The sequence below is a fragment of the Lagopus muta genome, chromosome 1, assembly GCF_023343835.1.
Source record: "Lagopus muta isolate bLagMut1 chromosome 1, bLagMut1 primary, whole genome shotgun sequence".
In the NCBI taxonomy this organism is placed as follows: Eukaryota; Metazoa; Chordata; class Aves; order Galliformes; family Phasianidae; genus Lagopus; species Lagopus muta.
In genome coordinates this window covers 108,467,749-108,539,837 of record NC_064433.1, presented here as the reverse complement: position 1 = coordinate 108,539,837, position 72,089 = coordinate 108,467,749, and the positions used below count along the sequence as shown (strand labels likewise).

The window sequence follows — 72,089 nt, the reverse complement described above, 5'->3', positions numbered from 1 at the left end:
CCCTGGCATCACAGCTAAGGAGTGCTTAAGCAGGAGATGCTGCTTCCGGCCACGTCCTGCTGGTGTCCCCTGGTGCTTCTACCACCGCACGGTTGAAGAAGGTAACATCCAAATGAGATATCTCCTCTGTGTCCCCATGGCCACCCCAAAGTTCCAGAACAGGACAGGATCTTCTCTGATTCTCAGAATTCAGTGGGTTCAGAGCCTCCTCACCTGAAGGCGTGAGTGGGTGATAAACCCCTAAAAGACCAGCTTCTTGCATGGAGGGGTGGTGACATCAAGTGTCCCAGGGCCAGGGACCTGAGGGCAATTGGGACTCAGGTATGAGTGCAAGCCCTTGGCTAGCATGATGATAGAGGTCTGGCTGTCAAGTCCACATCTGCTTTATCACAAGAGGCAAAGGCTTCTTTTTAGAGACACGGAGTGAACCTGACAAAAATTTCTGTTCCCCTCCTCCTGTATTACAGTACAACTGGTGCAGCCCTGGCTGTTTCCAAGCCACCCCATAGTCTATTTTGCCCCTGGGACTCTCATTTGATTTAATGATCTGAATCATATCTAGGAAACACATGTAAAGACAGGTAGGACACTAGTTGCTAAAGTCTGCTTGTTGGATGCACACACTCTTTTTAATGTACTGCATCTAGGCAAATACTTCCTTGCATCGTGTCAAATTTGAGGAAAAAACATATCTCTTAACATGCTTCTTCTCTTTTCCTCTCCAGGTTGTTAAAGTAGAAACTTGCTGAAGAACCTGCTCAACTGGGAAATAACAGCCAGATATCCCAGCTCCAACTTTCTGTTTGTAACAACGATTTCTAGGTGATTATTTCTTCATTCTGAAGAAAATATAACCACAACTTTTATTCTCTCAGTAGGGTAGTACGTACAGTTTTTCAACGTAATAAAAGAACCAAGACACAGTCCATGAGTCCTCTGCTATCTTTATTTCAAAGCTGCATATTTCTGCTTCCCATGAAGTCAGACATCTCAGCGATGTTCGCTGCTTACATTTCACAGCTGTATGTATGTGCTACCTGACAGGTGGCTGCATATGGACCCCTCTCTTTTCAGCACTGAAAATACTCAGTGCTCCCCTTCACATCGCTACAACAGTAGGGCTGGTTTGCTTTTTCCCCTCAGGACATAAGTGAAGTTCCATTTACTTGGGTGCTCCACAGAAAAGAAGCATAGTATCATTAAGGTTGGAAAAGACCACTAAGTTGACTTAGTCCAACCACCAACCCATCCCCACCGTGCTCACTAACCATGTCCCTTTGTGCTGCAAGAAGAGAAAACCTCCTTAGAGGTTTTCCACTATGATGATGATGTCATCCAAGTGTGTAAAAATGAGTTATTCATAAAACTCCGTTATCTCACACTTAAAGTGGGCTTAATATTGGGATTTGAACGTGGTTGCAATATGAGCAAATAAACTTGGAGAAGTCTTCTGAAGACCTTGGAATTTCTTTGCTAAGGAAGATTTGGTGTTGTAGCCCAGAGGAATTTGGAAGGCCTAAGTACAGGATTTTATGTACTGCTACAACACACAGGTCCTGCTGGCCTCCCCCATTCCAACTTCCAGGAGGTGAGTTTGGTAGAGATATGAGGTACGGATGGGATTGATCAGTGAGTCCTAAGGGACTTACTATGTGGGGAGTTTACAATATGTGAATGGTGGAGGTTTGTAAATGGTTTTCAACATCGCCCAAATATACTTGTAGAAAAAGTGTGAAGAATGTCTAAACTGGTAAGAGAACCAGCTGAACAAGTTCTGAATATTTTTCTGGGGAAACAAAAGAAGGTCAGCTACACAACTGTCATCAACAGACGTGCTATCATAATAGGAATCAATTCTGTGACACAAAATCTTTGTGCTGATGAGGCTGTTCTGCAAGCAGTGAATGATGTTGAAAATCACCAGTGCCTGGTGGTCCTCAGTAGGCTGTTATCAGGACAGCAGATTGCAACCAACGCTTTGGCTTCTCAAAGACTGAGAAGAAAATGTTTGGCAATGTGTATCGATTCCATGTGTGGCTCTTCAGTGAGGAACAATCTGGCAAAAAGATGTAACTGAAAACACCTCTGCAGATACACTTTTTAACATGTCTACTTACTCTCTCCCATTCCCAAATACCACTAGAAAGGCCATGCTTCCTGTTCAAGCTCTGGCAAAGCTCCCATTCGGAGGGAAGGTTTCAGGCAAGGTGCTGAACCAAACTGAAAAAGAGCACAAAAGCCAAAATTTTCCTGTAGTAAACAGCTAAACCACAGAGTTGTGTCGCAAATATCCATGAGCTACTGGCCCAAAGTTTCAGTTCTGGAGTTTATTAATAGGAGACACTCATCCCATGTGTTCAAGTACATTTCAAGATTCTTGGTCACAAAGAAGAACATGAAAGCTCAAAATGGTGCTCTCAAACAGCAGAAGCTAGAACATATGAGCTACTTCTGTTTCCCTGATATAGCATGTGTGGTCCCTGCCCCAATTTACCCCAGGCACACCATGGCAGGAGGAGAATGACAACGTGTGCTCAGTGGTAGAAGACGAATTGGAAAACAGATAGACTTTGCTTTACAATACTTCTGTTGCAATGCACGATGTTTGGCCCACTTACATCAGCACTCACACACATGGGAGTGGACTGGCGTGGTTTGAAGCAGCTATCATCAGTCTGGTGATTTGAGTCTATCGCATTTTGAAAAGCTGAATGTGGGAAGTAAAACCTGATCCATGTGCTCCTTCTTGCTCAAAATGGGATTTCCCCACTTCCTGCCCTTTCTCAGGCTTGGCACTAGACCTTGTCCAAGGGGGGCACATTCATGGCACCATGCAGCTTTCAACAAACAGAAGCAGAAAAATCCTAAGCTTCATATAACTTTTGCTTCTTTTATAACTATTTTGAAGCAACTTCCTCATTGTACCTCAGGAGAAAGCAAAAAAAAAAAAGCACAGATAAGACTTCAGGTAAAGCTACAAAAGGGGTGAGCGAGGAAGGCTCAGGAGAAGGGGTCACAATTTGATGTCTCACTTTCATGTTTTCTTAATATGTTCCATCTGTAGGAGAGATCAAGGACAGGCACAGAACTGCAGTGCCAAGCAGCTAGCAATGCAATTGCACAACATTGCATTAAAAGTTCTCAGATGTTCTTGAAAAAATCTGCAAGGCAACAAAAAAAAAAAAAAACGGAGAGGAGGGCAGGAAAAAACGAGGCTATGAAATAAAAAAGAAAGATGCAATTAGTACTAATGTCACTAATGCTGCCCTTGACAGCATTTTCTGACATAAATGGAGCTTGCAATATACATTTCCCAACCAAGACCTTTATTATGGTTCTCCTCAGATCAGATTTCGGTGCTGAAAACTGTCAGCGCGACAACTGCTCACTGTCAACCTGGACACTTACATCTTTCCAGGCTAAAAAAGGGGTCATTCTTACTGTAGCAGCTTTCCTACCTTCCAAACTGCACTCTGAAGGAGATTTTAAATTGATAGCTACAAGAAAATACAGCATAAACTGTTGTTTTCAAATGCTCTTTGTTTTATGAATCCATTTGCAGCATAGAGTGGAAGGTAATTGTGTGTGAGGTACATTAATTTTTGCACAGTTGCTAATGAGAAGCTTATGGTTGGCTTATTTCATAGCATTAATTATAATATAAGACACTAAAAGTAATTTAAGTTGCCCCTCCAGCTACAAAGGAGTCCTGTTCTTCTTTTCTGGTCTATGGAAATTTGGCATGCAGAGGCATCTAATTTTGGAGGCTGTAAATCCTTCAGTCCAGCATTTCTTGCACACCATAAAATATGACCTCTATTATCATTAGAAAACTGTCTTGCCTTTAGCATGAAAAATGCAATCCTATTGCATCCTATGGGCTATTTGTCCTTTAAAGCATCACGGCTCACGCTGTCTAGGACTGGACACTTGACCAGCTTGTGAAAGCTGTGGCTGCTGTCCTTGAACTGTGATGACAAATAAGCTAACCCTGAGGCTGTGGCAGGCAGGATGGGTGGCACAAGGACAACTTAGCATGAAAAGTCACCCTGCCAACAAAGTGTTTGGTAAAGCAACACCTGTACTACAACCTGTCTTATGACACTGCTGTTCTTGGGGTTTGAAACAGGTCTAGTTTCCTGTCCAAGAGTTTTTCTCTCAGTACAACAGGAAGCAGCACTCCAGTGCCTCATGGTTTCTACAGTGGGACACTGTTTAGAGTGGTAGAGATGGGAAGCATGTCATTTCTTGGCCAAGGCAGATCTACAGAAGAAACGTGAGCAGAAAAATATTCATTTTCTAAATGAGCTGAAGAGACCTTTCATGATGTACAACTTGACAGAAATGCACAGGAGGCCGCAGAAGAACACTGCATGGGTATTGTGGCAGAACAAGGGAGAGCTGTACTTTGTAAAACAGGGAATAGATAGGTGTGACAAGCAGAATAAAACATTTCTCTTGGAACAAGGGAGGAGGGAATCTATACATTCCAGAGTACTGAGCAGAAAGAAGAAAAGGAATCACAGAATCACTAAAGTTGGAATAAACCTCTGAGACCATCTAGTCCAACCATGAGCCCATCTCTCATGTACCTCAGTGCCACATCTACACACGATCGTTCACTGCCTCCTGTAATGCAAGAACACGGGGAACCTGTGCTGAAAAAGGTAGCATGATGAATATAAACAAGTGACTCAAATAGGAATTAGACAAGTCCATGGAAGTTAAATCCATCAAAGGGAAGAAAATACAAAGAAACTCCCAGAGAATCAGATAGTCCTTGACTTGTCAAGCAAGCACACCTTGATGTTTTGCCCTGTTTTTACACTCTTCCCTGCTTACTGCTGTTGCCACTGTCAGATCCTTGGCAGCACAGATCTTTGCCCTAAGCCAAACATGACTGCATTTCTGTTTTGAAGAATTTTTACTATTTGTATCCATAACTTAACTGCTGTGGGAGTTACGTGAAGCTACCACAATGTACATCCAAACCAGGCAGTTTGCTGCTCTTGCTGACTGCCAGAACCTCATGCAATCAGTGAGAACGTACCTCAATCAACACAGCTGCCATGTATGCCCCTTTGAGAGAGAACAGGGACAAAAGCAACTGTCTGAAAATAATAACACTTTATTTGATTTTTTTTTTTTTGTTACATTATCATAAATGCTCTCTATTCTCAGAAAACAAAGCCCTAGTTTGGAAAATAATGCACATACAAATCTCTTACGGGTATTAAGTATACAGAAATATACAAAGATTTCTCTATTGTTGTAATATATCATCAGAATGTCCCACATCCCACATTTTTACTCAGGTTCACCGTACCAGTAAGCGTAAACTACAAAGGTAACAAGCAACCTGAAAAAAGACATGGTTGATATAATTACATATATGTATATATATATATCTACAACAGTGCAAATATATCACAGCGTGCAGGCAGCAGTAGTCTCTAGAGAAGCATAATAAAACTGATTCATAGTAATGCAAATGCATTACAGAAACAAGAGACAACAATGACATTCGATATACAGAATATGCACACTTCAGCACGCTGATTTAAAACGATGCTTGCATTGACTCTTGCTTTAAAAACAAAAGAACAAATATTAAATAATTCAATTATAGATTCAAGGGCAGTATCTCACAGTAAGGTCAACTGACTCAGATTAAGTAATGAACAAATCTGTACCGCTACAGGTAAGAGTTTGGCTACACTGCAGGACTTGTTTTCTTGATAGATGTATCACATGATCTATTTCCTTAAATTTCATTTACTTTTATTGTAAATGAGGAGCATTTGTTCCATATTCTTTTTCAGAGTTGCTCAACAACTTTGAGAAGCAGTAAACCTGCTTCTTAAAGTGAAATAGAGGAGTCTGTATAATAACACTAAACGGGTTACCAAAATAATTTAAACTAGGGTCAAAAAAAAGACATCACAGATGTCAACATCAATGTTAAAGATTCCCATGTCACCTTATGATCTGCATAAAAAGACCCATTGTAGATTTTTCTTTTCTTCTTGAAAGAGAGAAGCATACCCTTAGATGCAGACTGTTTGGCATTCTGTAGCCCAAAGAAATCTACAAATGACTGTGCTCCTTCTCAAACTACTTTGCTCTATACTCCAGAAGCTCCCTGTAACCACCCATGTGGGCAACAACCATTATCTAGCAAGGAGGACACACGCAACTGGTTCATGTGGCCTGAGCTGTACAGCAGCCTCCAGAAGGAAAATGGATCAACAAAATCTTGGTGAACGTTGAAGGCATAAACAATGTCCAGAATGCAGGCTGAGTTATGGGAATTCTTTTTGCAAAAGGATTCATATTTTCCTTGGTCATCCTTTGTTTTACATTTCTTGTAATGACTCTCAATAGAATTCTAAATCTCTGTGAGGAAGCTTCTACAACTGACAAATACATAAAGTTATGGTTTATTGTAGGATTTCAAAGTAATAAAAAACTTAAAGGAAGCTTGTAAACAGGAGAGAAAAACTTTTTTTACATGGGTAGTAGGCCAAGGGGGAACGGTTTTAAACTAAAAGAAGGGAGATTTAGATTAGATGTCAGGAGGAAATTTTTCACTCAGAGGGCGGTGAGGCGCTGGCACAGCTGCCCAGAGAAACTGTGGTGCCCCATCCCTGAGGTGCTCAAGGCCAGGTTGGATGGGGCCCTGGGCAGCTGGTGGGGGGCAGCCCTGCCCATGGCAGGGGTTGGGGTGGGTGGGCTTTGAGCTCCCTTCCCACTCAAACCATTCTGTGATTCTAGGACAGGACAGTAGGAACTGATCCCTGAAAATGCTACTGCCTCTGTCCAATTGCAAAGCCCATGATTAATGTCAGTGGCACCCAGCACTTAAGCGCTCACTAGTGCTGCGTGGCACAATCAGTAAGACCTGTGTCATGAACTCAGCAACAATCAGCCTGTCATAGACTGTTACAAAGGATGTGACACAGTGTCATCTTCTGCCTACTCTTTGTTCCCAACAGCTTTTCAAAATGCCTTTGTGATTGTTGTATCTTAATTATGGATTTCCATATAGAACTAAAAGAAAGTAACTCCTGAGCAATCACACCCTTTTGGGGTGTTGGGCAGGAACACAGATACAATAAGATCATTTGGTCTCAAATGGAAAAGAACAACCTTTGGGACAGTATCTCTGCATCTACCACTGAGATGCCCTTTGCAGAAATCCAGATCAATTACCCACCGAGTCACCCTGCTCTAGGGGAGTCTGAAGTCAGATCGTGCTAAAACTAACCCTTAAGTTTTTTTTTAACATTCTTGCTTCTGGCAAGGATTTTGCTGTCCTGTGTTAATATTAAAGGTAAGAATAATTCTAGCAGAGCTCAAGAGTGAAATCCACTGCATCTGATAAGACATTCTGCAGTGCTGGGGGGGTCTTGCCATTAGGCAGGACAAATACAAACAGCCCTCTTCTCCACCAAGCCACCAGGTGGGATGGACCTACAGCTCAGTGAGTAAAGGCAATGTGGAAGAAGGCGCAGAGGCTGCAGAAAGAATTACTAACGTCATTATCACTCTTCTCACATGCATTTTTTGAGGATCTCTGGAAACATCGCTGCCCACCTTAGGTCCCTCCTTCTGCCCTTTTTGTATTGGTCCTGAATATAAATGTCACGTGGCAGGAGACAAAAGAGGGAAATTGTATCTCAATAAAAGCTAATGCTGAAAAATAATTAAGAACCCTTCCTTCTTAGTTTGGAAAGAACAAATAAACACTGGCAGTTTTAGTATGCAGAGCACTCCTGGATTGGCATTTCTGGTGCAGAAAGAATAGAAACATTGTTTTTCCTTATCAAAATTATGCAGATAATAAAATCTATTATGCAAACCCAAACTAAAAGTACTACAGGAAAACATACACTCCTCTCTATGCTCTATTTTAACTCTCCTTTGCCCCGAATATTTTTTGGTTCAAAAAGATTAATTCAAGATCACTGTAATCACCCAGCAACTAACCTAAAGCAAATTGACTTTTTGCTATAGTCTTTGAGTGCGTTCACACAGCCAACATCTCAGTTTTCCTGTGCAATACAGCCCTCAACCAGCAAAGCACTCAAGCCTGGACTTTATTTTAGAGATATCAGTCATTACTTTGATTCATGAAACAATACAGATGTGAGGAGTTATTAACACAGATAATTACTTCTTTGGAAAAAGCTTTGGAGTAACCCATTAGAGCAGAATGCATCCATCTAAGGCTGAGTACATCGCACAGATAAGATGTCCTTGTGAGAATCACTGCAGTGGTGCTACACATCAGGGTGCACTACCACACTTTGTTTCAAAAATAAATGCTTAACATACCATTAATTTTTTTTTTGTCAACACAGACACTGGCACAAAAGAGTAGACTGAAATAGCTGTCATCTGATACACCCCGTTTTCAGACTCAAGTAGTCATTATCTCACACATAATTATCTCTGTCTTTAATGTGCATATATGCTCCTTCAATAAGAAAAGAGATAGTTGGGGTTTCAAATGTTAAGAATCGCATAGGAAGTCAGCACCAGATATTTTTTCCACTACTCCCTTTGACCCATAAAGATGACATTTTCTCAATTTTTTATGTGAGTAGCAACCGTTTTCCAAATCGTTTATTTCTTCGTAAATAAAAGAAAAAATTACTCCTGAAAACTTCCAGATTATATGCAGGTTTCAGCAAAAAAAAAAAGAAAAAAAGAAAAAAAATTGAAGCATAAAGTCTTAACTGATGCACATAATAACCAAAATAACATAAAAATAAATAAACAACAATGAAACAAGGAAGCCAACAGAACGCTAAAGACTTCTAGTAATCACAACAGCAATCATAGGTCCAGTCTACAAGAGACCATTTAAAAACATTTGTGCCTTGTGCAATTTTTAAATGGATTGCAACAGGTCTGAATGGTAATAATAGCATTGATTTCAACATGTTTATGGCTATTTATACACAGTTATAAAAATAGACTTTTTGAAGTGTTTAGTTTCTTGCTGGCCTCATCTTTTTTTCAGCATGAAGCCCCCAGAGGTTGGCAAAGTGTTTGCTCAGTTCACTAACACAGGAATGCATTTTATCCTAGCCTCTTAGAGCTTATTTCTGGAAAACAATAGAAAGGCCAAACAGAATCTGTGTTAAAAGACTTTACAGCTCAAGAACACACAATTGGGATGCACTTCAAATACTTCTGTCCCACAGTAACATCAAGGGATGTCATTAGTTAATTTTAGCACCAAGGCAGGAAAGAATGATTATCTCATCTGTGGGTAGAGCTGGCTTCAAGAGAATTCATTTATTTCTTTATTGGAATACTACAGCCTGAAAGTGTTGCTCAGAATAGTAACTTTCAGCTAAATTCTGCCAGCAGATGGCTGGGAAGAAGCACAGCTAATAAAAGGAGTGACAGAAATATTCTGGAGCATCTATTTTCTTAGGAACACCCACAGAGGATCAGATTTTTGGCTACCATCATACAATATATCATTACAGTGCAGAAGGATATACTGCAGACTAAAGAGCTAAAACAAAATCTACCAACAGAGGAACAAGCACACACAGACAAGACAGTGTTCAAGGTGCCCATATTACTAAATAAGGTTAGACAGGAGAAGACAGCACCGCCCTCATCTAAGTGTAGAAATATCAGTTTTATCAGCAAGGTTATTTCATTTGATAAACTGCAGGTGATCTTCAGTGTGCTGTTTGGTAAATGGTGTTGGTAAACACAAAACTTAAACCCTGACCTGATTTAATGATGTGGATGTCATTCATTCATACTCAGCTAGCCCACAGCAAGACCATCGGTGTGCAACAAAACAGTCATCTGGTAAACCCTGTTTTTTATCTGTTTGCAAACAGTAACGGCCTGAAATACTTACAAAAATATTCTGAGAGTCTTAAGATAATCAAAGTAGGCTGTACCAAGGAATTTCAGCTTGTGACTTGTTTAATAACTGTTCACAGTTCTGACTATTATTTAGAGCAGCCAAAGTTCTTACTTTCTCGTAGCTAACAGCCAGGTAAACACATACCTTGTTAGCATGCCTGGAAATGCTGTGGAGCTGTACAAAAGCTCTACTAGCTTCAGGGATATTTTAAGAAAAGAAAAAAAAAACAAAAAAAAACCAGCAAAAAAACCATGCAGATTGTACAAGGATTTTTTTTTTTTTCTTTTAAAGTAAAGATTAACCTTGCTTTCACAGGCCAACCTTACTTCCAGGGAATGTTCAGCTACCATTCCTAAAATGTGTGAAAAGCCTTCAGCCTTCTGGAACACTGGCTTAACTCAAGTATGCTGATTTTAATAGGTATACACAGTCTGTGTCTGCACCAGTAAATTAAAGACAGTCTGGGCATGGGTAAGGAAAACTAACAAACTGTCTTCACTGAGAAATGAATGGTAGAGTTGTCGCCCAACACAACCCAAGGTTTTTCAGAAAGCATTTGAAGTTAGCATAGGGCAGAGATTGTTCCTAGAAGACCCAGTCGTTTGAGGATTAACAAGACAGCAGATTGTGCAAATTGGCCTAAAGGCCAGAGATCAGATTCTAGCATTATTTAGTTAACTAGTAAAGATGTAGCTGTGAAGTCCTCAAACATAGTCTGTGAACTGTAATTGATGATGAGCAGATGAACAAGGTCTTCATCTACTCTACCATTATAAATTACTGAGCTCCTGAGTGGTTTGCTGTCACTGAGCTGCTTCCAGTCTACAAGACTTCAGCACCCTGTTAGGAATAATGCATTGTAGAATGTGTAGTTCTGGCTCAGATATCTATGACTCTTAGGTAAATGGACAATAACTGCAGAAGGTACTGGCATTCACAAAGAATTTCATCAGGGTGTCCAACACGGGCAAGAGTGCCATGCTATTATTTTGGGTTGCCAATCTATACCCATGAAAATTAGTAACAAAATTTGTAACAACTTAGTGTCAGAATTCCCCAACAAGTTTGCAAAGGTGAGATATACAAAACAAATGCATGCCTCTTGCAATAGTTTCATAGGTGTTTAGATCAATTTGCTGTTAATTTTCATTTCACTTACGTAGACTTTTGGATGCAAACAAAACTGTTTGGCCTGCAGTGTTACAAAGCCCTTTGCATAATCTGAACAGACTCCTACAAGTCATTTTTAACTGGCATTTCAAACACTGACATACAAGGCAGTCGCAAGTGGTTTAACACAATACTCCAAGCTCTGAACTATAGATAGGTCTTGGACTCCATCAGATGACTTCTTAGACTTTAGGGACAGATTCTGCTTTCATAATTTAAGAAAAAATGAGCCTTGGAGCGCTTTGATCTTTTCATTCACAGGAGGTAGATCAAACAGATAAGGAGCAGTATCAGTATTTTCAAGATAACAAATCTTTAGGATTTAAAAGACACTGCAAAAGAATGTATTTTCAATCATTCAGCAGTAGCTTGAACATGTCTGTGCTATCTATTGCTGCTTCCAAATATGGATCACAGACTTAGCGCAGACTCAGAATCTGCCCTGTCCTCCTATCATGACAATTTTCAGAGATGAGACCAGCTCGACAAGTAAAGCACCAGAATTCTACATTTAAACAGAAACAAAAATAATGACTTGAATCATTTTAGACTTTTCTTTTTCTGTTTTTAAAAAGTACCCATATCAAAAAGATGCCTTTTCCTTATTATTACAGTTACAGATTTTTGGCCAGTAGGGGTAATGCCATGGAAAACAACTGCAAAATAATACATAGAAAACCACGACAATGAAACTCTCGAATTTAAAAAGATGAGATAATCCTATTTTCTTTGCATTTCTCATTTTGCATTTCATTACCTTGTCACCTACAGATGACATTATACTATTCTGGCTACCAGGACTTGAATTACCTTATCGCATAATTGGTTTTCAGAAAGAAATTTCCTGCAACCAGTTTTGTTTTTTTTTTTAAATTACAGTTACACTGTCTCAGTATTGAAATTCTGTGTTGTAAAATTCCCTTCTATTTCTTCTTCCTGGTTAAAGCTAGAAAGTGTAATGAAAACATGACCCAACCCAACTGGACTGATTGACGTAACACTATATGTCTTCTATCCCAGTGTGGTTCTCTATGGGCTAGGTCATAACAGCATCTAGCTGGGCACTGGAGACGGGCCTGCCACAGTGAGACAATGTCAACTGCCCTCTACTGCATGTCTAAAGATCTTCCTACTGCATCATTTTGGTTGTTTTTCCTCTACCTCTCTGCCCGGATTTTGTATCTGAGAACAAAATAGGCAATTAGACGCAGAGAGAAGAAGAAAATTCCGAGAACAATGAAGTCCAGGTAGAGTTTGGCATTTTCTACATCCAGTTCTCTCAGAATGGCCTCTGATTTTTGAAAATGGCAAGTATCATCTTTATCACAATGCAGATCTTCTCGATCCAGTCCATAGATTGAGAGAATAACTCCTTCGAACCCGTATCTGGAAAGAAGAAGAGTGGATCATAATGTAAAATGTTGATGATCTGTTTAGAAGTGCTCCCATTGAAATATACTCTCTATAAGAGCTTGGATGGAAACACTGATGAGTTTGTTACTGTTCTGACGTTTGTTCTAAGGTAAATTCTATCCTTATTGCAATAAAGCAAATGACATGCCACTGGTAATTTATATGCAACTTCTCAAAAAGGAGAATGTTAAAATAGAAAGCAGGTAAACTTCAGCTCATATTCAGACTCTCCTTTTAAGAGTGATATAATTAATTCAATTTTTAAACTAAGCAACGGGGATACAAGTATGGTCTGTAGTCAGAAATATATTAAAACTAATATAAATCTAGAATGTTTCTTCTTTTTCCTTACAAGTACCACAGTTTCGGTAATTAATATTGCACAGTTCCCATGTTTCCCCTGAAACCAGGCACACTTAAGATTTTACTCTATGAGCAGGTAAGTTATCACAGTTCCCATGCGTATGATAGCTACCTTCAGCTCCAGGAAACCCTAGGCAGGCTGGACGATGACTTAAGGCCTCATCTTGAATTCTAGCTTAACTAATTCAGGGGGTGCAGTCTCTTTATCAATGATGGGTCTTTGTGTAAGACATCATTAGACAAATGAAAGCATATTCAGTTTGAGTTTTCTTAGTAATACTGCAGTATGGGCAGGGTGAGGAGAAGGGAGTGAGCAAAGTGGGTACTACCTAGAAACCTATTTCCTCATACTAAAGGGGCCTACACATACACAAGCCATACACAAAATGATAGTCAAAACATTTCTTATTAAGATGCACTTTAGCTCCTTCTGCAACATCTACTTCCTAATCACTTCATCTGATTTCGAAGAAAACCTTTTCATAATCATCATGGGAATTCACCATTTAATTTTAGCCATAAATATTTAGGTGTCCAGTCCAGACTAGTTTGCTGCCTCCAGAGGTTTCCTGATGACAATCAGACCATAAGATAACTGTCTCAAGTAGAGCGTGACTGACATAGATAGGATGTAACATGCCTATGCCTATAAACTCTTGAGCAAAGAATTCAGATTAGCGATGACAAAAATCCTATGCCTCTTTGCTACTGCAAAATTTAAAGAAAACAATGCTTTGTCCAACAAGGCTACCTAGGATACAGCAGTGACTTATACATAATTTCCTTCTGAAATGTGGTGCTGACAACAGTTTCTCAACAATTTTGGGTATACCGCCTTTATATCACAAAGTCCAAGGAGATTTGGATGCTGTGCAATCCAGAGTACTTTCACAAGTACTTAACAGACTTGTGGCCAAGGATCCATACCAAATATTCCTGTTTACTTCACAGTAAAAACAAAATAAAATGAAGTGAAGTGATGTGGCATTCATTTACATTATATATACGTCTATACTTCAAAAGAACGTCTTTTGAACATAGCCTTCTTGGTGTCCAAAAAAACCAAACGATCATATAAGTAGCTTTTCTAAAATGGGAAATTAATGGACTCCCTAGCAGTACCTGACATAGGAAATGTAGGACATCCACTGGAGGTATGTTGGGATGGTATCAAAGCTGACAAAAAACCCAGAAAACAGAAGCACTGGAATGGCAGTAACCGGACCCACAAAAGTGGCTACCTGGGAAGAGAAGGAATAGGTAGATTCTTGTCAGACAGAGAAAAAACTAAAAATTAACTTGCTCTTTCATCTGATGTCCAGATTTCAAGTTAGGAAACCAGACTGTCAAATAGCACTTCTCTTACAAAAATCCTGGGTTTTGTGCCAAACCAAACAGACAGTGAAATTCTACTCTCTGAGGCAGTGAAGAGTTCTACCATTCGACTTGAATGCTACTTCATTAAATAGTTAGAGTTTCAAATGCCAATTACTGAATTTTTTGGACAAAGTTCCTTAGAGGCAAGTTAACATTTAGTAGAGGAAAATGGGTCTTCTCATCTTCCTAAAACTTGTTCCTACATTGCTGCTTCAGGATCCATCTTTTGAAGGACTTAAACCCACCACAAATTTACAGAGCAAGACGTACACTAGAATTCCTTTGATACTCAGTGTAAGTGACCCCTCTTCCTCATTGTTTGACAGATCAGCAGACACACAGCCCTCCTTCTCATTAATCCCACACGCAAAGCAGTTTCAACTGGTTCTAAAATTTGATGAAGGTGGTAAAAATGATTTCCAATTGAATGGCTTTGTTGAGGAAGACAGGTATTGGCCCATCTCCAGCCTCTCCTCTCTACATCTCCTCTAGGGCAAAGGGTCATACAGGTACCTCTGGTGAAAGCAGAAGAACAGAGGTAGAAAAGGGTTTTGCTCATTTCCACAGGATGGTACAGAGTAAACCAAGATTTCAACTTCAGAAAACTTCACACTATCACTGCATATTAGTATCAATGTAACATGTTGAAACAGGCACCACAGAACATTTCTGTAGTGAATTATCGCTTCATCAATCTCTGTGCCAGGAAGCAAAATGGAGTTACAAGGCTAGCTTCCAGCCGCCTGACAGTCACGCCAACAGCTGCTTCTTGCCCTCCTTCTGCAGAAGTTTAATGTCTGGTGAATCTTTTTTCTACCCTTCCACCTGCAACCTTGCATGCGTGTGGAAGAACCCCATCCTGAGCTGCTGATCTCCATGGCCAACCTGCATTCTGTATATACATCAGTCCTCCTCAGCCAGGGATAAATACCAAAATACAATCCGCTCAAGCAGGCACAGCCCATTCAGATCTGGTAGCAAGAAGCATCAAGTAGCTATATCAGGCAAAGAGAACTTTTTGCTTATCTTCTTTTAACAAATATCTTGGGACACAACAACATTCACAGTAAGCAATCAGTTCTAGGAGATATCTAGGAGATTGTGAAATCACCAAATGCCATCTGTACCTGGAGAGATGTAGAGGCTGCTCCTATGAGAAGACCCAGTGACTGTGCCACCAGGGATGTCATGGTTCCCAAGGCTGCAAAGAGGACAAATCGGAGTGCATCAGATGGCTGTGAAGTCATCCAGTACACGATGCTGCAATAAGCTACAGGAAACATGATCTGCAAGGAGATATACTTGTAGTTAGTCTGTTGAAGCCTAACGTTCAGTTTTACTCTGAATAAGATAAAAACATAGGGAGACCTAGCTCTCAAGCCATAGCTCTCAGTCTTTACATGTTACATGACACACATGGTGTTCAGCTGAGAAAAACGAATTAATCTGCCACAAGCTGTAATATCTATCATGCTACTGTGTTTTAGACAAGAAATCCCGCACACTTACATCCCGTTTCAATTTCTCTTTACATAACATCAAAAATGGTAATTTTTTAATTAAAACAATACTACGTCAGATGAGGGCATACTATTATCAAGATGCTTTTTATCTGAACCTGAGGCTAAGGCACACACATGATAACTTTCTTCATCACTCAGATAAAATACTGTTACTGATCTTCTCAGCAAGTGGACTTGCCATGAGTTTAAAATGGTTCTTATTTCATTGAAGAGTAGCACATATACCTGAAAAGGAACATCAGCCATTGTTTTGGCAAGATAGTAGGCTTTCAGGCTGTACCAGTAGTTCAGGTGCTCTCTAAGAAACACTCCCATCTCAAGAGGAACTACAGAAAATACAAATAAAGGTAGGTAGGTTGTCAGTGTATAATATTATTCCACATAGTAACAAATCTAATAATATTACATAATAACAACATAATCCTTAACTGCTGTAGTCCGACAGGGGGACTGGAACTCAAATACCTTTGACAGACCAGCAACAGTTTCAAGATTTATAATGAAATGTGAGAAGTCTACCCTGAGAATTGCTAACTGTTGAGAATATTTACTGGGTTACTCAAATGATTTCAACTCTCCTCTAAGAGGCTTTTTAAAATAAAAAGAATTTCAAAGCCTAAAGGACCTGGTTATTCCTCTTGGTACAAAGGCAAATCTGAAGTAACAGTGCTCCCAGAAGAAGTACGGAACAGTTTGTTTCAGATATCACATGACTATACTGATTTCATGCAGCAGTCATGACTTAGAAGTCCTAGGGAAATTAGCATAGTTTTTCTAAGATTAAAAAATTTATATCTTAACAAAGCAGAGATACACTGGCACGTTAGGAAAAGGAGTAATTCCAGTCCAAGATTGTAATAATAAGACTGTGAGAGTTGAGAACTACTTGCAGAACTGTGGAGAGAAGTCTGTCCCTGTTAGCTTCTACACAGCAGTTAGTGAGAACAAGCTTTATCCTAAAGCCTGTCTTAGAACTGGAAGCACAATCAAATGTCATGGTACATGAAATAGATACACTGCCCTTCCAACTTGTTGTAATCTCCTTGTTCTTTAATTTAAGAGTATGACTGGTACTCACATGTAAGGACAGTTGGCATGAGTGCAGCAAACATAAGAAACAACATGGAAAAAAAGAGGAAGCCAGAATTGCTGAGAACCTTCTTAGCTTCATTGCCAATGCCTAAGTAGAGCAAGCCAATAAGCAGACCGATTCCAATGTGAGAGGTGATACGCAAATGTGTTAGGACCTATAAGCAAGGAAACAGAAGTATTTCTGATCAGAAAGTCTGAGTTCAAAAACAATGGAAATATGACTGAAATCAGATATACAGCATGCAGAAAAATAATAATTATGTCCAGAAGAACAAATATAGGAATGTTCACTTTCTACTAGGAAACTGGGTCTCAGCTAAGGAAAAGTTACATTAATGAACTTTCTAGTGTGAATCAGACCCCAGGCTATTAGTCCAGATAATTTCTTCCAATAAACAAAAGCAGAAATTGTAAATGTTGCAACCTGAAATCCTATTGTCAGACAGTGTCATGTAGCAATTTTCCCTCATGCACCAGGAGACTTTCTCACTATAAGACAGACGTCCCTGAGCAGATAAAAGTGGTAAGACAAGGGAGGAAGAAAAGAGTTTTGTTTGTTTGTTTTGTATAGACCAAATGAACTTAATCAGGCACACATAAGCCTTTTGTGGTTTCTTGGCAAGACAGTAGTTCTACAAGTGACATGGATGAATAAAGAAAAGTATGGAAAACCTGCAATAATTATTAAAAACAACACTGTTTCTCTATCTAAGTATCCTAAAATAAGCCACAGTTTCCCCTAGATCGAGATGAGGAGAAGTTTCTATGATCAATGGTTAGGGTTTGTACACCTTGGAGATACGCTCTCCACAGAGGCATTCCACTGACTAGCTGACATGAAGCTGCATGTATGCTTTGTTTTTTAACACATCTCCCATGTGAACATGTCAGTGTATTTTGGACTGAGTATTTGGTGATGTGCAAACTAGCACACATTACAGAAAGACAACTTTCAACAACCTCATTGACCTTTTAATGATAAATGCACTGTAATATAAAACAACAGCAAGGGACAATAATGCGAGATGACAAATAAACACACTGGTAAAGCAACCAACGGGCACAGAATCACAGAATCAGAGTGGCTTGGGTTGGAATGGATCCCAATGATCATCAAGTTCCAACCCCTGTCTGTGGCAGGGTCACCAACCTCCAGATCTGACAGTAGGTCAGACTGCCCAGGGCCCCATCCAACCTTGTCTTGAATACCAGCAGGGCCAGAGCATCCACAACCTCTCTGGGAATCCCGTGTCAGCACCTCACCACTCTCAACATAACATATGTGGTCTGGGCATAACATATATGGTCTGGAAATAAGACGCTTCCTAACCACTGTGACAGCATGGTTCTGCCATATCTTCCCAACTACCATATTATGGAAAACAGCTGCTTGCTTTTACTATAACAGTCAGTGTAGTGTTTCTCTTTCTAAAAAAGATGTAACACTTGTTATCTGACAGTGCAGGCCTGGACACAGAGTCCCAGTAGATTTCTTCCTAGCCTTTAGTTCTGTGTACATGTCTATACTGTAAACCATTGTGTCCTAAAGAGCTACTTCCCTAGGTGTGGGGCAAGAGCAGCACAGTCACAGCATCTGGAGCTCAGTGAAACTCAGCTTACTCTGTTGCAAGAGTAATTTACTCATGCTGAGCTCCATCTGGCTCAAGCACTTTTGTGTTTCTAACTACCTCATGCATAATACATTTTATGGCTTTCCCCTTTCTTAAAGACAGGTATATCTAATTAATGTGTTGCATTATTGTCTATGCTGTCTTTTCTCCTCTCATGAGAAGCACTGAAAACCCTCCAAAACAGAAAAAGCAGCGAACAAACCTTCCTCAGATTTATCAGATTGCAAATCTGTCACTGAGAAAACCACTTGGACAAGGACACTTCACAGTGAGGAGTCCCTTGGACAAGTTTTTACATAAAGTCTACTTTTGAGGAAGCTCATCTCCTTAACTTGTGCCTGTTAGTAGACGGACACTCATATCTAGAGGACCTTTCAAAGCAGGAGCATCGATCACAAGTGTAAATACTCCTATCTCTCAAATTCACAAACAATTCAGCTACTTCAAGATAAGAAAGATTTTTCTGAGTTTAAAAAAATGTCCCTTTATATTTTGCTAATGCAAACTATCTCTGCAAAACATTTAATTTTAAGCATTAACTTTACATTACACTGAAATTGTATCTCTGCCACCTTGAATAATCTGAAGAGACAATAATTTTCTGGCATACCAGTACACCATCATTACCACTTTTTAAAAAGAAAAATATTTGCATAAGTAACTTGCCAGCACAGAGAAAATTTCAGCTTTAGGTTTGTAGCCCAAATGCATTTGAATTCTACTGAAGAAAACTGCTGTTCACAATTAAGGTGGTACAATTAATAGCAATACTGAAAGAGAAGTGTCTTTACTTCAAAATTCATTGTCAATCTTCATGCATGGGCTGTGGACAAGACTCTTAAAGCATATTTATAATGTCTTACAACTAACTGAATAAACCTTTAGGCTCCAAAGGTACTATCAAGACAGACTTACTGAATCCCTCATGATGGTGAGAAAAGTTCTTTTGAAGAGGATACAAAATTGGGTTAGGCAGCTGGCGGAGAAGCTGTGGCAGCCTTCTGTGGAGGAGGAATCCTGCGGAAACACATGAAAGAATAAACTCCTTTCTTTGCAGTGTCTTGCTTAGTTTTCTTTCACAAAACCCCATTATCGTCAGCTGTATGTGCCCAAAAACTCCTCAATTGACTGAGGATTTTAAATTCTCTTCCTCCCTCTCCAACCTCAAGCCATACCCATTACTTGCGATATATGAAATACCTCTTCAGAGGGCCGGTGCCAGAGAAAGGGATTCAACTCATTCTCACCACCAACATCTCTCTTGTAGTCTGTGTCACAAATCCTCTCCCGTACTGCCCTTACCAGTCGGCTGTTCTGGTCGCCATATTCACCAGATGCTACTTCCATAACTATGTAAATCAGAAGATGAGTTACTGGTTTATACTATGGGTTAGTTACAGGCCTTATTACTAGGTTCCCTTGATTCCGTAGCATTAATAGTTGTAGGAGTTTGTTTTTAAAAGGGCTCTAATCTAAATTCATGTGCATATATATATATAATTTAAGTGCATTTTTCTATACATCTTCAGAAAATTCACTTGATCTTCATAGTTAAACGAACCGTTTTAGATGAAAAGTAGTAAATATGAAACAGTATTGGTAATCAAAAGTGACAAATGCCTATTTTGTGGTCTTCAGTTCATTTTTGGAATTAAGAACAAAAGAAAAATCTCAATTCTATCAGCTGTATGGTATACGGTATTGTTCATGAAAAACAAAAAAAAACCAAAACAAAACAGAAAAGCAAACAAATCCAAAATACTAGAATATTGGAGTCACTTTGAAAAATCATTGTGATTAAATTACTATGAAATACAAAATGATATGTTTAACCTTTTATTTCATGAACCTGCACTTCTATCAGAGAGAAACAGTCACTAAATTCGACCACCAGATGGCATTCAAATTGCTTAGAAATAATCCAATTGATTTTAATTCCAGTTTTGGTACATATATGTACACAGAAACATATGTATACATGTACAAAAGTATAAACTGCACCATGATTCCCCTTATCCTGAAGGTGCTAGCCAAACACAAAACAAATTATTCAAACTTTCCTTACCAAAATCTGCAGGATTGTGATAGGTTGGACAATTCAAACCCAAATCTCTTAAGTAAGGGACAAGGTTTAATACTTTTCCCCGGTAAATACATTGACCTTGACTTAAAACATAGAGCTGAAATACAAGGCAAAGAAAAGAGAATCACAACATGAAATCACATAATAATATTTGAACATCCTAACTGTATGACAGCAAACCATGAACACAACATATTCTTGTAGGCCCAGTCAGAGAAATATATCTGGAAGATTTGTCACCATTTGGAACTATCTTTGTATGGAATAACAACTAATGTGAAAGATGAAATGCTTGAGATGTGAATTCTGCAAACATTCCCTCCAGGACTTAAAGCACATTAACTCAGAAACAGACTAATTCAAGCCTTAGACACATTTGAAATCAGATAAGAAACTGCATAACCAAGCCATCTAATTTCCATATATTATGGATCTTTTTGTTGGGAGACAAGGCTGGTGAATGTAGGAAACAGAAGAAGCAGAACAGCACACCAACAGGAAACAGCTTGATTATCCTCACTTTTTGCTGTACTGCTGGCATTAAATAACCCCCAGCTTGCCAGACCAGTAATTTCTTGCAAGAGTTTGTTCACCTATGGTGTAGTAAGTTTTCTCTTGTCTCTGATTTAGATATCCTAAAAAGATTCAGGTAAATTTAAATCTAAAATCTAATCTAAAAGCACATGGTTCACATCTTGTTGTTAGGTTGGAGAAAAGATCTCCAATTGACTTCATTTCAATTCTTACTATCAATAAACACTTCTGAATTTACACCTGTGTAACTAAGATAAGAATGTGTACTAGTAATAACACTACAGATATCTGCAATAAAGCTCTCCTGCTCTTAAAAATTACCTCTCATTTACTTTACTGACAGCACCATGCCCAGGAACAGTAGTAGGTGAAGGTATACAATTCTTAAGTGTGATAATCACAATTTTACAAACATACCAGCCAGATTCTTTAAAAATATTGCACTTAAACAGGAATGGAAAATGGAAACAGGCAGAGGAAAAAAAAAAAAAAAGAAAAAAAAAAAGAAAAAGAAAACATAATAGAACATATTTTTTACTCCAATTTATTTATGTATTTGATTTGGAACCATAGAGTTCATCTTTTTACTTAGAGAATGTAGCTTGGAAAGTATAGCCTTCCTAAACCATGTAAAAAGAGTGAGAATTATACCTGATCAAACAACTCAAAGAGTTTAGCACTGGGCTGATGAATTGTGCAGATGATGGACCGGCCACCCTGGGCTAAAGCTTTCATCAGAGAGACAACTTGAAAACATGATGCGCTATCCAAGCCACTGAATGAGAGGAAAGAAGTCTGTTATCCATAGATCCATACACACCCCTCAGAACTAGCACACGTATTTGATACTTTGGTATCTGGCTATTATCTTCCTAGAAATTTTCTCTTTAACAGTTTAATTTTATCATATGCCAACCTTACGCTTGTATTTCTCCTTCAGTCTTTTAATTAAGTTGGAAACATGCCCAAGAATGAAAAATAGGAGTATTCTGAAAACTGCCTTAAGGGATTTCTGCATTTCAGAACTACAGATTTAAATGTGCCTAACTTTAATGAATAGATACATATTCATGGCCCTCCCAGCTTCCTCCTAAATTGATCACAGAATTTGATCCAAAATATGCTACACTTGTTATAAAAAGTTAGTCTTCAAAATACTTATATTCAAGCTTATATTTTTGCTTGAAGAAGAAAGCTCACGTGATACAATTTGAAAACAATATCCTCTCTTTTCTTATTTCAGTTCATGCCTTCTTTAAATATTACTTACAGACCCATGGTCTCATGTTTGTAGAAGTGAGCCAAGGCACTAAGTACTCAAATGAAAGTATTGAGACATTATTCAGCACTTTAATGCAATACAACATGAGCCTTTTCCAATTACTTAGATGTGAATAGCTGTTCTGCAGCACTGTGCTATCATGTGAGCAACCTTAATTTTTGCCCCTGAAGTACCTGGTTGGTTCATCAAAAAACATAACAGGAGGATTGTTCACCAGCTCCAAAGCAATGGCAAGACGCTTTCTCTGGCCTCCAGATAGACTCCCAGTCCTTGTATTGGCACAGGTTAGCAAACCAAGGGCTGTCAATATTTCTTTCACCTACAGGAAACACAACAATACAAATCATTTAAATATCTTAGCAGAAAAGAAGAGCTTCTTTACTATAGTACCAATTTTCATGGAGAAAGTAAGTTAAAGTATGACTTTGTTTCACTACCTCTATATCAAAGACTATTTCCATATAATGTAGAAAAGATTAAACATTTATTAGATTCAGTGTTGCTTAACCCAGCACCAAACATTTTGACCAAAATTCTACTTGTCTGTAATGCATTATTTGTCTCAGTAGAAAGCCATTCTTGTGATAACTAGACCTTCCATAGTGTTCCTTGGATATGGTGCATATATCACAGAATCACAGAATTGTAGGGGTTGGAAGGGACCTCCAGAGATCATCGAGTCCAACCCCCCGGCCAAAGCAGGTTCCCTACACCAGGTCACACAGGTAGGCATCCAGGAAGGTCTTGAACATCTCCAGAGAAGGAGACTCCACCACCTCCCTGGGCAGCCTGTTCCAGTGCTCTGTCACCCTCAAAATATCGAAAGATCTTGGCAGTATGTGAACACTTACTACACAGCAAAACCAACAAGCTTCTTTTATAAGAACTTCTAGGCTTACAAGAGTATGGAGAACTGTATAACACAAATGAGTAGTTTCTAAAGAGATGAGCTATTCTCGTATCTGTTCTTTCAAGTCCACTCTTTAAAGTGTGGCCACTGATTCTAAGTGTTTTCATTCTCTCAGAGCCAACTGAGCTATCATGTATTCTCAGATGTTTGGGAGTTCCTCAAGACACTGCCTCAGGAAAAGCAGTTTGTCCCAGAGTCTTTAGAAAAAAGGAGAACAATCCCAGCTGCTGTGAATTTATCTGTTTCAGTGATTGCAGATCCAGACTTGTAGCTCTATATAAGGAAAGCAACACTATGGCATCAGTAAAAACATAGACATTAAAATGTCTGAACTCAAGAAATATGACTGCAATAAACCAACTACCAACCAGCTCCCATTCTGAGAGAAGAGCCCAACTACCTCTACCCTTAATTCTTAGGGAAGGTACTATGGAACATGGGCAACACGTGCTAAACCAACCAGAAACTTCACTGGAGATCTTTCACTTGTCCCTGGCTGTTTTAAACAGGCATTTGTAATCTTGTTAACACAAGTGCATAAATTCATACAATTTAACTCTGACCAACATTTACCAATTTATAATAATAAAATGAATGATTTATTCCAGCACAGGCTAGTAATACTAAATTGAGTGCCCTTTTAACAAGAGTTGTGCAAATGCATACAACACAGTCTTTTCCTCAAATTTCTGTTCATAATTACAGAAGAACTTGCTTGGCCTAACTTAGCAAAGGGCAAACAAATTAAGACTTTCAAAGTACAAGCGAAATAACAGTTGTTTCTGAACAAATACATTTTTCCAATTAAAAATGTGCATTTATCATATTAAGAAAAATATATTTGAGTCAACCAAAGCAATTCTAACCAATATGTTGATTCACCTACCTGTCTGGAGTTTTTTCTGAATTTCACAGATTCTCTGAGATTGAAGAGCTTTAGAATGTTCCAATTAATTAGGAAATAAATATGGATAGCAGGCAGCAATGGAAATTGCTTCTGTATCTCTGAAGATACCATTTTCATATTGTAGGCAAAGAATTTACTTTTCCCCAGATGGATCAGAAGTAGTTTCCCGTTCTCCTTCTGCATGTGGATCTTACGATCCACATGCCAGCTAAGGCCAGAGGCATCTTTTACTAGAATAAGATACTCCTCTGGAGTAGGTAAGTCCAAAAAGTCAAGTTCAGGTCTCAATCAGATGTGCAAGAATAAATTGAATAAGAAAGGTTGAGGGAACTGGGCTTGTTTAGCTGGGAGAAGAGAAGGTTCCAGGGAGACCTCACTGTGATCTTCTAGCACATGAAGGGAGTGTATAAACAGGAGGAGATATGACTGTTTATGAGGGTGGACAGTGATAGGACAAGGGGAAATGGTTTTAAAATAAGACAGGGGAGGTTTAGGTTAGATATTAGGAGGAAGTTTTTAACTCAGAGAGTGCTGACACACTGGAACAGGTTGCCTAAGCAGGCTGTGGATGCCCCATCCCTGGAGGCATTCAAGGCCAGGCTGGATATGGCTCTGGGCAGCCTGGTCTCGTGGTTGGTGACCCTGCCCATGGCAGGGGGAGGTGAAACTAGATGTTCATTGTGGTACTTTTCAACCCAGGTCATTCTATGACTCTAAAACAGACTGGAATGTGAGGAAGAGTAGGAAGCATCTAATGTTCCTGAAACATCAGGCCACACCTTTCCAATGTGCATGCTCATCGCCTTCTTCGTTCTTCAGACTTTTGTCTCAGTTGAGTTCTGTTACATGGCTTTTTCCAGCTGCCTAAACTATTCCTAAATTCACCTGTTAAGTGTACGGTTTTGGGAGCACAAAATACACCAGAATGAAAACATGACCTTTTCTATTTATGGGAAAAAAACAAACAAACAAACAAAAAAAAATAACCAACTCTGAAAAGCCAAGGAAAGATTAGAACTTGAATTTTACAGGAAATACTTATCCAGAGTAACATACACAGATAAAAGGAGCTGCCAGTCTTCTTGGAAAGTAGATTTTAAGTTTAGCAGTAGGACCGTGTTATCACATAATCCCCATTAGGCACTCACACCAACTCCCAAATAGCAGAGGTTTTTACCTTGAAAAGGCAGTGTATGAGACAGCGATTATGCAACATCTCCTTGCTTGGTGTTGTTTTACACTGGACTGAAACATAGCTTGAGGCCAGTAAAAACATTTCCAAATGCTCACTGAGCTACAGTTTCACTTTTAATGAGTCTCTCAGCAATGCAAACCACCTTTATTTTCAACAGCGCCATTATTTTTTCTTTTATTTTTAGCTACAGGTGTAATCCTCCCCAGGTATGTACTGTTTTGAAACACACTGTGCAGCACAGAAGTGTTCCTCCCATATGCTTCAGCATGCTCTGGTAACGCCACTCAAACAGAGACAGACACCTGAGCTCTGAGTATTCTTGGGTACGTAGAGGCCCAGATTTTTAAAGTGCAGAATAAATGGGGAGACGGGGTACATTTCCAGCTCTTTGAAGTATAACTGAGGTAACCAAAGTCAGGTGAGAACACTGCCTCATAAGCTAACATGCCAGCAGCCCTTATGACTAGTCGAATACCTCCAAAACATTTTCTTTAAAAACACAGTGCTGTGTAAGATCAAATAATCGGGAGGAACTGTCATAGTCAGATAAGTGAGAGGAGCACACAGTGCAGGTTATAGGTGTAGGTTATAGGTCTTCACAGGCAAAAATATACCACGGCTTTTCTCTCACTCAGACAGCAACAGCCAGAAGCAAGACAGCACACCAAACGTGCAAGTGTAAACCGTGCAACTAATTCCTGGTGTTTTCAAAAAGACACATGCATGTTTTAGCCTAGCTTCCTACTCATCCAAACCTTGGACACTTAAAAAAGCTTCAAATACATTAGCCTCTACCTTAACTACAACTGCACGATCTTGCCTATCTGAGCAACATGATTTCAAAACCCATCCTTTCTGCTCACCAGCACAGCTACAATGATCAAAACTTTCAAACATGGGCACAGAAATTTCTGCAGTAGTTGCAAGAACTCTTGAATTTTTCATTAACCTTTGGAAAAACGAACACTTTCTTGTTGAACACTTCAACTCCCTTGAAGCATTCAAGTGAACAAAGGCCTTCGCTCACTGTTGCCAGATATGACTGACTTATGTCACCACACACAAAATCACAAAGAATCATAGAATCACCAAGGTTGGAAAAGACCTCCAAGATTGACCAGTCCAACCATCCACCTACCACCAATATTTCCCAGTAAACCATAACTTTCAGTACAACATCTAAACATTTCCTGAACACCTCCAGGGTTGGTGACTCCACCACCTCCCCGGCAGCCCATTCCCGCACCTGACCACTCTCTCAGAGAAGTTATTTCCTAACACCCAACCTGAATTTTCCCTGGTGCAACCTGAGGCCATTCCCTCTAGTTCTATTGCTAGTTACTTGGGAGAAGAAGCTGATTTTCTCCTCATTACAACCCCCTCTCTGGTGGTTGTAGAGAGAGATACAGTCTTCCCTGGGCCTCCTCTTCTGCAGACTGAACAATCCCAGTTCCCTCAGCTGCTCCTCAGAAAACTTGTGCTCCAGACCTCTCAGCTCCATTGCCCTTCTCTGGACACACTTCAGGGCCTCCATGTCTTCCTTATAGTGAGGTACACAAAACTGAACACAGCACTTGAGGTGCTGCCTCACCAGGGCTGAGTACTGAAGGATGATCACCTCCCTGCTCCTGCTGGCACCACCATTCCTGTTACAAGCCAGGATGCCATTGGCCTTCTTGGCCACCTGGGCACACTGCTGGCTCACATTGAGCTAAGCGTTGACCAATACCCCCAGGTCATGAGAATGCCTGAGCCATCAGATACGCATATGAAAAAATCTACGTGTTAAGTAACATCAAAAGAAATCCTACAAAACCTATGAATTCATTTTGATAGATTTTTTTGCAATTATCTACTCATTATCAGAATCAGGCATACTGAAAACAACTTTTATGCAATCTGTACTATGTCTTCACACATAATGATACCTGTCAACTTTGAGGTTCTGATTTATTCCATTATGTTAAGTCCAACGCAATTCAGTTTTAGATTAAGGGTATCAGTTTAGGAGTGCTCACTTCACAGACCACTTTAGCATCCCCCAAAATTCTCAGTTTGATAGTGAGTACACATACCATTTCTTTCCTGCCTTCATCTTTCTCTTGAAGTTTCAGATGAGCAGATACCTGGAGTACAAAATACAAAGGAATTTGGTTATGAACTGGTCTGATGCTTGACCATCAACTACAGTGGATGTCTCAAGCAAAACATCTCAATGTACAATTTCGATGACCTCTTCATTCAGTTTAGGCTGAACTATAGTGTCCAAATCACAAGTATCACATATGCCTGTGCATGAGAATAACCTGACTTAAAAACTCCAGCATCCAACAAAAATCACCTTAGAAAGAAAGTCAGTTTTGCAAGTTAAAGGAAGATCAGAAGAAGATTGAAGAATCGTGTTTTTGCATAGCTGCTAACTTCACAGGCAGTGCTCAAAGCACAGATTGTCTGTGCCTCACCTGTATCATGAGGATAAAAAAAAAATGGTTGTTCTTCAGGAGATAAACAAATAAGTACAGAAATAAATAATCTTATGAAAGATGTCACAGCTGTCCTAAGAGGTAGCTGCACAAAACTTTCTGATTAGCCTTTATGAGAAGAAATTAAACTGTTAAGAAATTATTTTTGTCAGAGCCTTGATTGATTAATTTAGACAGAAAGTATCACCTGGGTCCATTTCTACTAAAGTGATCCTATGGGATTCTAACTACAACATTCAAACAAACAAAAGACGAAAAATTCCTCACAGAGGAGTGTCTCTACAGGAAATCAGCCACATAAAGCACAGCCAAGACTATAGTTATTTCTTTGACCTTGAAATTTGTGAACTGATGCTGATATACAGTATGAGCAACCTTAGACTTACTTTGATAACAATCTGAGAAAAATCACCCTGTTTCTCAAGCTGAGCAACAGGCCCTTCTAGACTGATTAGTCTATGTGGCAATTAGTAAACCTCTTGATGCTATGATAAGCATCAAGAAGATTAATGCTGCCTGTAATCGTAGGATTATTCTATTTCTGCTGTTTTCCTTTGAAAAACTCAAAAAGATTTTATACAATTCATTTATTAAAGTCAAGTAAGAGTTAACTAGCAGAGAGACCATGTTTAAAGTCAAAATAGAAACTTTACAGTCAGAACATGGAAGATGGAGAGAAAAGGAAAGCAAATACTTGACCACCACCCAAGAAATACAATGGTTCCTATAAAGACTCATTCTGTATGGAATTGCAGGCTTCATTCTTTGGGAAGACTATTTAGTACAGCCTTAGATTTTCTTCTAAATCATAATGCTCATCACAAAATGAAAGCAATAAAGCAGAAGAAGAATTCAAGTCATTATCAAAGTCCACATACTCTCACTGAGCAGGATCAAATAGAGCTAATAGTAAATGGCATTGCTAGAAGTAAGAATACATGTAATACACAAATAAAGATTTTCCACTTTCTCCCACACAAATAAATTACAGCTAAAAACAAAATTCACCATCATAGCTTCTTGGACAGTCAGATGAGGAAGGAGCATGTCATCTTGCATGATGTAGCAGGAGACTTTGCGAAAGGAGCGTAGGTCACGAGGCTGCCCATTGATGAGAATTTCTCCTTTCATTCCTGTCTCTCTGTAATGAATAAACAAAACAACCAGGCATGAATCTTGCTTTCCTCTGTTATGTCATGGTCCTCATTATGTGGCAGTCCTAGGAAATTACTGTCCAGTATGGAATAAAACTGATAAATGGATAGAAATGAAATTATTTTGTAATTATGCTCTCTTTCATAAGAGGCTGATGATTTTAATTCAATACAAAATGCATACTGTCTTACACAAATGTCTGAAAAAATATGCAGCTGTTGGTTAGGTTTCTCTATATTGTTCCTTATGCACTACTGACAACAACACAGAGAAAACTTGTACTTAGCCACACAATAGGAGATTGAGGATGATGAACTACAGTCCTTAGCCCATTGCAGTTTGGTCTAGAAGACATCAACACTGTGGACGCATTCATTAGAAAGGGTCTTCTTTTTTCAGACATTTGTAAGATTTGAATTTAAAATATGACAAACATAAGACACTGAATCAGATTCTCTACAAAGCTGGAGCGAGAATTTTTTTGGTGTTCTAGACTTCAAATTGTTTCCTATTTCTGGATCCAACTTGTTAACAGATAAATTATACATGACCACAACAGGAAAAACAGAAAATATAAGCAGTAAGAATCTAATAGAGAATCTGTGGAATATTTATTTTCTATAAACACTGGGTAAGATTTCTTCTGCTCTTTACTCCAAGGAGTCATCAGCCTTGATCCTTACTTTACTTGAGGCTTTCATGTTACTGACCTGTATCCTGCCAGAATGTTCATGAGTGTTGACTTCCCAGCTCCTGAGGGGCCCATAATTGCAACAAGTTCTCCACTGCTGAACTTCCCTGAAATTCCTTTTAAAAGGGTCTTATAGCCTGAAAAAAAGAAAAGTTTACTTAATCCTTCAAAATCATGTCTAGTGGGCAATATAAATTTATTCCCACTAAACAGTGATGACAATTAGACATCACCAGTTCCTTACTGAGAGGCTGATGTTAAGATCAGTACTTTGCAATAACTACTGAAGGCCAAACTGAGAGTGGCAGACCTCTCGTACTACACAAATGGAAATCCACTCATAAGCACACGCACTCTTGATTCATTGTATGAAAAATTTCAGAAATTTTTAAAGTTTTAAGCCTTGCTGCCATTTTCTAAGTGTCTTTTCAGGGTACTTTATGATTCTGATGGCTCAGTTATCAGATTTAATACTCCTCCGTTAATGTAACTCCACAGACTTGGAGCAGATTGTTGTCCTCCAATCACTACAGCTTCAATAATTCTGCTCTCTCATCAGAGTAACTACTTGGATGGTAACAGCCAGTCCATCAAAAGCAAAGCCCTATGATTTTGTCCCTTCCCCACCAAAAGAGGTACGACATGAAACACAGCATAAACAAATGTACAGTAAAAGAGAATCCTTAAATTGCAGATTCAGACTTAGTTACATCCATTTTGTCTGGCATGATGCACATTTTAAGGCATACTACAGTCTAACATGTCAGCACTCTGGTGTGGGAAGTCAAGATTTCTAGTACACAGTTTCTCAGCGCTGTGCAGAGGCATTTTACAGAAAGAGGGAATCTGTATGAATAAAGCTTACTATATTTACTGGCAAGCAAAACAAGAAGCAGACATTTAGCTAGCTGACATCTAAAAAACTGTGCAGTAATAATGAGATTGTTGCTTGCAAAACATCACTGGTTAATTTGATTTTCATTACGATCTGTAATAATGACTCACAAATTCACCTTTTCCACTTATGATTTAGAGGAGGTCTCTTTCCTTTAGTGATCTTTAGAGAAGGAATAGGATAATGACTGGGTAAGGAGTGTGGAGAGAGCTCTGACCAGCATTTAAACTTTTCAGAACCATTTTCCCTTTTATTTATTTGCTTGCCTTACTTAAAATGACCACTGCCTTTCATTAAAACACTAACAATAAAAAAATGTCGAGTAAGGTGTCAAAAAACAATCCCACTCTATGTTGAAAATGTTTTTATAATAAAGACAAAAATGGAAGGACAGAAGATCCTTTTACATACAGTATTGGGATTCAGTAACCCATTTTGCCATATTAGTGCACACCCAGGCAGCATTTGTATTCAACAGGTAAACAACCCCAGTGCTGTGATCATCATTAGCCTAAGCTGTAGCTGGAACACTGAAATGACGTAAAGAATCATCTTGTACACAAGCTCATAAAAAATGAATGGTTGATTGTCTTCTTCTGATTTCTCTTTCTTCCTAACTCCACCACTTCTTGTTTTTCTCTGGTCCCCAGTTAGCATTCTTTTTAAATTTTCTTCTTTTTTCTACTCTCAATTCACACTCTTCCAATACCAGCGAGCAAACATGAATTCCAGGAGAGAACATGAATGTTGTGTTGCCAGAAGACTTCCCAAGTACACAGCCGATACTTTCAGAATTCCCCACTGCAGGAGGAAAGCAGCAGCCACAGAAAATCTCTCTTGGTATACCTGAGCCTTCTTTTTTCACAGCAGATATTCTAGAAAATCTAATTGATCTAAAGTATTGAAACAATGTTTGGGGTTTTTTTTCAGTCTAAAATCTTGTTCTGGACCTGAATGAAACAATTTCCTGGGAAGATACCAAGATAACACAGGTATGAAAAGAACAGTATGAACAGGTATGAAAGAGGTATGAAAACACAGGTTTGAAAGCAGCAGTGTATTCACACTACATCTTTTGGGGGCAAGTCCCATAACAAGTACAAACAGAATCTCACAAAAGGAACAGCCGCTTAGAAGAAAGAAATCCGCGGTTCCCCAACAAGGTCTAACAACCTTGTTCCTCATGCCTATCATAGAATCACCAAGGCATGTCACAGTCTTTTGGAAGTCAGAATTTGAAAGAAAAACACCAGGAAGAGATCAGATCTTTCAAACAAGGCAGTATGTACTAAACGGGATCTAGATATACAAAGTTCCTCAATATACAAACATTCCTCAAGTCCAATGAGAATCATCTACTTCCCAAACCTATTAAATTTAAAAGGGATTCAAGCATTTGACATTAACAGCACTGACTTGTATTACGTCCACACCCACCACATACACAAATGGAAAACTCTCACACTGGTTAAAAGCTTGCCAAGTTGGTCTGTTATTCACTTTCACTGGGATAGGATTTATTTCACTGGATCCCAGAGATCCATAGTGTACAGGGTAAAGTACCCATTATGTCTTTCTCTATACTCTGTCCATTATTTTGAAGCAGTTCAAAATGATGAAAAATCACATGCTAAAATAATGAAAAATCACATGCTAACTCTATTACAAAAAAATTTCTATTGTATGGCTTTATTCTGACCTAGATTTTCAGGGTAAAGCATTCTTGTAAGAGGTCTGTAACAGTCAGCACATCATGTGTGCCAAGATCAAGACAGCAAATATTTCACAAACATAAAGAAAAGCAGAAAGTGTATGTATGTACAGTCATGAATATTAAAGGAGGTACTATTTAAAACAAACATTTATCATCTGAAAATATCTATTAACATAAACACCATTACCTAAAATGGAAGTCTTTCCGAAAAAATATGACTTGAAGCTTTAAAATTACATTTATTAAAGTCACTTTTCCAAACACTTCACAAATGGCAATTAGTTTACCTGTAATTACATTATTTTTCTCCTCCCAACACTTGTTTCTGCCCCTCTATTGGAGATTTCTATGTTAAGTGCCTTGCATGCAATGTTTAAATCAGAGTGGGTCACATCTCTACAATGCATCTGCAAAACTGTATGGGAACATAATCCAGGAAGAGTAAGAAAAATGTATTAATTTTAGATGAAGATTTCAATCACTGGCAATCTAAGCTGCTACAAACTCAAAGCTGTCTCTTCTTCTGACCAGAAGCACATAAGAAGCCTTTCTGTGACAAAGGCTAATTTAGCAAACCCACAAAAACATTTCACACTGTAGGAATAGCGTATCAACCAGTATAATCCTTTAGCAGGAATTAAAGACCATAAGTAACTACAGTCTTCTCTTTCAGAACATTGAGGCTAATCTGTAACCGAATCAGTTGACCTAAAACTCCTATACTGGGCCACATGTCTTGCACGAGAAACAGATTACACATTTGGAGATTGTGTTCTTAAAGTACAGGGACTGCTTTATTTCCCTCTGTGGTGTACTAGGAGTTTCTGACCACCCTCAGTCTCAGTTTACCTGGTCAGCTCCACTTCCTTAGGTCACCAGCTCATGATGAGTGCAACGATTTTCATTACCAGAGAGCTGTACCTCAAAGAAAACTCTCTACAATTAATGCACGTTATCAGCCGTTCTGTAATAGTACCACTGAGGTCATCTTCTCTTGGCCTGAACTTACATCAAGACAGAGTTAAGTATCAAGAAGTACCTTCAGATACTTCTTTCAAATATTATTTCAATTGCGAATGGGAAATTGTTTGGATCTTTTCAGTTTTCCAATGTTCCCTCCCAGTGTTACTGTGACAAAACCCTTAAAAATATGTTTAGGGTCTTAAGCCCGTGAAAATCTAAATATCAGTTTTCAAGATACTGATACTCCTCAAAATACGAATTCCTCAACAGTAAATTAATAAACCATCACCAACTGAAACAACCACTTAGCAACTTTCTCAGTCCAACCTCACTAAATAAAGGACATGAAAAGTAAGAAATCAAAACTGAAAGAGAAAATGTGGGTAAAGCAAAAGGTTTTGGTCTTAATTTCACCTCATTAAATTCCTGGGTTCTCCTGAAACATGAAATTATTTATGTCCGTGCAAAGATTTCCCATGGAAAGCAAACTCCGAGCTCTGTGATTTTAGATCTCACTCATAGTCAGAACCACATCACTGGCTGTAACAGACAGTTCAAGAATTCAAGAGGTGAATTTCCCTCACTGTACGTATGAGAACAGCACAAAGCCCATAGCAGCCCCTCCTTTAATTAACTGGTCCAGCATGGCCTTTTTATTTGATTAAGATAATAGAGAAGCTCTTGTTGATTAACTCACCTAAATGTTGCTTATTCATTCAACTGAGGAGACATATGGGGATGGCTTATCTGCTTCCTTGCAGATTTTACAAGGGTTTCTGGGTTTTATCATTTAGTTTTATCATTTTCCAAAAATTATGATTAATCTCGAGAAGAGGAAAGCTACTACCTCCCCATATTTTGGATAGGAGCACATGCTTAAGCATGCGTTTGATCAGCACCAAAAAATTCTAACTAGAACTCCTACCCTTACAGCGAATTTCCTCAGGTAAGTATCCTTGCCTCTAGGTTTCTGATTCAGAAGTTTCATTCATTTGCATTTCATTGCCAGTAATAGTTATCTGATATTTGGAGAAATATCACACACTCCTAGAAGTTTCTAGGCATTTTGACCTAGTTTTGTATCCATCAATAGGCATACAGAGCTCGCCCCTGATCCCAAGTGGGCCCAGCAGGCTTTCCCTGCTTGGTGCAATTAGAGCAGGATTTGCCCTTCCAAATACGTCTGAACTGGTTCTCTTTCATAAGCACTTCTGAAGGTAGGAAATAGCTGTTGATGCCCTAGCAACTACTACTGAAATTGCTCAAAGGTTTCACAGAAAATTCACTGCAGCAAATAAGTAACATTGAAAATTACAATTCAAATAGCTCAAATTTTGCAAAACGAGAAACTACTGAAAACAAAGCTATAAAATAAGAACTGGGCACTTAAATGTCAAAGCCAGAGTCATCATAGCCTGCACAGTCCACATGATGGAAATAAGCTTGTTTTGTTAGAATAATTTATACAAGGGCTATATTTCTATGTCTTGTGCATTTTTTTCAGATAAGATGTGATTTTCTACTGCTCAGAAATATCCAGCTGGAAATATAGAAGACGCTTCTGACAAACACCATATTAGTATCTAGTGATGTTGTCCAGGGGTCAGTACTGCTCTTCAACATCTTCATCAATCACATCAATAGTGGGATCAAGTGCAACCTCCACAAGTTTGAGGATGACAACAAGCTGTGGGGGGTGAAGTCAACATGGATGGGATGCCATTCAGAGACACCTAGACAGGCCTGAGCAGCAGGTCCAAGAGAACCTCATGAGGTTCAACAAATCTAAGTGCATGATCTTGCACCTGGGTCATGGCAACCCCCGCTATTAATACAAGCTAGGGAATGAAATAATGGAGCACAGCCCTGCTGAAAAGAACTTGGAGATACTGATGGATGGCAAGCAGGACATGAGCCAGCAGTGTGCCTTTGCAGCCCAGAAGGCCAGCCATGTCCTGGGCTGCATCCAAAGAAGCGTGGCCAGCAGGGAGTGGGATGTGATTCTGCCCCTCTGCTCTGCACTGGTGAGACCTCAGCTGGAGCACTGCGTCCAGATGGGGAGTCCTCAGTACAGGAGAGACATGGAGCTGTTGGAGTGTGTCCAGGGGAGGGCAACGAAAATAAACCAGGGGATGGAACACCTCACCTACAAGGACAGGCCAAAAGAGCTGAGGCTGTTCAGCCTGGTGAAGAAGCCTCCAGGAAGACCTGAGAGTGGCCTTTCAGAATCTTAAGGGGATAGACTTCTTAGCAGGGCCTGTTGTGATAGAATAAGAAGATATGATTTCACATTAAGAGGGAAGATTTAGATTGGACAGAAGGAAGACATTTTTTACATCAGGGTGATGAGGCACTGGCACAGGTTGCTCAGAGAGACAGTGGATGCTCCATCCCTGGAGACATTCAAGATCAGGCCAGACAGGGCTCTGAGCAACCTGATGTAGCTGTAGGTGAACTTGTTCATTGCAGGGAAGTTGGACTAGATGACTTTTAAGGTACCCTTCCTACTCAAACAATTCTATGATTCTATGATTAGAGAAACTCCACTGCATTTTCCTATTCTAAAATTCGTAAGTTTAATTCTCATCTTGTTGCCTCAATAATAGTACATAAATTAAAAAACAAAAACTGTGTTGAAGCCCAGAGGATTCTCCAACACAGGAACTGGATAAGAGAAAGCCGAATCCAGACTCCACATCTTTCCCTTTGACAGAGCAGTAGGCAATACTCCTATTACGAAAAATGCTCCTAGCAAAACCGTGACTTTGCTGCTGTCTCTGAGACCTATTATACCCGAACAACAACAGCGAAAGACCACTCACTCCCTGGATTACCTACCATAGAATAGCACAAGCAACAGGCAAAATAGGTCACTTATCATGTTAAAGAGCAAGTTACTGACATGCATGGAAGAAGAACCTTGCAGAAGTCTATCTGGAATATCTGGAAAACATCCTCGTGATACCTTGTAAACATTTCATTTGCAGACTCTTTAGATTCTTAGCAAAAAAAACCTGAACATCTTTGCAATGCTAGCACAAACTCTACAGTGAAGCAAGTTGAGACAAGCACACACACAACAGCCTCACACCAGATTTACATTAGAGACATTTGTAGATGTAAATATGCCAAAAACCTCCTCTTACCCACTCCTTCACAAACCTATTAGTCACGTTCTTTACTTCAGCCCTTGTTCTCACACCAGACCCAGGTTCTGGCTGTGGGCTAATTGGGCACACAGATTCAGAAGCAGCATACAGCAACAGAAGATGATGCTGTAATAGAAGGGGGGTGTTGTCTTTCTGCTCATTCCACAGGACACTTTGGTATCTTTCCCTGATCTGCCTTTCAAGTGTGACTACACAATGACTGAGTCACCTCGAAAACCAGAAAGCAAAGCCAAAGAGAGCGTGTCTTCAGCTGCACAGGCTTTCACAAGAAGGCACCATCAGCAAGCAGGGCAGGGAGGTGAGACAGTCCTTGCAGCATCTGGGTACATTGCAGGCAGTTTGTGCTACCATCCAATCCATATCTTGAGACTTCATTTTGAAACAAAAATTGAACTTACAGTCAAATGAAACTAATCCCCATGCACAATTCATGCTAGGCCATTCAAATGATTCCATTCCAAATTGAGCCGCTTGTTTGCTTTGTTGAAATACAGGACAGTTACATTACTGCTCAGTGATAAGATTAAGATACATGGGGCTTTTCACAGAAATCAAAGTTAGTTTAAAGCCAAGGTGTTTTCATGAACAGACACACTCTCAAAGAGAAGTTTTCTGTATATTTCTAATTTCTAACCAGCCAGGGCATCCCATTCCTTGCTCACAATACAGACACAGAATGCCTTCTTCTCAGTGGTAAGGAAAGGGTTTGTTAATGTTTATGTTCTCAGATGAGAATTACTATCTGTGTCAGTTGATATTATTTTAATAGTTCGAACTTAAAAAACCTTTCAATGGGGATTATTTTAATAGGTATTTCTTTCCCAAGCTCCCCACTGAGCTCAAATGGGCTTAAGTCACAGTCAATTACAGACACCAATATGTGGAAAGAAAACCACGTATCTTTTAACTTCCAGAAAACACAAGGGACAGAAAAAGCTGTGCTGAGAAACAGAATAAAAAATATAGAGCTGTTATAATCTGAATTTTCCTAAATTCCTAAATTGGCCCAAACTGTACCTCTATAAATTCTAAGGGGAGAAGTCACACTACACATAATAAATATGTTTATTTTATATGTCTATCGAATGAAACTTAGCTATACATTCACAGGTCAGTGGTTCATGACCTTAAGCATCATTTGTGGATTACAAGTGAGTAAACCTTTTTATGAATCATTTTTGTACTTTAGCTTATGAATCTATTCATCCATATATTTACATTTCATCCACTCATCTCTCAGGGACATAGAACAGTAGGATTTGCCATTGTCTAAGCTTTGAGTCCTGCTTTATGACAATTAGTGGAATTTACAATTGTAATGCATCCTTATATCCCACCTCAGAGAAACGACCTTCATTATGTAAATATCTGTCAAACAGCAAGCCAAGCACCAAAATGTCAGGACAGAGAGGGCAGAGAAGCTAAGTAAGTGCTTGAAGCAGACAGATCAAATGCTTTTGTCTCAAAGTCCTTTCTGATTCAAAAATGAGGAATCTGTTCCATTCTACATAAAAAATATTACACCCTTCATATTTTACCAAAAAAGAAAGAAAAAAACCCACTGTGTAGTAAATCTTTTTGCAGTGGACTAAACTGCATTTCTTAGTGTAGCTGACAACCAGGCTTTCTGGAAGATATTACTCTTGATTCACAGCTCATTTCCCACTTAATGATCACATGAGTGATTACTCACAAATCAAATAGAGAGCTTAACCCATGCTTATCATAGAATCATAGAATATCCAGAGTTGGAAAGGACATGTAGAATTCCTTTTACCTTATGTTGTATATCTAAAAATTTGACATGTACGTTAAATTAATTGTCTAGAATTTATTTATTACCAATGAAGAGAGGCAGTCATCCTTAGTAGGTAATTAATTCCACTTGTTTTGCTTTCCTGTACAGGGAAAGGTTTATAAGAAAACATCTTTCGCTGAACTCCAGTGAGAGCTCAGAACACTGAGCTCTTACACTGGACACCTCATATCTAGATGCTGTGACAAATCTCATCTTTCATCAACACAATAATGGCTGATTTCAGTATCAGTCACAAACAAACCAGGTATCAAGAGTTTTTCTGTATTTCTGAAGTGTCATTTTGAATGTGATCCCTCATACGCTTGCCCTCTTGCAGTAATTAAGCGCACAAATCACATATGCAAAAACTTTTAGTTGGACTGGCACTCCATGTTTGTGAGAAGCATCTCGAATACATCAAGGATAGCATTCTGCCCATCTTTATGACATACAAATGTAACAGGAATGGTGTTTTCACTTCATCATTAGTATTTAGCATTTATTTCTCACTTCTGTAACTGGACAGTTCAGACCTCCATGAATTTTTGCTTCAAGAGATACAGTACCTCAAGAACCTATCACTGTGCTGGTAGCACTTAGTTCACAGTTAACCAGAACATCTCAAAGGCCAAAAAAATGCATTTAAGCTTTGGAAGCTTATGCAAAAGCCATAAGCGTGAGAACAAACTTCTAAAGCAGCTTTTAAATTGTTTGTGTGGGAGCCTGTTTTGAATTCTATCAGCGTATTTCTCTTGCACTCATCTATCTGCTAACTTCTTTCTGTGGAAAGTCAGTAAAGAATACAGTAGATTGCAGCCTCTGAGATTATGAGTCCCAAAACCAAGATTTATAACGAGGAATTCCCACCTACCTTAGCCAGTGGTGTATAATAAGAGGGAATATGTTGATGAGAAAATGGGAATCTAGGTAAGAAACAGAGTTCTAGCAGAAGGAGAATCTTAAACTAAACTATCGACTTCAAAGAATCAGAAAAGACTCCTTAATTTCACTGCTCTTTGAGATCCCAGGACTAGATATAGCGCTTATGCAAGGCACTGGATCTGACAGTTCATATGGTCAAATTAAAAAAAAAAAAAGCCCTGACTAAACAAAGATTTCTCCCTCCTGAAATTTCAGAATAAGGGTTGTGTGCACCATACTCTTTACCTATCTGCAGGCTGCTCATAGCATTGTTTTAGTATCTGAAAATTGTTTTTCTTTAGTGTAACTGATTAGATGTGACAGTCTGTTAGGCCCATAACTTTGAGTCTGAAGGTTTAATAAACAGTACAACCTCACTCACCTTGTCTGGCTCTATCACACTTTCTGTCCAGGCAATATTTCTCTAGGAACACAAGGAGTTTTCTGCACACAGAACCCATGCCACCAATTAACATAAGACTGAAGCACTTGCAAATGAACATAGAATTTACAGACTTCCTTGAAACATCACTCTCCCAGTAGTGCAGAGAAATAGAATTGGAAGCAGTAGCATCACGGGAACACTTCTCTGCTCCTGCAACTATAAATTGCACCTCCCCATCATGCTGAAATATTTTTGTGCCAGCTCTCATTAAGTCTACATTCTCTACAGCTATGACGAGGAAGCCCGAGGTGGTAACAGTGCAAGGTAACTGTTTGACATCTTACTTGCTAAAGAAATACCTCACATGCAGTGACATTAATCCCCCTGGAACAGTTGTTGAGAGCCATTGTTTGTACTCACCAAACATCAATTCATTCACTTCTATGACCAGAATGAGACAAACAAGACTCTCCTTATTTCTCTTCCAACACAGTAATTCCAAGGTTATGATAACATTGTTTAGGTCCACTCACAAAGACCAAGAGAGGCCAGAAAGAGCAGAGGTTTAATGAGGAATACAGTGCAGTCAGTCTCTGCAGATACCCAGAGTATTCAGAGAAGTTCCCTTTATCCTGCTCTACACAGAGATTAGATACAGCTTCCAACTGAAGATGATTTCAGTGATGCACTGGTATTCATTTTATTCAGATACATTCACGGCAAGATTTGGGTCTTGTCTGTTTTCTTGAGAGACTTAAAACTGCTTGTCTTTCATATGCGTGCACATGAAGCCATATAACTGCAACTGAGGAGAAGGAATGACAATTAAATGGGTCAATGAACGAAAGTAACCTTCAACCACAAATGCAAATGAATGTGTACTTGCAATGAGACCTGATGGCTTCAGAACCAGTATTTACATGTTGAAGCATTTGGAGATCTAGGACATAGTCTGTGATTTGCCTGTGCAGAAAATTGCTACCCTAATTTATCTTCAACCCTTAGGAAACATGAAAGAGGCAAAAAAAAAACAAACAAAAGCCATGTATGAATGACGCACAGCTTTGTCCTTCTGCAACTACTGGAAATGTATTTTCAAAGCAATATCCATAGCCCAACCCTTGTTCAATAATTGCTTTTAGCTGCCTTTTTTTTTTTTTTTAATTAATTGCCTTTGTTTCTGTTACTTAAATGCGCAAGAAAGGTCTTCCCTGACAAAAGAAGAGCCAACACAATTTGAAATGAAAGGCTGACACATTCTCTCAAATGACAAACTGAAGTCACGAGCCTGATGCATACATTTGGAGATGAAAGCTGTTTACGTATGCCAGTCAGGCAAAAAGCAATTTTCTCATAATTGCAGTACCTTCATACCTCAAGTACAAATAGTATTATTCATAGTCTTACAAACAGATAAAACCAAAACTCTCTCCAACATCCTTTCCCTTAAAAAGAAATCTTCAAGCAAGAGATATCCAGCAGCTGTTAAGAACTGCCTCATCTGCCTTCATTTTAAAGTGCAGATGTTGCTGGATCACCCTGTAAGGGGAGACAGAAACCCTTCCTCTCTCAGAGAAGACTACATTGGGACTTCTAATGTTTACGTTCACAGCAGTTTATGTTCACAGTAGCCACATTCTTTGCTTCTGCTCTCTCCCTTTTTCCCAACCTCTCCCCACTCGCACGTACAAAGCAAGAAAGTAGAGAGGGAAAAAAGAGAAAAGAAAAACTTTGGGTCCCTCCTCCCACCTATCTTTGCATACAGGCTAGAGGGAAAAGCCTTGGAGCTTTTTAGAACTACAACAGAAACAGCAGAAGTTACATAGCACTCTTTCCTTCAGACTAAGCCTTCTACCTAGTTTGAAGAACTTCTATGTGTAAGGAAAACCTTGTTTTAATACTTCATCACAAACAGCTTTATTAGAAAATTTAGGTTAAGATTGCATATGAAGAAATATCTACTATGAACTACATAGGGAAAAAGTAGAACTTTTTCCTAGATTATTTGAAGCAAATGTGGTTTTTAAAAACAGAGTTCTCAGATGACTTATGCTCACAAGATAACATTTTGTCCTTAGCCATTACAGCCACTGGAAGACACATTTCCTGGATGTTGAGAAACGTTTTCAGTTCTGGTTACTGCAATTTAAAAGATGTCACAGTGCTTGACCTTTTAGAAGAAACTGAAGTTCACAAGTCAGCTTCAGTAATTCAAAATATTACATTTAACTCCAGAAAAAAGCAGTGTTTCACATTGGTCTTATCTAACTACGGTAGTCATGGCAGCTTATTTCAGGAACTTTATCCAATGAACAGCCAACCACCAAGCACCTTGACCCTCCAAACTTCTGAACAACTCCTGACATTCTCCTGACTATTCCCCCTTCTCTCAACCATGTAAAAATGTTCTGTACCACAAATGGCAATAATTTCATCTCTTCACATTTCTACTGCTACCATTTCCATTCTCTGTTCCACAAGGAGACTTAAGAACGCTTGTAGCCAAAAGTAGCCTTTGGAACACACTTGGGGTAAACATCAGAGGTGTTTTAAAAGAAAACTTTAAACATGGGTATTAAAACTTTCATTATAATACACACACACACTCAGGAGCAGAGACACAGATCGTAACATCAAAAGTTGGCCTCAAACTGGAGAAGCTCAGTGAACAAGAACAGGAGTCACATTGAGAATAACCTTCAGCTGAGGCTGAAGAAGCTGCTGTGGCAGTGGGATATCCTTATGGCCAGCCATATGGCAGGATGGAGCAATTATTTTGGGAGACCCTGGTTTTTAGAAACAGCCATGCTGATTCTGCCCATTTCTCCTCAACGTTTTTACGAACTAGAAAAATGGGATAATATATTTACTTCATTCTAGCACTAACCTAATGACAGATTTAAACTATGATCCTGAATGTTGAAATAAAGGGAAACCTGAAGTGTGTGCAGAAATAAACTTTGGATTAGCTCCAATTCTTGAATTTTACTTAGAAGAATTGTGTTTTTCTCTCTCTTCTGGAATATTTACCCTAATGAGGTTGCCCAAATTAAAATACTTTTCGTTGTCAGCAAACTAAATATAAAATCCTCTAAACACCACTGAACTAATTATCGTCTTCTGTAGCATGTCAGAGCTGAATGTGTTACAAAGAGAATCCAACTGCACATGGCATCACTGCTTCTGGAATGAAAATGAGTTGGAATAAGCGGCTTTTAGGAGGCTGATTTCTGCTTTTTCTGCAATTTGGAACTGAAGAAGTTGGCAGCCTTGTGGGGACAGGCATCCATTGAGCTACCATAAACTCCTAAACTTCCATCTGTTTTAAAAAGCTCCAGTTGACCTACATTTTATGTTATGGATTAGCTGAAGCTGATAGAGTAACACAGACAAAGCCTGACTTTTGCTGCTAACCATATATCCTTAGCAATTAAATATTTTATCAGTCATATGTTTCATGTAAATGCGAAAGTTTCAAAGGGGAAAACTTCTAGTGTTTCGAACATACAAACCAGAAATAATCACTTGACAGATGCACTTAGACTGCAATGTAAATATCAAATTGATTAACTTTTCTTTTGCCTACTAAGACCTAATTCAAACGTACACACTAAAATTATTCGAAGTTAAAAAAAAAAAAAAGGCTAATTAATTCACAATTTCAGGTCACGCTCAAATGAGGCACAAGAACCATTTGGCATTTTGGAAACTGTGTTTTTCTAAGTTATCTACAAAACGCTCAGTAAAGTAAGCCAGAAAGCAAAAATTTGTCTCAAAAAAGCATATTTCTGCTTCGAAATTCCACGTTGTTCTTATTCTGAGGTAGAAAGAAAACTCAACCTTGAGTTGGTTGCTGTTTGTTTTTTGGTTTTTGGTTTTTCTTACCAACCAGTAACATGTCACTCTACAGGCCAGATGGGCACACTGAGATGAGGTGTATCAAGTCTAAGCCCCTGAGTCAGATCAGGAACTCAAATTTGAATCTCTTCCATTTTCAAGTGTTCTGATCATCAGGTAGATTGGATTTTCTCTCTTCCTCTTCTTAACCAAAAAATCAGAAAAATATAGTGAATAAAACATATACTAATATAAACAACATATTTCTACTCCGATGCACTACCATTTACAAAACAAAGAGGGTATGGAAACATTCCTGATGGATTATCTTTACAGGCTCATCAGGAGCCTGTTAATAGTTGTTTCATTTAGACTCATCTCCACATTGGCTCACTTCCCTGTAATACCTGTAACTAATTTTGATGCATTTTGTCCTTCTCTACAATGAGGTTATTCAACTTTTTTTTGTTGTTGTTTAATTAGAAGTTAAGAGGTAAGCTATAGACACATTTAAGCTGGATGTTGGATCATCCAACTGGTCTATCAAGACAGGGAAAATTTCATAGCCAAAGCAGTTGTTTCATCCACAGATTGGAAGTCCATCAAAAGAAATCAGCTATGTTAATATCCTGAAGACTTATGTGCATCACTAGTTAGAAAGTGCTGGTCTTCTCACATCCTTCTAATTAGAAGTTCCTGCAAACCACATTCTAAAACACACCTGTTTTCCAAAGTCAAGATATGCTTTCATTTTTCCTGCCCACCAACTACACTGACTAACTTTTCAGAAAAATGCCAGTTAGATACATTATCAGAAAATGAAAATCGACTTGTTTCTTCAGCTTTCTTCATTCTCCTACTGTATGATTTTATGTGACTATCTATCCACACTTAATATGCTTCTGTCAGTCAGTTATCTGTGCTATCAACATCCGCAAGCCAACTGGAAGTAGTGAATAAACTCCTTATTTTGTTTTGCTTGCATGTGTATCTTTGCTTCGCTTTTTAAACTGTCCTTATGTTAGCCCATAACTTTTCAGTTTTTCCTTTTCTGTTTTCTTCCCCATGCCTCTGCAGGGTAATGAGAGAAAAGCTGCAAAGGGCTGAACAGCTGAATGGGGTCAACTCATCACAGCTGTTCTTCCTAGCAAGTGTGGAGGAAGAGTCGCTTTTAGGTTCATTTAGGATGAAATGAACGGTAACCTACTCTCCACTGATTGTCAGTGACATCTCTGTGGTCTATAACAAGCCAAGGCTGTTATCTAACTTGGACACAGACTCAAATATGGTAGAAACCTACACTTACTCAGATCAATCTGTTGTATGTCTGCCACTGCTGTGATGTGCCTAAGGGAAGATGTGGTCCAATGTCTCTTAGGTATAACTGCAATTTCTGCTTTTAAGAATAGCTATATATCTGAGCATAATTCCAAATCTCACTGTGAGATGAGCAGCTTCATTAAACATAGTGATAGAACAAGCTGCAGTTCACCTGGCTACAGACATTCCCTCTTACAGGTAATACACTCAGCGCCAAAATGGGGATACACAAATTCAAATTCTTCTGGGTAATATTTTCTAGATATATATGAAAGAACAAGAGAAAATAATGACAGTTGTAGCCTGTGTGCCAATGGAAAAAGTAAGTACATTTCTAATATTTTTGGTCTTCATTTTAGTGCTGGATAAATGCTCCTGATTGCTACATGCAAGTGGTGAATGCACTATGTCTTTCTGACAACAGGTGAGATTCCATGATGCTCACAAGTGTTTTAACAATCTAAGTAATAGCATAAGAGCAGTACAAGTGTTCTGCCATCAGATCACAACATTTTGAAAATGTTACTACTTCCTTAAATTTCTGTATGCATGTGTTAAAACTGAGTCACCACTCCACTTCCAGCAAAGACCTGAATAAAACAAAGCAATGTACTTTTAAGTTCTGCTACCTGCCCCTAACAGATGAGTTTCCACTCATACATTTGTAAAAATTTCACGAGTTCTTCCGTATTTCACAGTTGTTGCAGTTATTACAGTAGCTCCTACACATTCCATGTTCGTAATGAACTGACATCAAATATTAAGATCAGGAGGGACAGAGTATGTTTTACTCTGTTCTTCTCTTTCACATTTCTCTATTTGTTTGCTCATGGTAAACTGTCACAATCCAATGAAAAGATTCACTGCAGCATGTTTTCCTGCATGGGATCCATGGGATACATGGGATGTGACTTGCATGGGATACATTTGGCCTTACTGCCTTAAGACCCTTATTGGTCAAGAAAGTGAAGCTCACAAAAGGGTTAAATTCCCACAGGGTGGTAAAAGTGAAATTTAATCAAACCCACAGTTTGGCATTGCCCACAAAAATCCCATCATCTGTTATAGTTGAAGAATTCTTGGGGAAACTGCACAAGATAACGCTCTTCCAGAATGATGTTTGCTGATCCATGGAATCAGAATCATTTCAGAAGTGAACCAAAACCAAAATCACAGCCGTGAGTTCCAACACATATAAACCCCAAGACTGCAACTTAAATCATGTAGCAAGAGCCTCAGCTGGAGTTTCCCTCTATATAGAACTATCTGGCACTTGGCCATTTTCTGCAGTAAGGTATGACAACTCCTGGATGATAGAGTCCTTGTTCAGGCACAGGACCTTTTCGGGGAACTAGCAAGAATTATCTGCTCCCTTCCATTCTGTCTCCATACACCTTACCTATATTATAGCTCCAGGTTCCTGCCAAAGGCTATCTGTGCTGTCATAAAGTAGCATGTGTTATTAAAAACCAGCTGGCTATATTCTCTGATCCAGTGAACTTTAATGGACCTGTTCTGTCTCTGGACCAGAAACTTATAAACAGCAAAGAGAAAGGTCCCCTGCAAGGATTGTTCAAGTGCCAGTGATTCAGGGAGAAAGAAGTCTCTTTAAAGGCAATGCATAAGGAGAAGATGTAATTGCCTTTGGGGAGGTTTGCATCTGTCACTTTTTCCATCTTGCAAATCCACAGCGAAAATGGTGTAGGTGGACGGCTGAAGATTGTTCTTCTCAAAGGCTTCCTCCTGAAATGGGTGCCTACGCTCTAATACTGACTAAGCCACAGGGTTTTGCTTCTGATCTAATTAGATAATGATACTGCAATACAAAAGGAGAGGTTAATCTTGACTCCATCTTCAATCTTCTTTCCTTGTATCCAATTGTAAACACCCTGGAAGCATTTGGAATCACCTCTCCCTATGTGTTTTAATATCAGCACACGCACAGAACAGCTACAAATACACATTATTAGGGGACCTGGAAAAGAGGAGAAAGGAAAGCCAATCTTAAAATAAACTGTGCCAGTGTGGATAGGAAAAGAAGATAAGAACAGCAACAGACTCTGACCACAAGCAGACAATATTCTCATTAGCCCATCATATGCATAGAGCTGTTTCTGGAAAAGTGTTCTCCTCTCGCAGACCTCAACTGCTCACTCTGGCACTATCAACTCTGGATTTTGCTTTAGGGCAGGCCAAGGGATATTTCTGGCCCCTAAGAAAATCAGCCACTCATACATCCCTACTATGTCCCTGTTCTCTGCACTATTCTATCTGTGCCTTTTGCAAACTGAACAGTTACATTCCCATTAGTTTGCATAAAACCCTACACTTTCCTTCTGTACTTCAAAACATAGTCTCCTTCCCATTTTCTGTCAACAGCAAATCACTATCCAAACAAATAAAAGTACACATTTATCTAACACATAAGCGTAGTCTGCCTTATACCTAGGAGGAAAGTAAGTTGAACTAATGCTCAGTTTAATAAAAGGGGAAATTCAAATAATGACATTAGTAGCTGTAAAAAGACAGGAAAAGTTGTCTAAACCTAATTGGTTTGAATCACCATTGATACACGAAGGCTTCAAACCGTTCTTCCTTATAACTTCTGAAGAAAACAAGAAATAAAGCTAAAGCAATCTGATTACAACAGAAATTACTGAGAACAGAAAATTACTCAACTTATGTAATGCAATAAGCTCCTATTGAAAAGTATCAGTAAAGTGCTGTCTTTTCTTTATACCATTCTTTACACTAGTGGCATTCACCCACCATTTTACAGTCATTTCTCCTGCTATTTTACCTTATTATGCCATTAATCCAGCAGCAGCAGACTTGAATCTTTATTAAGCAACTGAAATTATTTTGCTTTTCATCAAAAAAATCAGGTTGTTACTGCATTTTTATAATTACATCACCTTGTCACTGCAAAGGAAGAGGAATACACACCTCAATAGAAGATTTTACCTTCAAAATATTTGCAGTAGTGACATACACCCAGATCTTGTACATAAATATTAATATTTATACCTGAGTGAATGGGCTTATGTGTGTGTGTATATATGTATATATAAACAGAGGCAATATGTATGTATACATATATACATATTTACACATATCAATATGATGCCTGCTGTCACATTTCCTCTTCTATACAAACATGCCTTGCTCTGCCTCATTTGTAATGCTGGTTGTTTGGACAAGAGTTGGACTACAAGTCAGGACAAGTTTTCTCAGATTAAAACTGGGGATTATCAGAGTGTGCAGAAAGAGAGACACTGTTTGCTTTGTTATGCTGGTACTCCAAAGTCCAGCTTGCTTGACATTCATCACTGGCATTTAATATGAACTGGATTAGCTTCTGCCTTTTTTAGAACGCAATTTTAGCATTGAACCATATTAATAAGTGAAAGTCCCTTTTAAGTAGTAGGTCATACACTTCCTTCAGCAAGCTTTATTAATTTCAGTCAATTTATATCAGGGATGAATTTGGTCCAAAATGTTTCACTGTAAGACAACACTCCTGGCACACTAGCCATAACTATTCATCTAAGGTCTATCTAGTATGCTGTTGCTGTGATTTCAAGATTCATTTGGCCATATGGTTTTCAAGTTGTACATTACAAGCGTCTCAGCCAATGCCTAGGTTTGCTTCAAAGTTAGATTTATTTATTGCAGGATGTATGTGACTTTTTGTTCCTAGCTTGGCTTGAAGAGGTTTATCTTCCCTGCTTAACTCCTGTCAGTGAGAATCAGTGTTAAAACACCACAGTTGGGCTTTATATGAGGAAGCTTACTTTGTCTTCATACTTTGTATACAGGGTATTTAGAGTATGTGGGATTCAGGAGGTTGAGATAATGAAAAATAAATTCGATAAGTGCTATCATGCACGTTACAGAATTTCATCCTGTAGTAGTATCCCTAGGTGTCTTACTGTTATTGGGAAGACACAATCATTGTTAATGAACACCCAGTTTTAAAGTAATCCCAGAGGCTATGGATTTGTGTCTACTTCAGGCTATTTTTCCTGGAGGTTTACATTATCAAATTCCAGACAAGAAATCAAATAGCCTTATTCATGAATATCTGTCAAGGTCCTCTGACTATTTTTAGTAAAGCAACTTGCACACATAGCCATAACTCAGCCTCAAAGACAGCAGAAACTGATGCAGTATAATCAAAAATGGCAGCACCTCTATTCCCTGTCTGCAGTTACAATTTTCCTGATCCTTTCACACCTGAGGGTAAAAACATGCAGTTGTGAGTTACAACACAATGATGATTTGAACTACAAATTAATTTCCCATGGACTTAAAACAAGCTACTGGCCAGGCACCGTATGTCATTTACTTTTCAATAAAAGGCTTAGCAAAGCCAAATCAGCCAAGCAGATCTAAAAATTATCACATTGAAAATAAAATCCAAGACTCAGATGACCAACAGGTGCACCAGCCATACCAATAGCCAACAGAATCAACCACTTTTAAGACTCCTGAAGGAAAAGGACTAGAGCACTGGCCTACTATGATGTGCCAACGGGGTGACTTTTCCTGGAGGGGAATAGGACTTGCCCTACCATGCAGAGGGAAATGTGGATTAGTACAAAACGACCTATAGGACAGTTATGGGAGAATTACAAAGGAAAGTAAGCAAAATTTATCACAAGATGTTTGGGGGGAATCAATCACCAAAGGCAGGGAAAGGAAGGGATCAAGCACAGAGATGGTCTAAGATCAAGAAAATGGGAGGGTAAACGGATTTATGAGGCCAGATCCGTGTGAATATGCAGCTGCTCATCATGTTTGTCTGACTGAGCCCTGCACCTAACCACTGCAGTCTAACCTGTATCATTATTAAATCCCATTCCCAATTATCCCCCATGTGGATGCACTCTCTGTTATGAGCCAGCATGTCTGAACCCTACCAAAAACCACAAAGAGCTGATTGGTGAGTAGAAGAGGTTTGTATGCCAACCACTGGAGCAAGAAGTTGCAAAATTGAGGGCTTGTAAGTCCAGGTAGTATCAACTAGAAGAGTATGGACCAGCTGTTGCACTAACAGTGTCCAAAACCAGTCAGGAGATCTGCTTTGTGTGTATGTAACCCACAAGCAGACTTTAATCCTGATCAGCTAGTGGGGATGAAATGCAGCAAGCCATCTATGTTTCGTATATTTGCATGTGCTACCCACATCTATGTGGGTGGAGCAGAGGCACTTCTGCGTTTGTGCAGGTCCATATGACTGGCTGTGTGCAATGCATATATGGACGTGTTTGTGTGCCCAATGGAATTCATGTCCTGCCTCCTTACTAATTGGATCTGTAAATATAGGACCAAGGCTGCCATGTAGCCATTGGACTGGGGCAGGAATAATAAATCCCCTTCCCCAGGAATAATAAATTCCCAAAGCTCCACCAGACTTGGCTACGACTAATAGCCTTGTTTTGCAGTCATCAAAATGAGAAATTCTTGCAGATTTCTTATAAATAACTTGCATTTCGGATTGAAAAAAAAATCAATCTGACCCACCTGGTTTTCAGTAAGGTCATAGAATCATATCACAGAATTACAGAATGGCTTAGGTTGGAGGGTACCTTAAAGATCATCTAGCTCCAGCCCCTCTGCCATGGGTGGGGTTGCCAATCACTGTCAAGCTGGACAAGGCCCATCCAACCTGCCCTTGAATACCTTCAGAAATGGACTGCCCACAAACTCTCCACATGGTTTGTTCCAGTGCTTCACAATCCTGTGAGTAAAAAATTTCTTCCTAACGTCTAACTTAAATCTATCCTCTTTTAGTTTAAAGCCATTTCCCCTTCACCTGTCTCTGTAAAACCAGGTAAGAAGTTGGTCCCTCTCCTTGTAAGCTTCCATCAAGTACTGGAAGGCCACTGTGAGGTCTCCCTGGAGCTTTCTTTTCTACAAGATGAACAAGCGTGGCTCCTGAAGTTTTCTTCGTAGGGCAGGTGCTCCAGCTCTCTGATGATCTTTGTGGTCTGCCTCTGAACCTGTTCCAATGGTTCTGCATCCCTCTCATACCAAAGATGCCATGCTTGGGCACAGTACTCCAGATAGGGCCTTACAAGGGCAGAGTAGAAGGGGACAATCAACCCTGAGGATACAGCTCAGGATATGGTTGGCTTTCTGGGATGCAAACACACACTGCTGGCTAATGTCTAGTTTTTCATCCATCAGGATTCCAAAGTTCTTCTCTGCAGGGCTGCTCTCAATGAGCTCTTCTCCCAGTCTCTGATCCAGAATCTGTATGCTTAGCATTTACTTATTGTTAATTTCTTCCCCTGGGGCAAATTCTCCTTCAAGTAATTCTGCAAGATTCAGGGTCAAAAACAAAACCCAACGAGCAACTTACCATGGAGTGCATTTTTTCTTATTTTTCCAGATCTCAGATTTCTTTCCTGCTGGTCTACAACATTCATCTCTCTGAATGGAAAAGGAAGTAGAGCTCACTCACAGATGGACACCCACAGATGGTTTTATGGGCCTCAAATAGTATTTTAGGCAGTCGGGCCTTGACAGTCATATTTAGTAAGTTGGCTGAAATTACTATTTTTCTGACCCAGGTAAAATAACTTCTCTTACTCTATGAACAAAGCATTTAACTTCAGTCCCCATCCTTTTAAATGCACTCATTTACCAATTCTAGCCCTGTTATGCCTGTGCAATTTGAGCATTTAATTTCTGAAGCACTCAAGATAACAACTGGATCATGATTAAAAAAATTATATTAGCCATGCTCTGCTAGTGTAGCCTCAACCACTTCAGCACCTCCTCAAGCACAAAAGAGATGCAAAAGCGCAGAATTTAAATTCTATTGCTTAATGAGAGCAATAAAACCCTCAAGTTTTTTTGTTTTTGTTTTTGTTTTTTTTTGTATTAACTAGCTGCATTGTTTCCTTTCTTTTCCTGACCAGTGTGAAAACCCACTCTCTGAAGATCAGCACAAGAAAGAGATAAGGTCTCATTCTCATCTACCTCAGAACCTAACCATGGCATGCTCCATCTTCTCCTTGCTGCTGTAGCAGATGTATTGCAACTGTAAACAACATTTGTTATTATTCTAAACATGCAAAGCAGGAAGAAATATTATTCTTACACAGAAAATGTAGATTGTAGATGCTAGATGAGAGGCAGATGGTAAATTATTTGTAAAGCCAAGGTCTCTCTCCTTCATTTTTCTTTGGAACAGGTACATAAGGAATGATGAACAAAGAAGTGGTTACCTCAGTTTAACTATTATGTAATTCCACGTACTTCTTTCTGTTAACAATTTGGACTACTTCATCCCTATACTTCCTAAAGAGAATTAAGTCTTCAAATTGCATCTGTTTCTCTCATCAAAACCAACAACTTAAACAAACTGTAGATGAGAATACAAGCCTAGCAGTGACAAGAAAGTCCAATCAGGAAACACAGCTAAAAAGGTTACCACAGCATGACTAAAGTCATAATGCAGTGTAAGTCTATAGCCATACCACTTCCTAGAAGGAATTATTTTGTCCTTGTTCTACAGATACTAGCACAGCACGAGTGTTTCTCTCTTACATTCTTTATCAAATATTCATTCTAAAATGTTATTTTCTAAAAAGAGGAAGTAACCAAAGGTCAAATAACCTCAAATGTCTGCACTAAAGCATATAGTTCACAAGGGAGTAATTGTCAATTTACTTGCATTTTTTTATTACCACTGGTGGGATATTTCAGTAGGCCTTCTAATAATAAGTTAAGGAATAAATGAAATATATACAAACACTTGCTTGTAGGAAGCTACTGAGATTCAAATAGTTACTGAAAACAACTGTAATTTCTTGCACTTCTATCTAAGTTCCATGACCCACTTCCAACATTAAAATATTGTTTTGGAGATGAACACGTTAAAGAATTGATTGAAAAGGAACACCAATTCTTCAACACATATTTTATTAAACTTTTACTTCTTTTCATGCCTTTGAGAGTTGGCAAAAAAGCAATTAACATTTGGAAGAATTTGAAGACCCTAGTCTTTCTTCTCCCTAATGAAGGCACACTTTGCTATCCAGAAGATGACGATGTTACTAGGAGAATTCAATTTTCCCACACGGTACAATCTAAGCAAGGGCTGCTTGTTTTGCTGTGTTCTATGCTGATGGAGTTAAGCAGAAACTGGTAGCTTCTTGGTTCAAAGCCTAGCTGGCACAGTAGGCAGGCAATCTAAACCTAACATCTCAGCTTGTTACTGTCCCAGTACTTCTGATAGATAAAAAGGCAGAACTCAAGCAGAAGTCTCTGATACCAAAATTGGTTATATAAATTGCATGACTGCACTTGATGCCTTTTGGAAGTAATACCTCAAAAAAAAAAAAAAAAAAAAGGGCATTTTGTCATACTATATGAATATCACAGGAAAGTTTCAACAAGGTTTCTTATTAAAGTTATTAAATAATGAACGTGACAAAAAGGTAGATGGATGGCTCTCAAATAAATGAAACAGCAGATAAAACAATAGGAAACAAGAGGAGTCAGTAGTCAATCAATGGTGAAAGTCTACCTCTGAGTTTCAGGAGATCTGTATTGAGATATGGGCAGTTCACCTCACTCCTAAATGATCTGAAAAAGGAGGCAAGCAGCATAGTGACAGCATGAACAGAAGTCTGCTTAGGTTCTAAGTGCACATGAATAAAAGAAAAATCCACGAAGAGCTGTCAGTTGCAAGAACCCAGGGAATATTCTCACATTCTTCCCAAAATACTTACCTTTGCCTACTGTCAGACAATGGACATGGGATCAATTGGACCTTCTCTGACTTGGTGCAACAGTAAGCTGACTTAAATTCCCAAGCTATCTTTTTGCCAGAATGTTAGACTTCTGTCCTTAATGCAGTGAGAGTATACAAGCCACATTGAGGCATAAGACCATCCAGACTAATGCCACGTTTTGAGTAGTATCATCTTTACTGAACTCTGTCTTCCCAAAGCCAGTGAGTTTATGTAGAAGAACGCTACAGGGAAGCTTGAGGGAATTAATTTCTTAGAGTATACAGAGCTGAACTCTGAGATCTTAAATCCTCTGAGAATAAAAGATCTGTCTTAAGTCCAAGTGTAAGTTTAGACGCTGTGGGCTTACAGAAGGGCACTTTCCAAAACAGCATGTGAACACAGAAGTAAAAACAGACTCAAAAACATTTTTACACTTGCACTAGCTTCTGTTCTTGGTTGGTGTGATTTTTTTTTTTTTTTTTAATTTATCTTCTCTCTTACTGAGGCCATATGAACCCTGATCAACCATCTACTGACCAAAGTCTTCAACTGCAAACCAATCTTTACCTAATCTTTGTTTGGATACATCTTCAGACTATGACCAAACTACTTTGAAATATCATTGTGCAAAAAAAAAATTATATCCATATTCCAGTCTATGGTTTGTTATGCCATTATCTACATGGTGCAGCTACACACCTTCAGATGGTGCATGCTTTCTCCTCATCAACTCGAGCAAGAATCTGAATATGGGCAGGGGACAGCAAAGCACTTCATCAGACCCTAGTAAATATGAAAAGGGTTGCAGTGGAGAACTGTCAGGGTGAGTTACAGCTAGCCCCCAACACATGCTCCCTGTGAGATGGAAACAGTGGAGACTGCAGGTAAAACTCCTAGCAGCCCATCACCACTGCAATCACCACTTTGTTTGCATATAAACTCTGAAATGTCTTAACAAGTCTCTCTCTAAACCTTCCCTTCTTGGCCACAAGTCTTCAAAACAGCAATTAAAAAAAATGCATCACAGTAAAACATTAGGTAGTATGAAAAACACTGAGGTCACAGTAATGTTTGGTTCTAATAAACAACACGTCAAAGTGAAAAAAGAAAAACACGTTTTACTCATGCAGTAACTCAGCAATCAAGACTCACTGAATCAAGCTCAGACACGTACAGAAGGAAATCCTACAGCAATAACCATGGGCTTCATATGGAGGAAAAGAAGTAATCCTAATATTTCCATGGAACCACTGCTGAAGGAATGTCATTCTTGTCTGGGAAGCAGTAAAACAATCGGACAAACAGGCTGACCAAGATTTGTCCCTAGTAACCCCTATTTCATACAACGTGCACGATGATGCTAAGAATTATTATAAATCTATTAATAAAATGCAGTGAATTATTCCAGTAACAATGACTTGTCAATGTATTTTTAACATACTGAGACAGCTTAAGTGATACAAGAGAAACTGCACAATTTTATCGAGGCTGAAACGTGAATTTAGAAATCCTGTTATCAGTCATGTTTTGTTTTCATTAATTTCACTAATATTTTAAGTAACTGAAAAAGAATCCACAAAACATTTTGTTGAAGAGCTTTTACTAGCATCACAGCTCATTTCAACCAGTTTAACTTGTTTATTTGTTCTAACATATGGATCTTAATTTGCACACATTCTGCTCCCTGAGATGAAACCACGCTCTCAGACAAAACAGGCAAAACCAGAGAAAACAATGCAACCCATCTGTTGGAGAAAGCCGAGAAACAAAAAATCCCCCTCTTGCAAACGGTTTTTTTTGTTGTTGTTGGTTTTGGTGGTTTTTGTTTTTTTGTTGGTGGTGGGTTTTTTTGTTGGTTTTTTTTTTTTTTTTTTTGCTCTTTACCGCTCATCTCTTCCTCTCCTCTTAGCAACAGCACATGGAACAGCCAACCAGGACCCGCTCCCGGCGCTGGAGCATCACAGCCGGGGTTACTGCCGTGCACTGACCGCCAGTAACCGCGAGCCTGGCAGCCCGGGCATGCGGCACCTCTACTGCAGTGCACCTGCTGGGGATGAGGACAGGCTTTTTCTGACTCCTCTGGCAAGGATTAGCAAATAATTTAGGGCAAATCCCACCCCCCCTCGCTCCCCCTTCTCTTTATCTTTTGGGTCCTTGGATATCTCCGAGAGGGGGGGAGGGGGAATCTTTAAAATGAAGTCACTGCAAAGATGCAGCAAAAAGAAAAGCCTAGCTTAATAAAAAGAAACAGGTCAGCCCGAGTGCACAAAAGTACACATAGCAGAACAAATTCATAGCAGAGCACCAGAGCGAATCAGAAAAAGCCAGTCTGTGCTGAGGATTTGACAGTGGGTCACGTTTCCATCTTATTCAGAGATCAATATTAACATAATACACAGACCTCTCAGCTAAAATATCAGTATCAGCTGCTCTGATGACACCATCTCAGACTATGGTGGACACATTCAGTGCCTTTCACAAATGCCGAGCAACCTGTCAAACATTCCATATTACCCCACTGGACACTATGGAGCCATTCAGAATAAACACCGTCCTTCACCTCCCTCCTCTCACGGCCAACCTCTTCTGCATGTTTCATGTGCTCCATCTCAAAGTTATGAAGTTGTAATCTTTTAAGAAAATACAGGACCTCTCAAGCTATTTTCCCATGTTCTGAGCTATTCCAACAACCCCAGAAGAGCAGAACAATGGCTTTTTCTGCTGAGCATGAATTTCTGTTGCTGTTAATCCACTCGGTAAGTAGACCAGATTGCAACTTGACTGGCTGGAACCCATACCCTGAAAGGTTACTAGAGATCAAACCCTACCAGCACCTCCATCCCGAGGCAGTACAAATGAGTCACTACCTTTCTCAAAATAACAATGGAGAAATTTCCAACTACACCATTGCCTAATTAACCATGAATAGTGACAAGTACTAGAAAAAATGAATTCCCAAGTTCCCATGGAGTTTTAACAGCCAATTTATTACTATTTTCTTCCCAGATGCACTCAAATTATGTAGAAATGATAGATTCCTACATTGTGGCAAAAACACCTAGAAACAAAAGGATAAATGTCTTTTTTTGCATGTGCATATATAATCAAAATAACACTGAAAGAATTACAGCAAGACAGAAGACTGCAAGCTATTTATTGTGCCTTCCTCATATTTATTTGGGACTATCCATAATTCTATAGTGAAATCACTCATCCTATTCAGATTACTTTATGGTACTCACAACAACAGCAGTACAAAGCTATGGCACTGACTCTTCTATAAAATCCTCTTGCAAATAGTCTTCAGGCAGACCTACGTTTAAAACCTACGCCTCAATACATATTTCTGTAGTTTGTATTTTAAGCTGTATTTTCAATCTGAAACAGTTTAAGCAGGTAGTTCAGAAGCCAAGAGGCACAGTCTCAGCTCTTTTTCAACCTGGTAAGACAGTGAAATTTTGAGCATGGTTTGCTCTGAAGCTCTGTGACATTGCATTTCCTCATTTAAGAAGCCCACATGTGATCTCATAGAGTGCTCTCCCCCTCTGAATCAGCTGGCTCCCTCATCCTAAAAGAGAAGAGAAGGCATTCTAGGACTAAGCAGTTCTATTCTTTCTTTGAACGCTGAATTTTCCTTTCTCTTGTTTTGCCAGTTTGTCTTAAACTTTTAAAACAAAGAATCTGCTCCAGCAGTCCTGGAGGTATCTTATGGAAATCTTGAATCTTGGTGGCCTGCAGGAGACTTTTGCAACATGCTAGAACAAAGATTGGAATCAAAGAGGGAGTCATTTTTGGTTCTGGAAGAGAGTGGTTAGGCTATGATCCTTAACCTCAAAAGATCTGGATCAAGTCATTTATCAGTCTCTTTTCTCTTTCATTCAAAACGAATTCATCCTACCAGTTGAGTAATTCCTATGTGAGGAATTCCTAAGCTATGTGAGACCTTCTGAAAATTTTATCTTTGCAGCATTTTCCAAATTCCCATATTGATAAGAAGTCTTACTGAACTGAATGGGGCAAATAGAGCTTCTTTGACCAAGAGCTCACTTGCCAGATTCATTCCTGTTAACACCACTGACTTAAAGTAGAATTATACCATAAATCAATCAGGCTTAGCGGCAACCAAATCTTTACTATGAGTTTAATGAAAATTTATTAAAACAAGTGGAACAAGCTTTTTTTTGTAGCAAGATGCACTTATCAGATAATTCTGGGAATGAAAATGCACTTTCTTGTTTTTAAAGAGAAAATGAGATTTAGTAGATAAATTAAGCATGTTAAGGCCGAGACACAAATCAATGCAGAATTCTAATTTAAGACTAATATGTCATAATTAGTTGCTTTTTTTTTTTGCACTGTTGACAAGCAACTCAAATTCAACTTCTCTGTGCTTTTAATAAAAAGTAAATGATATTACAAATAATTAGTTCAACTGTCTGAATGATACAGCAAAGTACAGAACACAATAGCAGAATTACTCACAAGTCCTCCTTTTGTTAATTTATAGTCTAACCTTGACATTACTTTACAATACCATTCTCGCTGAGGGGAGTATATTTTTCTTTATTGTTGCTTTTTATTTGAATTCCTCTCCAACATACTAACATAAATTGTCTTTCAGAGCAAACTATACTTCTCCCTTTATGATCCAACACTTGCTGAAAGGTTTTCACTAATTCATCACAGTTTTGGAAAAAAAGTGTAGAAATAGCAGATTTTTTGGCAAGCTTGATCTTAGAATAGAAACACCACTAGTTTAAAAGGCCATTTTTAGAATGGCATCCCTTGTCCCTTACTGCTATGAACAGCACCAAAGAACAGTATGAACTGAGATACATCTTCCATTTTTTCTTTTTTTCAGCTTGTATATACAAGCTTACTGTTGTTTGGTTTTTCTGGTTGGTTTGTTTTTTTGTTTGTTTTTTTTTTTAATCAGATGGATTTCCAACATTGGACTTTCTACTTTTTGCCTAGTGGAGAAACATTGGCAGTATGTGGACAGTTGTACTAGATGGCATTGGTCAATTTAAACATCTCACTTCATAGCAACAAGAAATCCTTTTCACACAGAGAATCCCAGTTGAGTGCAGATCTAAGAGAGTCATCAGCATCTGAGGATAAAACATTACCCATCTCCTGAACCTAACACTTTGATGCCTACCTTCATTTAAGAATATTTAGCCAATTCCTTTTTCCATCTTCTATTTTGCTTTTGGAAAACCTTCTCTACTAAAATCAATGCACTTGGATCAATTCTTGGAGTAGGAAGAAAGTTTCTGTCTAGGTTTCCATAGTTTGGTTAGTAACTCGGTGAATCACAGAAGTGTTGCTTGGAAGGGACCTCTGGAGATCTAAGCTAGCCTTCTGTCCAAAACATGATGCTCACCAACACCAGATCATGCCAGCTGTGGCTCTGCCTAGCCCAATCTTCCAAACCCCCTAGCATGGAGACACTACACTACACTGAGTGGATTGTCCCAGAACTGCATTCCTCTACGGCTAAAAACATATTTCCTAACACTGTAAGCCATCCAAAATGCAGTATGTCAGCTGGCAATACCTACAGGAATTTGGCTCCAGTGTCTTTAGAGCTGCCCTTTGAGTAGTTTTAAATCACCACAAGATGATCCTCCAGCTTTCCCTTCACTCGACCAAACAAGAACAGCTTCCTCAGTCTCTCTTCATACATCCCCAACCAATTTTTCATTTCTCTGATAGACACTTCCTAACCTCCCACTACCTCTGTCGAACTGGAGGATGCAAACCAGATGCAATGTTTCTGTTGTGCTCTCTCCAGTGTTAACTGGAGAACCTCCTGGCCACATCCTTTAAAAGGTAGCTCATTACATTGTTTGCCTGACTTGCAGTGAAAGTACTCTTTGGCTTGTATTCAGATTGGCTGAATAAACTCCTCCCAGATCTTCTAGATCCCTGGTCAGCAGAAGAGTGCCAAGACCTGCTGACAGACAGCATTCCTCACAACCACTCAGCAGCTGACCTTAATGATCCAAGGAAAGACATACAAGGTCTAAGCCAAGTGAGGAGTAGAGAATAAAAACTCCTGCTCATATACCCAGGTAACCAGAAGCTGGAGAATCCATGTTTAACAGTCATTCATGCCCACAGCCAAATGCCACAACTGGTCCTTTTTAGCAGCAGGACATTTCATTGGGATGTGCTCTTTGGTTCAAGCCAAGTCAGCCTCAGACATGTCAACAAATGTGGACAGTGGTTTTTGGTTTGGAACTTCTTGAACATTTTTGGCTAGTAGATAAAGAAGTCCAGGTAAAATCCTCAAGTTTTTACATCCTATGCAATATAGTTCAAAATAGTTTCATTTCTTGAGGGAAAAAGAACTTCAAAATTTGAGTTTATTCTAATAAGATGAAAAATAGTTTTAAAAGCATGAAAGTTGTTTTCCAGCCAAGTTCTACATGCAATCTTACTACATAATTATAGAATACGTGTGCAAACATACAGTTTTGATGTTGAAAAAAAAAAAAAAAAAAAAAAGATTAAAGCCACAAGTTTGCACCTCCTTCAACAAATAAATAACCGTATGCTTAGGCTATCCAGATATGGAACCACTTCCTTGGCCACAGCACAGTGTTTTTCATATCACACATTTCTCTACAATTAAAGCCTCGGTGTTGTGATAATGTCAAAATTTCCAGTCAGCAGCAATGTACTTTGTGAAATAATTTCAAGTGGAACCTCTAAACTAGTGGACTTACATATTCAAAGCAAGTGCGGGTACCTAATATGGCTCTGTCAAGCACACACTGGCAGGGTCTTATCATTTAAAAATAACTAAAGCACACAACCGTACCAATTTATATTACTAAGAGAGAATTTCTTAAGGAAGAGCAATTATGTCACTTAACACACAAAACTTCCCTTAATATTTCAGTAATTTCTTTTGAGCTTCCTTCTTTTCACTTGGAGGAATTTACTTCACGACCTAGTTTTCCTGTCAGAAAGATGACTAGTCACACACACACACACACACACACACACACACACAAAACTGCCCTGAAAACACATGGCTTACAACAAAGCAGATGAAAGTATAAAAAGAATGAATGCAAAGCAGATGAAAAAGGACAGAACCACTTTACACCCACCTTTCAAAACTGTAAGAGACCAAAAGCATATAAAGAACAGAGTTGAATATGCCCTCCCAACTCCCATCAACATTTCAGCACTGGAAGCAATGTCTCAGAAATATAAGGGAAACTGTATTGTGAAAAGAAAGTGGTAATGCTTCAATTTCTTGACACGCATCCAATGTCCATACTGTTTTGATGTGCCTTGTGTTGCAGGCTGAGAACTCTGTGCCACGTATTGGCAAATTAAGTAGCAAAATAGCATCCCCGTACTTGGCTAAAGCTCAGGAGTTAGTCCTAGAAATAGCCAGCAATTTCATCAGTTAAAAGAAATCATAAACTTAAAAGATCCCTATCTGAGAAAAACCAGAGTCTTGGAAGAGCTGACAATCCTACAGCCCATGGCACTGATTTCCAAACGCAATGTTTTAAGAGAATAATCATCTTGGTTTCAAATGCCTTCTGAAATTCTTAGATGCTTACTGTTCTTAAAGGATACTTTTAAAATATTTGACAAAACCTTATTGTAGAAGTAAAAACTAACAAACAAAAAAACCACTCCCCTCCCCCAACCTCTGTCTTTAAGCTACTGCATGCTCTAATCACCCCCAACAATAAACAAGCAAAATCACAGGACAGATGACTGGCAGCACAGAAGTACAGAACATACTTCAGATACTTTAGAACTGGGAAGCAAACAGTTAAATAAGCTGCAGAATTTCCTGTTTCTCAGAGCACAGAAAAGTTCCCTGTGGCCTCCATATTCCTCAAAACAAAGTGATGTCTGCTTCCAGAGCTGGGTCAAATGCTGCACCTGAGTTTCTAATCAGTCCTGCAGCAGCTTCTTTATGCTCTCTCTTGAGCCATAATACATTTTCTAGTTTTTGTTCTTTGTTTTGTTTGTTGTTTTTATTTTTATTTAGAAGGAACTATTTATCTCCATACTCTTAGGAGTTTGATATATTAAGACCCCAAGTAAAAAGCACTGTGAAAACACGCTTCCCTTACTTGCTTTGCTTCACTAACCTACAACAGACTCATTTCAGCTACCATGACTATCCACACAGGCAATAACATTTGTATAGTTGCTAAAATATGACTTTTCCTCACCTTTCTTCCTCCACCACGGCCCTTCTTGGACAGAGTAGGACAGTTCTTTAAACTCAATATTTACAGCTGGTCTGCGTGGTAGGTAGGAGAAACGGTGAGCTTCTGTCAGAGTATTGTCCACTTTTTTCAAGTGTCCATTCATCAGTCGAATGTCTTGGTTATCTGTGCCATTTGAGACCACTTCATCCACTGAAACACACACTGACTTTGGTTCGACCATAGTACAAGCGGAATTGCTGGCGTTCTAGAGAGAAAGTTGAAGAAAAAGCAAAGTTCACGTGCTTTTGTTTGGGAACACATTTCAAAACCTTCTGCACAAGAATTATTATTATTTAAAAGTAAAATCCAAGCACATAATCCAGAAAAGTATGCTGAAAGGTGAAAAAAACGAAACAAAACAAAAAAAAGCCACCTTTTATTTGTTCCACCAGTGTCTTCATAGAAGAGGCATAAAAGAGCCTGCGCACTTATGGCACACAAAAGGCGGTTCCTTTGGCACTAGTTTCCTCTCAGAAGCTACAAACAGCACATCAGTATCTACCTTCAGAAGTGAACAGTTCTTGGACCAGATTAATACAGCAGAAGAATGCAATTTCTAAGTACAGTCACACTGTATTCCTTCCAAGAATTGAGTTCTAGATGCTCTAATCCCGGGGCTTGTACTGGGACAGAGTAAAAGGGTGAAGAAAGTTAGCTGAACAGTTTTTTGTGCAGGAATGTCAAAAGATAGCCACTCAAAAAGTCCAAGACTTATCCCTTCAGATCAGAACACACATCTGTAAATGTGAAATTGTACAAGTTATATTTCTGAAAATTTTGAAATGTGCTGTTTTCTGCCTTATCTGTTCATGTAGCGATAGTTCTGGAGAGTCTGCAACCTACAGCAGTACAAGAGGAAAGCACAAAGATTTCCATCCAAAATCTTTCCTTATTTGACAGCAATCCCTAATGGAAATCTTATCAGCTACATAAACATGCTAAACCCTGTTCCAGTACTAGCACTGCTGACACTGCAAGGTCAATGCTCTCAGCTCACAGCCTCTTGCCATGCTTTGCCCAGCACAGCACTCAGTGCAATTCCACTTGTCATTCTTTGGACTGAGGCTCTTTCCTTTCCTCTGCTGATCATACCAGGGCCTGCAGCCTGCCCTTCTCTTCTAATTTACACACACAAAAATCTGAACTTTTTCCATTTCTTTTACCCAAATGAGCACCTTGCATCAATATCAACAGGGTACATCCAAAGCCTAAAGGAAAACAGCCAGGAATCTTCTTCAGCTAAACAGAATTTTGAACAGTTCAGAGGATGTCCTTTACTGTAAGTATGTAACATCATATGTCATGTAACATCTGTGTAACATCTGTGTAGTTGTCTACTATAACATGTTTTTAATGCAGATCTGTATCAGAAAATAATTCCATAGTTGGCTTATGGCCTAGGCTTTCCATCCTGTCACTGCTATCCAACAGCCTACATCACTCCAAAGATATCTGCTGAAAAGCAGATGTCCTACGCTTCTTTCAAAGGTGCGAGTCTTGAACACTCAACAAGGAGCTGTAGGTCATGCCACTGCCAGCTTCTATTCGCCCTCCAGAGCAACTATGTCACACTGTCACTTCAGAAGTCGATACATTTCCACTGTGCCACTGTCATCCTCTCTGTTAGGGAGAATGGTCTCCCCATTTATATGGGGAAAGTAGTGCTTTCCAGATCGGGCACTTACCATGAATGCTGATGAAAAACCCTAAAGCACAGTCCTACAAAACCAGTAGAGTCCGGAGTCCTACAAAACCAGACCACAGTCTTCCAGTTCCTCTTGGTTCTAGATGTAAAAATCCAATCTGCTCACCACACTGTCTTATGTGAACGACTTTAATTATGCTCTCAAGTGACTGAGAGGTCAGGTATCCAGTAACACTTACTCCTGATTTCTTAAAGAATTGATTGTAATGGCACGGAATTTGAACAAAACAAGTGTAATGTGAAACATCTTAGGCTTGAATCATTAAAGCAAGGGGACCTCCCTCTTCCTTTAAAAAATTATGAGATGGTGTGTTAATAATATTCTTTCCTGAATGTTTTCAAGGCTTAACTTTGAAACTCTCTGATTGCTTAGTTCACAGAACCTTCTGAATGTTTTCACGTGTCAAAGAGAATATCCAAAAAGTAGCCCTCAATGAGCAGGTCACCTTGAGCAATCAAGGGACAGTGAGGGCTCCTCCAGCTTATTTCAATCCAGAAAGAAACATGCTTGCCAGACAACTTTAACCAGCCGTGAGTAGGAAGCCAGAGACTTGTATTCCTGGGATACTGAGCAAACCGTTCTGGTCTTGCATGGATTGAAGCGTCTGCTTACAGCAGACCATGACACAACCTGTCCAGCCCTTAGGTCACACGCCAGCCTCTTTGGGGGACACTGCCCCAGAGGGCTGGGGCAAATGAATCCCGCTGGCTGTCAGGTGGGCGCTGCCAGTTCACAGAGCCGCAGCCCTGCATAGTGATTCTTTAAGCACACTTCCGTACAAACACAAACAAGATGCTCTCTACTCATTGACGCAGCAATGTGTGCAGACATCAAACCGTTGTCCGTCTCAAACAGACAGAAATAGCATATGTACTGAAAGACAGCGTTACATCGCAGCTGAGCTCACGCCGTTGTATTCCTCAGCTTCCCGTACAGCGCTCAACCGCTTGCTGGTGTTTACCAGACACGGCAGCAGACACGGCAGTGAAACGGTCCCCCACGCTCTGCAAACAACTTCCCTCTCTCATCAAACCGAGGCCGTTACGCACCAAGCCGATGCTATAATGCAAAGACCCGGAGAGGTTACGGTCCTCCCGCAAATCTGTTTTGAGAACCATCGGAGAACGCCCGCAGAAGCCCCTAATCCCCTTCAGCAGCTCAAGCCTAGAGGTAACTGCCGGTCAAACTCCGCCGTCCTTACAGCTGCCGCTGCCGGGCTGCCCCACCAACCCCCACCCCACAGCCGCCCCGCGACGACGGTCACCCCCCGCCCTCCGCCCGCTGCCCCTCACGCCCCCTCGTTCCCCGCTGACCCGTGAGGAAGCACGCAAGCAGGTCACCCCTTACCAGAGCGGTGCCCAGGGAGAAAGCCGCCATCAGGCATGCCATGTGCCCCGCTGCCCAGCCGCTTGCTCCTGCCGCTCCTGCTGCTCCTGCTACCGGCGGCTACCGCTCCGCCGGCGCCGCGCGAAGCCCTCGAGAGTCGCCCGGATTGGTGGCGGAGGGAGGGGAGGAGGGAGCGGCCTCCTGCCGCGCCCAGCTGGCCCCGCCCGGCCCCGCCGCGGGCTGAGCAGCGCGGTCCGTAGCCGCTCACTTCCCTTGGGGTACGGGGGTTGTCCCCGCTCTGGGCAGGGCGTGGGGATCCTGCTGGATGGCGAGCTGGACGTGAGCCAACAAGATGCCCTTGTAGCCCAGAAAGCTAACCATGTCCTGGGCTGCATTCAAAGAAATGTGGCCAGCAGGGTGAGGGAGGTGATGCTGCCCCTCTGCTCTGTGCTGGTGAGACCTCAGCTGGAGCACTGCGTCCAGATGGAGAGTCCTCAGTACAGGAGAGATGTGTTTCTATTGGAGTGTGTCCAAAGGAAAGCCACAAAAATGATCTAAGGGATGGAACACCTCCCTACAAGGACAGGTTGAGAGAGCTGGGGCTGTTCAGCCTGGAAAAGAGAAGACTCCAGGGAGACATGAGGGTGGCCTTTCTGTATCTAAAGGGTGACTATATGAAAGAAGGAGAAAGACTCTTCATCAGGGTCTGCTGTGATAGTAGAAGGGGAAATGGTTTCAAACTAAAAGAGGAGATACTTAGATTGGATATAAAGAAGAAGTTTTTTACAGTAAGGATGGTGAGACACTGGCACAGGTTGCCCAGAGAGGTGGTGGATGCCCCATCCCTGGAGACATTCAAGGTCAGGTTGGACAGAACTCTGAGCAATCTGATCTAGCTATGGGTGTCCCTATTCATTGCAGGGGAGTTGAACTAGATGGCCATTAAGGGACCCTTCCAACACAAACAATTCTATGAGTCTATTTAAGTAGGAGCCCAAACCACATCCTTGCCCATTAAGTGCACTGGATGGTGTTTGTGTGCTGTTAGCGTTGTGCTGGCACTTCCAACATGAATACAGATCCACATCTAGATTTCAAGTCCGAGTAGTCAGCCTCCCTACCTAATGGCAGAGAGCTTGGCCCAGCCAGGAGCCTTCCCTTGTGCATCTGAAGTTACGTGCCCTCTGGGCCCATTTTCCATAAGCCCTGGTGCTCCCTTCCCTCAGGTACTATCAGAAAGAGTGTAAGGTAGATAAATCATAACAGGGATCTGAGAACTGGATTCAAAAATGTTTTATACTTATCTCCCATAAGACCTGAAAAGGGCTGTAAAATACGGCTATGGATGTTAGGCATTTAAAGATGTCACATATTTTGACTGCTGGGCAGAAGGAGATACAGAGAAAATGCATGAGATATCCTCATTTTAGTGCCCATGTGATACAGCCACAGCACAATGCTTAGTTCTCCTGCCTTTCAACTTCTTGAGAAGAAGCAAGATAAAACTACTGTAGCACAGCACAAATGGAGAGTACCGAAATCTGCTGCACAAACAAAAGTTTTAGTTCAGGTTCTAAGCAGCTTTTGGCACTAAGGCTGAATAGTGCAGTTCACAAAGCAGTTCTGCAGAGAAAGGTATGCACAGTTTGTCTGCTTTGGGAGGACCTATGCTGCCCGCCAGGACCAGTCCAGCATGAAGGGAGGTCATGTTATTTGGGATGAAGTGACATGGAGATACAAACCCTCCTCACGTGGGGCACAATATGAAGACAAAGGAGGGCTCCATCACTCATATTACTGTCCATGGGAATTCTGCATGAGCATGAGTGCATGATCACATCCCAGGGATTTATTTTTTCACAGTGGCTGCGGTATCAGTGCTTACCAGAGCTTCCTGTAAAACACTGAGACATAGAAACAGGTTTCACAGAAACTGAATTCTATTTGGTATCTATTTTGATATCACACAGGGAAAAAAAAATGATTACATAAGAAGCCTGCTAAAAATAGCAGTCTCCTGCATTCCTACATTCCCTCATTAACTCTTCCATTAGCTTTAAGGGTGATCCCCTGGTCCCTGCAGACAAAAATATTAAGAACGCAACTCTGAGAAGAAAGAAAAGAGAAGAGAAAACCATGTTAAAAAAATCCAGGGCAAAAAAAAAAAAGAAAAGAAAAAAGAAAAAAGAAAAAAGAAAGAAAAAAGGAAGCTACAAATGAAGGTGAGGACAAGCAGGCAGGAACAAAACTCTCACTCCTAAAATAGATGAGGAAACAGTAGTAGCTTCCAGGCTTTACAGCAGGGTAAGCATTGCAGGCAGTGGGTTGGTGCAGCCCACGGGAAAGAAAAAGGACAGCACAAGAAGAAATGAGCTGGGGAGGGCAGGGCAAAGTGGGAGCATGTCAGCAGTAGGAGGGGACAGATTTACAGCAGGAGTAATTGTGGTGTCTTATTGATAGCTGTGGTGTCTCTGTACAAGATCTAGTTCACATGGAGAAGCAGTATAGCCTGGGGGAAAACAGCAGCCAGCATGGATGTAGTTGATAAGGTACAACATGTAGGAAAAGTTTAATTCAGAAGAGTGAAATAGGTGGATGAGGAAAAGAAAGTATAAAATACAAAATATTCTAGATGGGGTTTTCATTAAATATAAATATATATGTATATATACATGTATACACACCTTGGCTGTAACTATTTGCAGCTTGTTGATTTTAAGTGGTTTAGGGTGAGTTAAAGGAATTTTGGAGAAAAGATTTAGAGAGTTTTCAAAACATTTTCATTGTTTTTAATATTTGCCCGAGAAAAGCATTTGGAGTTTTCTTGTCAGAACTGTTCCTGTATCTACCTAAAAAGCCAAAGGATCTGTGAGCAGAAAGAAGCTTATTCCAATGAGTAAAATGCTCACATGCAGTTACTGACCCACATTAAAACCCAGTAACAACAGTTCATCCCAGACAGTTTGTCACCTTGCTGTTTCAAAATATCCATTGCTTTGGATGGTTTCTGAATTATGTTTTTTCTCTTCCTGTGCTCTGCCCCAATTATCCTGTAGATCTAATACAGCAAGGGTGAAAAGAACATCAGTAGGTTTGTACAGCCAAAAGGTGAGATTGAGAAAAGCTCTTATGATCTGATTCTAAGTAAGGCTGAGAGCCTTCATTTCTGGCAGCTAAGAGCTGCGAGTCTTCATGATGCCATGAAGCTGAAAAGCAAACAGTGATGATGATGATGATGATGATGATGATGATGCAGTCTTACTGGAAGACAGTTGTTTGAAATAAAGAGATAATTTTCTATTTAAGTACCCATACATGGCTTTTGTATGATAACGTCAGAAAAAACACCAGTGACATTTCAGATTTTCCTGTGCTACTAAGAAATTCTTACAAGCTCTGAGCTCAGTACCCAACTAAAAAGTTACAGCACTTTTTGGGAGTGGGCTGGAAATTTGAAGAAAGATCTCACAAAACACAATAAACCCCTGAATTAGACCAGATTATTCTTTTCCCTTTCTGCTGTTTACCTACCCTGTTTTAGTGGAACAACATTATAAACCCTCTCATTTTTTCTCATGTCTTTTTGTACGTGACATTAATACTTCCCTTTCTATACTGGAAAAATTCTCATAGTGCTGTTTGAGAAGAATGCAGTCAGTCGGTTTAAACAGATCTGCCTTGAGATCTATTTAATATTGAAGAATATAATCAGTCATTCCTTTCATGTTACCCTCTGTTTAATGGGTGGGATTCATCTCTAATTTTAGCTGCCGGGAAAATTGTTATCTAAGCTAGTCATGCAGAGCCTTTCAGTCACTAAAGAGAAATGGGTCTCCACAAAAGAAAATTCAGTCTTCTTAAATATTTACCTTGATTTAGGATGAATAGGCTTCTAGACCCATCTTGGCTTCCCAATCAACTAGGGACTTGAGACACCTAGCTGGGATTAGCCATGGCCACTGCTACAGAGATGGGTACCATCTAAGTTGTGTTCTTAGTCCGCTTTTGTCTTCAACTTACATTTTCAGGAATGACACAAGAGGTGTCACCTGTTTATTTTATATGAGATATCATGTCTGTTTTTATAGCTGAGTGCTCCAATATCCAGAGATTCAAGGGCAAGAAATTCAAGAGCTAAGGACCAATTTATTTCTTACCAGTTTTAGTTGCAATTCATTTGTATGGCTACTGTCTATTATACTGATGGGAAATACTAGGGCTTACAGCATTCACTTTGATACAAGCAGGTTATTTGTCTGAGTTTTTTAACTCAAGCATACAGAGGTGAAATGGAAGAAAACCAGCAATAGGTGCACCGGATTAGCTCAATTCTGCAGAAGTTGATTGTCCATTACTTTATATTTAAGTAACCCTCACTTACCATAGCCAGCTGATCCCAAGACATGCTAGTAGAGAAAAAGAAAGCACATCATCCTTCTTCCTGCTCAAACAAATAGAGTTATTTTCTCTGAGATGGAGCATAATTTATATGAACTCACTGCTTTCAGTTGATACCAACATAATACACTCACAGTAAATTTACTTTCCTTAGTTACAGTGAGATGAGAAATAGTAAAATGTCATCCTCACGTCACACTGGAGGCAGATAGGGACTGAGTATCTCTAGGGAAACGGTCCCCAATAAAGAGGCTGTTTCAGACAGCCCTACAGTGTTGCCCTATCTGGCAGCCTCCCAAAAGGAGAAATGAGACAAAATGGGGAATTGCCCAAGCAATCAATGTGCTCTGGGACTGGGCATAAACTACACAACCAAACCAGAGGTTTGCACTATGCAGGCACTATGACCGGAAGTCAGAGCTAAGAGCAGCTGGATTTGGGGGCATCACATCTCCCTACACTACACACTAACAGGCAGGCAGCACAGAGTGTAGCCTCAGGGTCTGAGTACTGAGGAGCAGGTGATAGAGCTCACAGTGATAGCCAATGGGAGGAGTTTCAGCAACCCTGTTGTGAGCAAATCAGGAGAAGAACATATTCTTGTGGCCTGAAGAAAAGGCTTCAATCTCAATTCACAGGGCAACTTGACATTTAGATGTGGCACCAGGTTTCTGAAACTCTTTTTACCACGTTAAGCTCCCTACACAATGCCTAAAGAGAGCATCAGCCACCTGGGAAAAGAATACAAAGAAGCCAGCAGGAAAAGTTAGGCCAAAGAAAATGCCAAGGAAAGACTAGTGCCTGGAGGACTTGGACTCAGTCTTTAAAATCTGTTTCCAAAGGGAAATCTTAGCCATGACACTGTTTCATGTTTTGCTGATGGAAAGCTGCAAACAGCACCAATCCCACTACACCCAATAATCTTGCAACTGAGCATTCATCCTGGTGCTGAAAAGCAGATTCAAATTTTGCCTCTGCTCAGTTTTAGGAAAAGTCATGGACAGGCCTGTTGAGATGGGACAGGGTCCTTAGAATAAGTCAGGGAAACTTAAGTATTCTGTAGGGAAAATATTTGGTGTCTCTCCTATTACAGTTATTTGAAAATGTATCTGAACACTAACTGGGGAAGGGACCTGAATGCCATCCTCCCCTTTGCTTTCTGTGTGAAGCAAAACAACTTCAAGAAGTCTGGAGTTTCACCCCAGAGTATGCAGCTCCACTACAAAGGATATAAAGCTCAGGTTCAAGCTCCATCTTACATGGAACAGTTATGGTGCCAGCTAGAAAAATGATCCAGTGTTGCACTGCAGCACTGAAATCTTTGGAATATAATAAGTATGATTAGTAGGCAACAAAACCAGGTTGTTGGAATCTCAGCTTCATAGAGAAGTTGCATGTCCTTCTTTAGCTCAGGGGTTAAAAAAGAAAGCTGCTAAAGCACTCCAAATCAGTGATGTATTGGGAAATTCATCCCACTCACTACCAGTAGCCCATGAGTCTGACAGGGGAACAGAGATCCAGCACACTTATATCATCCATCTACCAAGATGGTAGAAAAAAGGAGCATAGGAGAGGCTGGAAAGCTTATTACAAGCGTACTGCTTGTTACATGCACTTGGTAATGCTTTTGTCTAAGATTACATTTCAGAACAAGAAATATGTGTGATGCACGCTGAAGGGGATGCTTGATCTCTGGGAAGCCTCCCAAGAGAGCAGAGCTGCCATTACCTGTAGGGCAGCCAAACTGCACAGTCTGGTATGTCATGGTTATCAGAATGAGAAAGTGCCACTTTGGATCAATAAGCTCCTTGGAGCCCCTGACACAGCTAACTGAAGCTTGCAGATAGTGAACTTGGAGACCCAAAAATAATTTGTCACCATCACAAACCTCATGGCCACAATGTTCAGTACTTGTCTTCCTTGGTCAGCCCACAGGCCTGGTGTGAACGTTTTCACAATGAGCCTTTCCCAATTAACTGGTAGACTGATACATGTCAAACTAAGTGGCCTGCCTGCTAGTCTGATCCCTTATATATCACTCATCCTTCAGTCATGTGCGGTGACCCTGTATGGGAAACAGCAATATTCAACTCTCTTCTGAACAGATGTTCTGGTTTGATTTTAAGGTATGAAATCAAAGAAGGGGAAGATCCTCTTTTGCAGTTTATACCACTGGTTTGCCATTTGCTGTAAAACAATCTGTAGAGTATTTACATGTCTATCACAGCTCCTGACTATTTGTATGTATAAGTAACCAGGTTAAAAAGCCTTTTACAGTTTGGTATTTTTCTATCCCCTGGTCTCAAGAATGTAGATACTTAGACATAACAAGCTGTACCCAATCTTCTACTTGATAAGCAAACAAACTGAATTCTTTAGGGCTTTCTACAAGGCAATTTCACCAGCTGTTTTATCATTTGTGGCACTTTTTCGTGCCTTTTCAGCCTCACTTTAGGAACAGTTGATGTCAAAATGGGATACAGTATTGCAGTGTCAGTACCACCAGTGCCATAGCCAGAGAACATTACCTTACTTATGCCCCATTCATGCACTGTTAGTCCAAGATACCATTAACCTTTTTTGACAACAGCATAACTGTGGGAGCTCATGCTGGCTTGCTTATCCTTTGATTGCTAAATCCTTTTCTGGGTCCATTCCTGCTGGGATGCTGCATCCTATTCTGTAGGCATGACCTTCTTTCCTTGCTTCTAAAAGTGTGTCTGTGCAGTTAGCTACTTAAATACATTTCACTTAAATAGGTCAAGCTTATCAAAAAGTCAAGATTGTTGCATGCAACATTTCTAGTCTCTTTGTTTACCGTTCTGCATAAGTCATACACCTTAATCAACAGAGGAGATATATTTACTTCTGAATCACTGATGCAAATATTTAATCACTTCAGGCCTAACATTATCACCAGTGGAATCTTAATCAAAACATG

At 39.6% G+C, this 72,089-nt stretch overlaps 2 protein-coding genes across 2 annotated transcripts in view; one reads left to right on the top strand and one right to left on the bottom strand.

Moving 5' to 3' along the window:
* The window catches only part of LOC125696768 (trefoil factor 2-like), a 4,138-nt gene extending 3,405 nt beyond the window's left edge, over positions 1-733 (top strand). The window contains exons 3-4 of the mRNA XM_048952911.1: positions 1-101; positions 726-733. The exon at positions 1-101 is cut by the window's left edge and continues 49 nt beyond it. Of these exons, the coding sequence (XP_048808868.1) occupies positions 1-101; positions 726-733 (109 nt within the window). The remainder of the gene's footprint in view (positions 102-725) is intronic.
* An 11,123-nt stretch (positions 734-11,856) lies between these two features.
* Positions 11,857-64,907, bottom strand: ABCG1 (ATP binding cassette subfamily G member 1). Its single transcript, XM_048932960.1, has 15 exons — positions 64,772-64,907; positions 61,680-61,923; positions 29,730-29,847; positions 28,873-29,005; positions 27,457-27,507; positions 22,543-22,688; positions 21,739-21,862; positions 20,536-20,650; positions 19,671-19,819; positions 19,386-19,487; positions 16,826-16,994; positions 15,973-16,073; positions 15,352-15,510; positions 13,970-14,088; positions 11,857-12,457 (listed from the first exon to the last, which is right to left on the bottom strand). Exons 1-15 carry the CDS (start codon positions 64,811-64,813, stop codon positions 12,229-12,231), a joined length of 2,001 nt encoding a protein of 666 aa, XP_048788917.1. The 5' UTR covers positions 64,814-64,907; the 3' UTR covers positions 11,857-12,228.
* Between the last annotated feature and the right edge of the window lie 7,182 nt (positions 64,908-72,089).

Excerpts from the sequence above, each read along its gene's own strand:
- ABCG1 (XM_048932960.1), bottom strand. The coding sequence starts at position 64,813 with ATGGCATGCCTGATGGCGGCTTTCTCCCTGGGCACCGCTCTG. Across the intron at positions 27,508-28,872 it reads CTGTCCAAGAAGCTATGATG|GTATCTGCTCATCTGAAACT; the intron begins GTGAATTTTGTT and ends TTTGTACTCCAG. Across the intron at positions 16,074-16,825 it reads CATGCCAACTGTCCTTACAT|TTCCTCTTGAGATGGGAGTG; the intron begins GTGAGTACCAGT and ends TATTTTCTGTAG.